The sequence below is a fragment of the Bos indicus genome, chromosome 3 (genome assembly GCF_029378745.1).
Source record: "Bos indicus isolate NIAB-ARS_2022 breed Sahiwal x Tharparkar chromosome 3, NIAB-ARS_B.indTharparkar_mat_pri_1.0, whole genome shotgun sequence".
Lineage (NCBI taxonomy): Eukaryota > Metazoa > Chordata > Mammalia > Artiodactyla > Bovidae > Bos > Bos indicus.
Window position 1 is genome coordinate 106535676 of NC_091762.1, and position 60948 is coordinate 106596623.

Consider the following 60948-nt stretch of genomic DNA (forward strand, 5'->3'; position numbering starts at 1 on the left):
GGTGCCACTTATGCCATTCTGTAGAAGAGGAGTGAGGCTCAGGAAGTCCTGTGGCAGTGAGGGGTGGGGCTGAGATCCTGGGACCCCAGCCTTGGGCTAGGGTGAATGAGGAACAGCTGTCCTGCTGTTATCATAGCAATCTGCTGCTAAGTCAATGGCATCCCACTCCAGTACTCTTGCCTGGAAAATCCCATGGACGGAGGATCCTGGAAGGCTGCAGTCCATGGGGTCGCTGAGGGTCGGACATGACTGAGCGGCTTCACTTTCACTTTTCACTTTCATGCGTTGAAGAAGGAAATGGCAACCCACTCCAGTGTTCTTGCTTGCAGAATCCCAGGGACGGGGGAGCCTGGTGGGCTGCCGTCTATGGGGTCGCACAGAGTCGGACACGACTGAAGCGACTGTGCATACAATTATGATCCCATCTCACACATGAGGAGTAAGAGGGTGACACAGGTTGGGGACATGTGTCACAGCTGGCATGGACCTTTGATAAGAATTCCTGCCTGTCTGACTCCAGACTCTGTGCTCTTGACCATTACCTTACCCTCAACCATTGCCCTCTGCTGCAGAGTTTGTCATTAGGGTGTGTTCATGTGCATAGTTGTTGGATGATAAGATGTCTGAGGTACTCTATACCTGACCCCTGCACTCTGCTTAAACCATCTAGAGTGTGGTTTGAGTAAAAATGTCTAGGCGTTACTCTTGGTAAGTTTTTTCTTATGGTGGTAAAATGTACATAGCATGAAAGATACCATTTTAACTGCTTTTGGGTATACAGTTCAGTGACATTAAATGTATTGACATTGTTTTCCAGCCATCACTGCCAACCATCTTCAGAACTTTTTCAGCATCCCACACAGATTTCTTTACCCATTAAAAACAAAATAACTCCTCTCTCCCCTTATCCCCTAGAAACTACCATTTACTTTCTGTCTCTTCGATTCCGATGACTAGACATCTCATGTAAGTGGAATCATAGCATCTGTCCTTTTATGTCTATCTTTAGTCAAGCATAAGGTCTTCAAGGTTTTTCCATGTTGTTTGGTTCAGTTCAGTCGCACAGTCGTGTCTGATTCTTTGCGAATCCTGCAGCACGCCAGGCTTCCCTGTCTGTTACCAACTCCCAGAGCTTGCTCAAACTCACGTCTATCGAGTCAGTGATGCCATCCAACCATCTCATCTTCTGTCATCCCCTTCTCCTTCTGCCGTCAATCTTTCCCGGGATCAGGGTCTTTTCCAATGAGTTGGCTCTTCACATCAAGTGGCTGAAGTATTGGAGCTTCAGCTTCAGCATCAGTCCTTCCACTGAACACCCAGGACTGATCTCCTTTAGGAATGACTGGTTTGATCTCCCTGCAGTCCAAGGGACTCTCAACAGTCTTCTCTAACACCACAGCTCAAAAGCATCAATTCTTCAGTGCTCAGCCTTCTTTATGGTCCAACTCTCACATCCACACATTACTACTGGAAAAACCATAGCCTTGACTAGACGGACCTTTGTTGGCAAAGGTCTATGCTTTTTAATATGCTGTCTAGGTTTGTCATAGCTTTTCTTCCAAGAAGCAAGAGTCTTCTAATTTCTTGGCTGCAATCACCATCTGCAGTGATTTTGGAGCCCAGGAAAATAAGATCTGTCACTATTTCCTTTGTTTCCCCATCTACTTGCCATGAAGTGATGGGACTGGATGCCATGATCTTAGATTTTTTGAATGTTGAGTTTTAAGCCAGTTTTTTTCACTCTCCTCTTTCACTTTCATCAAGAGGCTCTTCAGTTCCTCTTTGCTTTCCACCATAAGAGTGGTGTATATCAGGTTACTGATATTTCTCCCAGAAATCTTGATTCCAGCTTGGGCTTCATCCAGCCTGGCATTTTGCATGATGTATTTTGCATATAAGTTAAATAAGCAGGGTACATTTTCCTAAAGACTAATAAATCTAAACATCTCATATGCTATTGGCCATACATACATCTTCTTTGGAGAAATGTCTATTTAAGTCCCTGGCCCATTTCTAAATTGGTTGTTTGCTTTATTGCTATTTAGTTTTATGAGTTTTTTATTTATTCTGGATATTAATTTATCATATACATGATTTGCAAGTATTTTCTTCCATTTTCTGGGTTGCCTTTTACTCTATTGACAATGTCCTTTGATAAACAGTTTCAAATTTTGATATCTAAAAGTCCATTTGATCTGTTTTTTTCTTTTGTTGTCTGTACTTTTATTGTCAGCTTGATAACTTTTTTTGTTATCAAGCCATCCCACATGGCTTGTGGGATCTCAGTTCCCCTGAGTAGGGATCGAACCTGGGCCATGGAAGTGAATGTACTGACAAGTCCTAACCATTGGACTACCAAGGAATTCCCATCATCTTGACAACTTTTAACTATATTTCTAACCATTCCAATATGGAGGTCCTTATCTCTATAGATTTCAAGCGATATTCCTCTTCAGTTGGGCCATTCATAAAAGGGATTGTGCGCATGTGCTCAGTTGCTCAGTCATGTCCAACTCTTTGTGACCCTTTGGACTGTAGCCCGCCAGGCTCCTCTGTGCATGGGATTTTCCCGGCATGAATACTGGAGCAGGCTGGCATTTCCTACTCCAGGGGATCTTCCAGACCTGGAGATTGAACTCCTGTGTCCTGATTGACAGGTGGATTCTTTACCACTGTGTCACCAGGGAAGCCCCATAAAAGAGATATCCCCTTGCCAAGCGGTGAGATATGTGTGCTTGTCTCAGGGAGCACAAGTTGGGGGAGGCCCTGCTGATTTCAGGCCAGTTCATGGACACTGTGCAGGTCTTGCTCCACTGGTAGTACAAGACAAAGCCAAAGCTGGCTGAGGACCAGCCGGTGCATGGGGATCTCAATCGCATCACGAACCTCGTGGATGCCCAAGGTCAGGGATGAGATCTGGGCTGCGTGGAGGGCGAAACCATTGGGTCCTCCACCCATGTGGGCCTGCTGCTTGTGCTGCCCTTCTAGTGGAGAAAGAAAGTTTCAAAGAGTCTCTGCTCTTTGGAGAGGGGTCTCCTTGCTCTGTGTGTTTAAGCAAAACTCCTGCCAGGATTCTGCATCAGTCACAAAGAATTGACCAAAGTTGGTTTGATTCAGATTCAGCAACATGTGAACTTCATTTTGAGAGGTTCCTCCCACCTCCACCCCCATCCCTGGTGCAACCATCCACTGGTATCATGAGTCACAAAATGGATTTAATTTCAAATGGACAGATGCCCTTTTCCATTGACTCCCAAGATAAATGTGAGGACCTTTTAACCACTTTGGAACCATAAGCATCAATATTTAGAATAGCATGAGTCTGTCATTTTCAGCTGCACAAAGCCCTTCTGTTTCAGTAGGATGGATTCACATGAAATGACACGTTTATCATTATCTCTGATTAACATTTTGCATATTGAAGTCTAATGTCTACCTGATATTAATACAGCCCCTCTAGCCTTCTTACTCTTTTATTTGCATGATATATTTTTTCCATCCATTTACTTCCAACTTGTGTTTTGTATTTACAGTGAATCTTTTAAATGATATGATTTTGAAAAGATTACGAAAGTGAAAGTTGCTCAGTGGTATCCGACTCTTTGAGACCCAGTGGACTATACAGTCCCTGGAATTCTCCAGTCCAGAATACTGGAGTGGGTAGCCTTTCCCTTCTCCAGGGATCTTCCCAACCCAGGGATTGAACCCAGATCCCCCGCATTGTAGACACATTCTTTACCAGCTGAGCCACTAGGGAAGACCAAAAATACTGGAGTGGGTGGCCTATTCGTTCTCCAGGGGATCTTCCCGACCCAGGAATCGAACCGGGGTCTAGCTTATCATTTGTTCTTGCTTTCCCCCCACCCCTAAATCCTCTGACAATCTCTGATTTTTAATTGGCGTATTAACAGGAGGTAACCTGACCCACTGGCTGGACATTCCCCATGAAGACAGGACTGTCTCATCGTGCTAGTTTTTTCTTGCCATGTAATCACACCTTGAGACCACGATGGACTGAATTTTCCCAGAATCCTGGATGCGTCCAGGAAGGTAAGTGAGGCACTTAGAGGCCCCTGAGTGGTCATTTAACGAGGCATTATGGTGCACCTCCCCCAAGGCAGCATCGAGACCTGACATGGTCATGACACAGGACCTCAGGACAGGATCTTGTGACAGTGTTCATATCTGTGATGGGTCCTCAGATCATAAAATGCAACGATTACATGTATGGGTGATAACACTGAAGAATCTCCACTTCTGTGGTACCTCTTATAGGAAACTGTTTTCTCTTTTATTTATTTAGGCCATGTGGCACACCTTATGGGTTCTTAGTTCCTCAACCAGGGGTTGAAACCAAGCCACAGCAGTGAAAGCCAGGAATCCTAATCACCAGGCCACCAGGGAACTCCTTCGTCTCTTTAAAATTGCTGTCTCTTTTTCATATTCTGTACGGAGTAGGTCTTGGCAATCATAAACTTAACTTTGTGGTTTCGGTCATGGAAATTCATGGATTTGCATTTGTGTTTGTTGTGCAAGAGAGCCAGGCACACAGCTGGAGAGGGAAGCTTGCTGGCCACTGACCCCCACACTCCAATACAGCTTTGGTCTATTGTTTGTTGCTCCCATGCAATAGTGAAGAATTCTTAATGGAAAGAGTCATGAACTGGAGGTTACTCTTTTCTCAGAGACTAGTAAATTCACAGATGTTTATTAAAACCCCAAACATGAGCCTGGCACTGGTATCTGAAGGTAAATTGACATGACAACTTCTGTCTTGAGAAATTCATAGTGGAGGACTTCCCTGGTAGTCGAGTGGTTAGGAGTCCGCTTGCCAATGCAAGTAAGACGGGTTCAATCCCTGGTCTAGGAAGATTCCACGTGCCAAGGGGCAACTAAGGCTGTGCGCCACAACTACTGAGCCCACGTGTGGCATCTACTAAAGCCTGCGTGCTCTAGAGCCTGTGCTCTGCAAGAAGAGAAGCCACAACCACGAGAAGCCCACGTACCACAAGAGAGGAGCCCCCGCTTGCTGCAGCAAGAGAAAGCCTTCGCGCAGCAGTGACGACCCAGCACAGCCAAAACTAAACAAATGCAAAAAAAAGTCCACGGTGGAGGAATGGATTCAGGGGAGGAAATGTGTGCAAATAAATGCCCTTCAGTTTGATAAAATGAATGAGCTGGTGGCGGGAAGATCTATCTACCCACGAAGGTGGAGAGGGCATCAGGTAGATGTGTTGCTTCAGCTGTATCTTAAAGAGAGCTCATGCTTGACCAGACAGGCAAAGGGGATCTACATTCTTGGTAAATGAAAACAAAGTTCAGATGAACAGAAATGTCAAGAGCAGGGCTGGTGAGGGGACCACAGGCAGTCCCCTGTGACTAGAGCAAAATGTACACTATTAATGGCTCGACATGATTGTGGAGAGGGGTCCAGCCATAGGGACCAGGTGATGGAGGCCAGACCGCTGAGTGCCAGGCACTTGATCACATACTGCCCTCCTAGTCCCTTAGATGTGGTCCTCAAAACACCCCAGAATCATCGTCAAATGCATTTGGAAGACGCTGAACTAAAGCTAAGTAAATTTCTTTATTGCAGGACTTCCCAGAGCCTCACACCAATGACATTAGGGCTTGCCCAAGGAGGGAATGTGTAGTGTTTTCTAAACTCCTTTTTGTAGGAACCCCCTCAAAAACCTGTTTGAGAAATTCTGCTATAAGCGATGAAAGACCGTGAAAGATTTGGAGCTGTTTAAAGAGTTCAGGTTTTTATTTAGAAATTCAGTCTGGGGAATGAGGAGTGAGAGAGGGATGTGGTTGAGATGAGAAGCAAGGAGACCATTTGGAAGCCTGTTACAGTGGTTCAGGTAGGGGGAGATGCTCCATAAACCAGGTAAGTGTGGTGTGGGATTCAAGAGGCATTAGAAGGTACAGTCAGTGGTAGACTGAACTGCCATCAGGAGGGAGGGCCTAGGTCAACAACAGGGTTTCTGGCTTCAGTCACCTCTTGTCAGGCATCCAGGAGAAGGTCTGTGCTGGGGATGTATTTGAGAGTCCGGCAGGACCGAATGATGGCACCAGTCTCAGATGGATGAGCTCATCACCAGGTAGAAAGTCTAAGGAGAGCTGCTGCTGCTGCTAAGTCACTTCCGTCGTGTCCGACTCTGTGCGACCCCATAGACCGCAGCCCACCAGGCTCCCCGGTCCCTGGGATTCTCCAGGCAAGAACACTGGAGTGGGTGGGTTGCCATTTCCTTCTCCAATGCATGAAAGTGAAAAGTGAAAGTGAAGTCGCTCAGTCCTGTCCGACTCTTAGTGACCCCCTGGACTGCAGCCTACCAGGCTCTTCCTTCCATGGGATTTTCCAGGCAAGAGTACTGGAGTGGGGGGCCATTGCCTTCTCCGAAGAAGGAGAGCAGGACTGAATAAACGCGGTGAGAAAGCACCTAGGAAAGAGCAGGCTATACAGAAGGGGATAGTCAATCAAGGAGCTTCCGCGACGATCCTTCTCTCAAAAACCGCTGAGGGCCGTGATAATTAAGACGCGCAAAAAATCAGGAAGGGCGCCAGAGCTCCTTGACCGGAGGCATATCTCGCGCACGGCTGGACCGCACCGGGGTCCGAAGGGCACACAGCAAACCTGGCGGTGACAGCGCGGCTGCTGGAGCTGCTGGGACGGCCGGCCAGAGGCGCTGATACAGAGCGCGCCGGAGCCAGGTGGGTGGGCGCGCCGGGAGCAGTGACCCGACAGGTGTCAGATGTCCTGGAAGGAGCCCCCCAAAAGCCCAGAGCCCGGCCAGGAGCTGCGGTGGCGAGGAACTCCTGCCCGGATGCTACTGGCGAAAGGATGAGCTCCACTCTCTAGACTTGGCTGGTACCCGCGAACCCCTCCACCTCTAGATTAGCCTGAGACGTTTCGGGCCCTGGGGCGACACCCCATGCGCCAGGCAGGGCTTTCGGGTCACTCCACGGCGGGACAGAGAGTGTGGATCTCGCCCCGGCAGGGCGATCAAGAACATGCTCCGTGGGAGCGCAGGGTCTGATCTCAGATCGCGCCTGTACCCTGGGTCGCCAGACCCAGTCCCCGCGCCCTCCGGACAGCGCACCCAGAGTGGGCAGCGGAACCCAGGACGACAGCTAGGCCCCTGACGGCGGGGCTGCGAACTCCTCACTCGTTCCGCCAGCCACCTACAGGCGGGTCTCACCTTGGGGGCGTCACGACCCGCCACCCAGCGCCCCTTCCTGGGGCACAGGTTCCGAGCCTTGTCCCCGCCCCTGCGCCCCCATTGGTCGGGTCCTGGGGGAGGGACCCGACGGCTCCCAGCTGGACAGAGAGAGGCGGCCGCGGCCCCTCGGAGCGGTACAGACTAGGTCCGCACCTCGCCGAACCCGACGGCAGCTCTCCCTGTGCCTCTAAGCTGAGCGGCCTCGGCGGCAGCTGGACTGTCGGGCGCAGCGGAACGGACAGACTAGCCGACCGTCCCTGGTTCCCGGAGGAGCTCCTGCCCGAGGCGGTGCGGCAGCAGCCGACGGTCCGGAAGCTCTAGGGACCGCGCCGCGTCCGCGGGCGACCCACGCCCCGTCCCATCGGCCCCAAGCCAGGCCCGCCGCGCGCCGTCGAGGCGGCCCCGATCCGGGCCCCGCTGGGAGCGGATGCGCGCGCGGTGAGGCCGCCGGGTCCCGCCATGGCCGCGCGCCCCGGGCCGCTCTGGCTGCTGGGCCTGGCGCTGTGCGCGCTGAGCGGCGGCGGCGTCCCCGGCCCGCGCCCCCCGCTCGGCTGCCCGCAGCGCCGCCTGGGCCCGCGCGAGCGCCGCGACCTGCAGCGCGAGATCCTGGCGGTGCTCGGGCTGCCCGGGCGGCCCCGGCCCCGCGCGCCCCCCGCCGCCGCCCTGCTGCCGGCTTCCGCGCCGCTCTTCATGCTCGACCTGTACCGCGCCGTGGCCGACGACGACGACGAGGACGGCGGGGCCCCCGAGCGGCGCCTGGGCCGCGCAGACCTGGTCATGAGCTTCGTCAACATGGGTGAGCGCGGGCCTCGGGCGGGCGGCGGCGACCCCGGGGGAAGGCGGCGGGCTGAACGGCCCTACCGGGGCTGAGCGCGAGCGGCAGGGGCGTGTGCGCCACCTCGCGCAGGGGGAGCGCCTGCTGGGGGCGGGGAATCACCTTGTCGTGGACAGGGACCTGCGGCAGGAAAACCTGCCCGGCTCAGGGCAGCGAAGTCTTAGGGATGTGGGGGTCGGTGAGCTGCTGGACCGACAGGGACGCACGAGGAATGTGAGTCCCCGAGGCGTGTGCCTTCACCCGGCCCCGAACACCCCCGACGGTAAGATCCTGTAGTGTTAGGTGGATGCGGGTAGTGCCAGGAAGACAGTCCGGTCCTGGCGAGACAGATGAGTAAAAGGCTGTGATGCTGTCCCTGTGATAAGGGCGGTATGAAGAACAGGACAAAGTTCAGCGTGGAAAACCCTGTCACGTCATCAAAGCACCAGAGTTGAGGTGAGGACCCAGATGTCCTGAGCCCACATTGAGCAGTGGGGGCAGGGGAGGGGAAGGCGTAGACTCTGAGTTCAGTGGGGCAGGGACTGTGGTCTTGTCACCCTGGGCTCGCATCTGGGACTTGGCTTGTCATGGAATGAGTGTCCAGCCCCAGTGAATGACCCGATGGGCAGTTTGGACCCCCTTTGTTCTCCCAGGCAAAGCCCAGCTTTTCTTCTCTGCCGAAATTATACTCCAAATCATGGAGCCATTTACCCTTGAAGTTCTCAAAGATCATCTTTTCCATAACTAAACTCTCTTAATCTACATTCATGAACATAGGTCTCCCATCCACTTTGCTTCCTGCCTGAGGCCAGTGAGGGGCATGGATCTAGGCTGCGGCAGACACCAGGCTAGACCTGGGGACCAAGGACCATAGCTCAGGCCCAGGTGGGGAGAGCTGTGGGACCCAGAGCAGGGAGAGGCCCCTGGCCAGGGCCACCAGCCCCCCTTCACCTTGTAACCCCCCAGCAACCCTGTTGGCAGACATGATATTCATCCCCATCTCCCGGATGAGGACAGTGAGGCTCAGAGAGGCAGTGTCTTGCTCAGGACAACGTGACCTCTGTGTGGCTGAGCCGGGACAGGCCCAGGTTGTTTGGCCTTCCATCCCGGGCTCAAGGAGGTGGCAGTTCTGTGTCAAGGGGGCAGGCTTTCATGGTGGAAAGAGCTGTCAGAGGGGTTTCGGCAGAGGGACTCAGGGGTCAGAGTGACAGCAGGTTTTATGCATCTTCAGCCATTTGCTTCCTATGGTAGGGCAAGAAGAGGGGACTGTCAGGGAAGCCTGTTCCCCTCAAACAGCTGGTGATGGGCTCAGGTGGGAGCGTGAGCAGCAGGAGGCAGCTGTTAACCTCTGCTGAGATCCCAGTGCCAGCTCGGGACTTGGGCTGGTGGGTTCTAGATGCCGCCTCCCTAGTTAGAGGTGGGGTGGGGGACTGGGGACAGAGCCATCCATATGTGGAACTGAGGCTGGAGCTCTGTGCTGGGGACAAGCTGACTCCAGGCACAGGACCAAGAAGAGCTGTGGATACAGCCCCCCTGAGAATGCCCCCATGGGAGCCTTCCATGTGTGAGTCACCACCTAGCCCAGGTCCCTCTCTCCCCAACACCCCCTGGGGCAAGGGGTACACGGCCCTGGTGGGAGCTGCTGCTGTGAGTGAGCAGCACCCTGAGCTCAGGACCTGGTTCCCCTCCTGCCTCTGCTGTGTGGTCCTGGGGAAGTCCCTGCTCTGTCTGAGCCTCAGAGCTCTCCTTGTAAAATGGGGCTCCTCACAGTCTGTCCTCAGAGTTGTTGTGAGATAGGTTGATAGAGCAGAAAGTCAGTTCCTTTTTCGGGGGAACCCAGCCCTGGTCAGTGCTGACCCCAGCCTCTTGCAGCTGCTGCTCAGCCTTGGTATGGATGTGTGGAAATGTTCTCACCTGTCTTATAGACACACGAGACCCAGAAACAGATTTTTGAAGCCATCCAAAGGTGTCTGTCTCTCTGTTTTTGAATAAAAATTAACATTTGAAGTTCCATAGTTCTTTGAATACTCATTTCATCCATGTAGCAACTTGTGAAGCTGTTTTACCAGCCATGGGCTCAGAGAGGTTAAATAAGCAACCCAGGGCTACACAGCACATCCGCGGTATCATCCAGACCATGGACTCCAAATTCCAGTTTCTTCCCACGCCACCTCCGCATGTTTCACGGAGATCTAAGGCCTGTGACGCTGTGGATTAACAAGCTGATCTTTGTTCAGGGGAAGCCTGGTGTGTGGGCAGGTCCAGCCAGCTGTCAGAGAGCTTTCTTTATTCTGATGTACTAATTGCACTAGTAAAACTTCTTCAGTTGGAGCAGTTTAACTGGTAATTATGTGGGCTGATGTGGGGATTAGGCAGCTACCAGCGTTGTTTCCTCCTTTGGAGGCCCCAGCCCCAGGCCCCTGAAGGTCGGCGGGCCCTGAACCACCCTGGAATCTAACAGCAGAGTCGCTGTGGCGTCAGCACCCACGCCGAGGCTCCCACGCCTGTGGCCTCCAGCTCCCTTCTGCTGCTGGCCTCACTGGCTCCTGAGAGGCCAGGCTTGCTGGGCCTTGACCATCAACAGCACCTGTAGGACCCAGAGGCCTGGGCCTCTCAAAGGCTTCCTTCCAGGGGTCGGGCCTCTGTCCGAGGAGATACTTCAGGGGCCTACTGGAGGTGTCACTGCTGAAGCCTGTACTGGGGGCCGGGGCTGCGGTCAGAGCCGGGCCCTGCCTGGCCTGCCTGTCAGTCTCTCCCTGTGGACTCTTGGCTCCCACTGGCCAGAATGTAGTGATGGGGCCGGGACCTCGAGGAGTGGACAGAGCTGGTCCCTGGTGTCTCCTGAGCTCTGGGGAGGAGATCCTGAGCTGGGAGGCAGCACCCAGGGTCTTGGCCCTCCTGGGCCTGCTGTGGATTCCTGCACGTCCCTCCCTTATCTGGTCCCTTCTCAGCACACTGCCCACCCCTCCGCCCAGCTCAGGTGTGACCAGCTGCACCCCGAGTGTCTCAGGCTGGCCCGGCCCCTCTGGAGAGAGGCAGGAGAGACACCTCTGGCATTTCTCCTGAATCCTTCCCCACCTCCTGTCCGCGGAGCAGGGGTGCCCATGCTCCAGACTGAGAAACTGAGGCACAAACAGCACTGCAGGCTGACGTGTCGTCAGAACTGAACGGGACCGTCTTCTCCTTTGTTCTGACCTTCCCTGAGCTGGGCTCACTCATTCCCGCGGTCCCGGGCAGCTGAGGAGAGGGGTGTGAAGGAGCTGAGCTCTTGGGTTCAGGAGAGGCAGGGCTCCATGGGAGTGAGGGGCCTGCCCGGGTCCTGTTCATCGCCTGACCTTAAAGGAGTGACCCCTCACCTCCATGAGCCCCGGGGTCACTTACTTTGCTTCCTTACTACAGAGTTCTTTCATATTTTCCTGAATTCACTCCACAAACGGTCATGGGGCGCTTGCTCTGTGCCGGGCTCCATTCTAGCTCCTGGAACGTAAGAGGGAACGAAACAAAGACCCTCCTTGTGGAGCTGACCTTCTGGTGGGAGACACATACCTGCACCTCAGCTGCAAGGTGACTCTCACCTGGTCCCCACAGTGGCGCCCTCCCTGGGCATCAGGAGGGGGTGGACAGTGTGAGGACGGGCAGGACAGGCTGGGGTTCTGACCCGGCCTCAGAACTTGCTTCTTGACTCCACCTCCTACTCTCAATGTGGTCTGGACTCTCCAGTCCACCTCTCGGAACCTCCGTCTCCTCCTCTATAAATGGAGACACTCATGGTACCCACCCTAGGATGTGATTTTTAAAATATCTTTGTTTTGGGATTTACAGAACTAATGCATGTTCACTAAAAAATTTATGCCATATAGATTCATTATAGAATTTCATTATAGAAAATTCAGACCATGTGTCTAGAAATATATCATATGGAAGCCTCTAGTAATCTTCTGTGTACCTCAGAGAGAACCAGTGTCTTAATCCTTTAGCATAACCCTCCCCACAACCAGCCCTGCTTTTTAAAAATTAATTAATTTGGCTGCATTGGGACTTAATTGCATCATGCAGTATCTTTGTCGCAGTGCACGGATTCTCTAGTTGTGGCATAAGGGCTCAGTATTTATGGCACACAGGCTTAGTTGCTCCACAGCATGTGGGATCTTTCCAGACCAGGGATCAAGCCTGTGTCTCCTGCAAGGTGTATTCTTAGCCACGACCACCAAGGAAGTCCTTAACTCTGACTTTTTTTTTTTAATCAATTTGTGTTAATCTTTTCTAAGATCTTAAGTGGGATCTAAGCGCCTGCTGGTTGGCCATTTTGTCTTTCACTTAATAAATCCTTTATCCATCTTGAAAGTCGAATATTGGAATGACCACATTATTTCTCTTTTTATCTATCTACGTTTCATTTATTTATTTTCATTTCAACTTTGTTGTTGTTCGGTTGCTAGGTCATGTCAGACTCTTGGCAATCCCATGGACTGCGGCATGCCAGGCTTCCTTGTCCTTCACCATGTCCTGGAGTTTGCTCAAAGTCATGTCCTTGGAGTCAGTGATGCCATCCAACCTCCTCATCCTCTGTCGCCCCCTTCTCCTCTTGCCCTCACTCTTTCCCAACATCAGGGCCTTTTCTAATGAGTCGGTCATCACATCTGGTGGCCAAAGTATTGGAGCTTCAGCATCAGTCCTTCCAATGAGTACTCAGGGTTTATTTCCTTTAGGATATTTCAACTTTATTGAAGCATAATTGACATATAAAATTCTAAGTTATTTAAAGTGTACATCAGGATGGTAAAACATCCCCCCATCCAGTTAACACATCTCATCACTTCACATATGTGTCCTTTTTTTGCATATGTGAGAATATTTAATTTCTACTCTTTTAGCAAATTTCAGTTATACAACACAGTATTATCAATTGTAGTCACCAAATTTTACACTAGATCCTCAGACCTTATTCAATTTATGACTAAAAGTTTGTACTGTCTTACCAACCTCTCCCTATTTCTCCCATCCCCAGCTCCTGGCACACACTTTTTCTACTCTTTTGTCTTTTTTTAAAAACCCGCATATAAGTGATACCATGTCATATATGTCTTTCTCTGGCTTATTTCACTTAGCATAATACTGTCAAGTTTCAATCCATGTTGTTGAAAATGACAGGATTTCCTTTTCTCTCATAGCTGAATAACATCATATATATATATGTATATATATACACACATAGATATTATATTTATATATATGCTGTATGTTTTTAAAAATATTCTCTTTTTATTTGGCTGCCTTGGGTCTTAGCTGCAGCCTCTGGGATCTTTTGCTGCATTGTGTGCACTTCTCCTTAGTGGCACACGGACTTAGTTGCCCCACCCACGTGGGAACTTAGTTCCCTGCGTGGGAAAGCGGATTCTTTGCCACTGAACTGACAAGTACGTCCCTGCGGTATCTTCTTTGTGCATCTGTAGATGGACCCTGAGGCTGTTTCCATGTCTTGCTATTGTGAATAGCGCTGCAATGAACATGAGAGTACAGATGGCTCTCTTTTTTCAAAAACTGAGCTGTAAGTGCCATCATCTATCAGTTTCCGGTGTACAACATAATGATTCAATATTTGTGTTGAATACATAGTTATACCTTTTTACTCCTTGATGCTTTCTTTTTATTTCCTTTGGATATATATCCAGAAGTGGGATTGCTGGATCATACGGTAGTTCTATTTTTAATTGTTTTTAGGAACCTCTATACTATTTTCCATAATGGCTTCACCAATTTACATTCCCGCAAAGAGTGCACAAGGGTTCCCTTTTCCCTACATTCACTATCTCTTATCTTTTTGACAATAGCCATTCAGAGAGGTGTGAGGTTTTATCTCATTGTGGTTTTGGTCCTGTTGGCCATTTGTGTATCTTCTTTGGGAAAAGGTCTATTCAGTTCCTCTGCTCATTTGAAAAACTGGATTGTTTGAGGTTTTTTGCAGTTGCATTGTAGGTGTTCTTTATATGTTTTGGATATTAACCCCTTATCAGGTTTGCACATATGTGGTTTGCACATATTTTCTCCCATTTAGTAGGTTGCCTTTTCATTTTGTTGATGGTTTCCAAGAGTTGGAAATGGGTCTCTTTTCTCCAAAGCCCTACCTGCCACCAGGGTGGTGCGCCCTGTGAATCCCTGACGACTGACTACTCCTGTCCAGCCCCCATCTTCTCGGTCTTTTCTCACTCTTCTGGGGTAAATGACTACTACTGCCCCTGGGTGACAGACGAGAAGTAGACTGTCAGAGTCTAAGTGACTGACCCAGGGTCCTGGGCACCCAGATTCAAAGGAGCAGCTATGAGAGCTGGGTCACAGCAGCGAGGAGGGCTGACCTTGGTAATGGAAGAGCAGAGCTCGGAAGACCAGGTTTTAATTCAAGGTCTGCTACTTGAGATCTGTGAAATTTTGAAGAGCTTACTTAAAGTCTTGGCATCTCAGTTTCATCATTTTTCTTTCTTTTTATTGCTGTGGCTGGGCCGGGTCTTTGTTGCAGCACGTGGGATGGTCGGCCTTCCTTGTAGCGTGTGGCATCTTTAGTTGCAGCATGCGAACTCTCAGCCGCGGCACGTGGGACCTAGTTCCCTGACCAGGAATTGAACTCTGGCCCTCTGCATTGGGAGCGAGGAGTCTTAGCCACTGGACCTCCAGGGAAGTCCCTCCTCATTCTAAAAATCAGGATAAATGATATCTGTATCATAGTACAATGGGTAAATAAGTAGGTTAAGACACGGAAAAACTTAGCAAGTGCTTGAAAAGTGAAGTCAGCCATGTCCATTCTTTGTGATCCCGTGGACTGTAGCCTGCCAGGCTTCTCCATCCATGGGATTTTCCAGGCAAGAACACTGGAATGGGTTGCCACCTCCTTCTCCAAGCAAGTGCTTGGCATTGCTCAACAAACGGCAGCCAGAATGGTGAGGAAGAGCCTGCTGTGTTTATCTACCTTTCCACCCCCATCATTCACTTGAGGACCTGGAGCTGAGTGGTAAGAGCACAGTGCCAGGATCAGATCCCCATTCCACTGTGTACTTTTTAGTGGATGCTATGGTGCTGCCCAGATCTTCTCTTTGGGGTTGAGTCACTCATTGCCCCAGCTGCCTAGAGAGTGGGTCTGTCCCTAGGCATCAATCCACTAGCTTCTTGCTCAAGGTTGGGTACCCTCCCTGGGGTCACCCCACATCCAGTGACAGGATTATCAGAATATAAATGCCCAGCCTCATTGCCTCAAGGAGGGACAGTTCTGGAGGGCCATCAGCCCCAGAGCTCCCCATGCAGCTGGAGTCGCTTGGCCCTTTTGTGATTGCATCACCTGTGCCCGCTCCTGCTCCCTGCATTCCCTACAAGAACCCTCTCCACTAAACCTTCCCACTCAGTCTGTGGCCCAGGAAGTCTGGCCTAGGATATATTTATATGATTTTTAATACATACACTTGTTTATGGCTGCACTGGGTCTGCGTTGCTGCGCAGGCTCCCTCTAGGTGTGGTGAGCAGAAGTTAGTCTCTAGTTGCAGTGTGCAGGCTTCTTACTGTGGTGGCTTCTTGTAGAACATGGGCTCTAGGTGCAAGGGCTCAATAGTTGTGGCATGTGGGCTTAGTTGCCCCTTGGCATGTGCGATCTTCCCAGACCAGGGTCCAAAACCGTGTCCCCTGCATGGGCAGGTGTATTCTTAACCACTGGACCACCAGGGAAGTCCCCTATTTATTTGATTTTTGTGTAAGTTATTTACTGCTCTGTGCCTCAGATCCCTCATCTGTAATACAGCCATCCTAGGATGGCTGTGAGCGTTAAATGACTTACTCTACATAAAGGGCTGAAACAGTGCCTGGTAAATGCTCAGTAAATGTTAGCTCAGTTTGTTTGTTTGGTTTTAGCCCCAGTAAATCCAGCTGGTAGTGACAAGACCTAAAGTAAAGCACAGTTATTTTCTTTGACTGCTGGCTCTGTCCCCTGAGCAGCAACCATTCCTTCAGAACAGTCTAGGGCTCCAAGTACAGGAAGAGTTCTAGGGAAGCCAAAGGCTGCAAGACCCAGGTATGGAGAAAGTTGGATCCCTCAGCCTGTGGTCATACCCTCACAAACACTCCTGGGAACCCAGTGTGTGCTCTGGCTCTCCCTGGTTATCTTGGTGCCCACTGCAAAGCAGAGTTGAGCCCAAGGTCCGCTCATTACAGTGGGAAAGATAGGCCCACAGACAACCCAATATAAGTGATCACCAAGTGGGAGAAATGGCCATTTCCCCACTCAAATGTGACCATGAAGGCTCTGTACTGCAGAAGAGAGACCAGATCTCTCTCTCATCAATGGGAGATGAACAAGGCCAGAAGACGGGGAGGAATGGCCTCTTGGCTGAGGGACAGGGAAGTCTTGGGAGGAGGTGGAGTTATGCTGAACCTTGAAAGAAGGGTAGAATTTAGTTAGAAGGGGGTGAGAGGAGAAGGTGAAGAAGCAGAGGGGAGACATGGAGGTGAAGAAGCTCTTGGTCTGTTCTTGGAACTGCGTTCCTCACATGAAAACCCACTCCTGGCTCCTCTTGCTTGAGGTCCTTCTGTGTGTTTCTTCTTGCCAGCTTGGTACTCAACACTCAGCTCTAGTCCAGTGCCACCCCACGGTGTTCCCTTGACACGTCCCCGACCTGCTGAGGCCTTAGATGAGGAGAAGGGAAGTACACTTTGCAGACAGACACACCTAGATGTCATCCCACCTTGGGAGTCCTGGGTGTGGTCTTGTGCAGATCGGCCACCTTCTCTGATCTTCAGTGTTCTAAGCTCTAAAATGCAGTGAATAGTGCTTCTTTCCAGGGTTGCTGTGGTTGCCAGCCTCCAACATGGCTCTCAAAGAACCCTGCCTCCTGGTTTTCACATCCTCATGCCCCCCCACCTCTGCCATGGGACAGAACTGGTCTGTGTGACAATAGGGATGCTGTGTCACTTTCAAGGTTAGGTTATAAAAGACTGCAGCTTCCATCTTGAGCTCTATGTGTGCCCTGCACCCCTCACCCCCAAGTGGGGGGTGATCATGAGGGAAGATCATGTCGTGAGAGGTCCACAGTGGGAGGCTGCTACCCTCAGCCCCAAGCGTGAGCTGAGGATCTGTTCGTCCCAGTCAGGTCTCCAGGGACCTCAGCCTCACCCGACAGCTTGCCTGTCACCTCATGAGAGACCCTGAGCCAGCGCCACCCAGCCAAGCACCTGGATTCCTGACCTTCAGAAATCATGTGAAATAGTAAGTGCTGGTTGTTCTCAGCTGCTACGTGCGGGGCGATTTGTTACACAGCGATAGCTAACTAACACAGTTAAGTAACGATGAGCAAAAACGCCCAGGATGCCCCCACCTCTGCCACCCTGCCAAGAAACCACGAACAATCTGAAAGCAGGGACCAAACTGGCTCTCATGCCTTCCCCCAAGCTGTCCCCCCACCCCTGTGTGGTCAGCTCTCAGGGAAAGTGGAAGCAGTGGGAGGCAGGGAGCACCGAGAGCCAGGGGAAGGAGACAGAGCAGGGCCAGCCTCCCCGTCTGTGCGGATCACACTCCCCTCCCCTGGGACCCGAGTCCCTGCAGGGCCCTGCCTGGAGGACCATGGTCTCAGCAAGTTGCTCTCAGGCAAGAAGAATCTTGTGAACAGGTGACCTCCCTTCCCATCCCAGTATCGCCACCAGAGCAAGTCCAAGTCCAGTCGTTTCACACAGGCTCCAAGTCTGCAATTCCACGTGAAAGACCCCTAACCTGACACATGATGCCCGGCGGTCCTCTGCCCCCCTGGGCCTCAGTTTCCTCATCTATGCAGGGTGGCCCCGAAGGCCTTTCCAACTCCCACCAAAGAACATGCCCCCCGCCCTCCCCGCCCGCTGGTGGCCCCCCACCCCCACACCCCAGGGGTGAGGCAGGCTCGGGGAGGGAGCACTCCCTGCGGGACAGAGGGCGTGTGTCACCATGACCACGTCCTTCTGGAAAGCCCCACAGCTCAGGTCTTTCCCGGGTTGACCTGGAGGAGCCGCATCCTCCTTGCTCACATCTCCTGGGATCTATTTTTGGCCGTGGCGGGCTTGATGTGGTGCGGCAGGCGGGTGCCGCTTTTAATTTGGGCTCTGAAGCCGGCTGAGGTCTGGATGGTAATTATGAGCATGGAGCCATTTATGGAAACAGGTCCTGAAAAAGTCAGTAATGAGAACTGACTAAAAATGCCCCAGGATGAAGCAGCGCTGAGATTCCTGGGTGGGAGGGAGCCCTTCAGGAGGCAGAACTGGGAGGTGATGGAGTCCGCGGCTCTCCCAGGACCTGGGGCCGCAGAGACTGGGTCTTGTCTTAGGTCTGAGGGGCCCCTTGGCCTCGTTACCAGTGGGACCAGCCAGACAGGCCCAGCCCGTTCGCCTCTGGGGCTCCGAGGGAGCCTGTCCTCCTTGTCGGACTGTGAACAGAGGCGAGTCCCACAGCAAATTGAGAACATGGGTCCTTCAGATGGAGGCCTGAGGTGACCTGCAAGCCACTCCCAGACCAGCAGGACACCTCAGTTCAGGGGCTCCACTGCTGGACGCTGAATCGCTGTCCTGGGGACCAGGGGCCCTTGGGAAAAGGGGCCAGACATCCCCTCTCTGGGCGCCGGAGACATGAGGGACTGGATGAGCAGAGCGCTGAAGCCTCCCATTTCCACCCAATTGTTCAGTCTCTGCCTCCAAATTGGTCACCGTCCAGAGGACAGATGAGCCAGGGATGGGGACCCTGGGACAGGGAAAGGGAGAGACTGGCAGGCTGATGTGTGGGGTCAGGGGAGGGCAAGGGGGCTGTTACAGCTGGATTGAGAAGAAAGTAGCCTTCATACTTGGTGGGATGGGGCAACCCCTGGGAGAAGGCTTCAAGGAGGGTCTCCGGGGTAGGGTGTTTACACCAGAGGGTCCAGGAGACCATGAGGATGGGCCAGGCCAGCTCAGGAGGCCTGGAAGCAGAGCCAAGCTTAAGACCCTCCTGTGGGCCCTGAGGGGCTAGGGAAGGGCTTCAGAAAGGACTGTCAGACAGGGCAGAAGATTCCAGGCTCTTAGCAGCCACAGCAAACTGGGGGAAGTTGGTGTGTTTTGAAGTCTTACTTTTTTGGTCAGAAAAAAGGTTCAGATTGTCCGGGTGACTGTAAATTTTGTTGAGGGCACAAAAATAGCCAAAGCCTATGTAGGTTTCTGGGCGGTGGACGTAGGGTGTGGCATCTGGAGCTCTAGCCTGTGAGTGGTGGGTGCAGGGCCTCAGAAGTAGAAAGGCAGAATGAGGATCACGGACATGGTGTCGGTGGCCGCCTCCTGCCCACAGAGGGCCCTTCCCTCAGCAGGAGAACCTGCAGCTGGTTTATCAGAGGCTGGAGGAGAAGGTTGAGGCTCCAATTAGCACTTACTGGTGAGTCATGTCTGCTCATTGTTCGGAGGGCCACATTAAGGTGATCCAGAAGGTAAATTCATTTGCTGCTGCTTCCCCAGACAGAAGGAATTGGCAACCCTCTCCAGTATTCTTGTCTGGAGAATTCCATGGACAGAGGAGCCTGGCGGGCTACAGTCCATGGGGTTCCACAGAGCCGGACATGACTGAGTAACTGAGCACACCCCCTAGACAGAAAAGCTGGATCAGTGATTAAACATTTTGGGCAGCTTTTATAATTTTTGGAAAACAAATATGTGCCTGTGGAGCCAGACGTAGCTTTGTCTTCTCTCTGTGCCCAATGAAGAGCTTTGTGGCTGTCCTTTCATATTTTTGCCAGTGTGTCTTTGGAACTCATGTGTCAAAGAATAAATTCAGGATATTGCAAAAGCATGTTGCCAAAGTCCTCTCCATGGTTCCTATCAGCACCATATATGGGAATATGCACAGCAGCACTTACTTATTTCCTTCTCGCAGGTCATGCTAAGCACCCACGGACAAGCCCCCCAACCCCTTCCAATTCCTTGAGCCCAGGTCACTCTGTAGTTCACTTACAATAGAAATGACAGCCTCTAGTTTACTTGTCTTGTTTGTTTCCATTCTGTCTCCCCCATTAGACTGGAAACACTATGCATGCACCATCTTTAAAAAAAAAAAATTAAATTTATTTATTTGACTTCACTTAGCTTCACTTAGCTTCACTTCACTGGGTCTTAGCTACAGCATGGTGGTGGTTTATTCACTAAGTCATATCTGACCCTTGTGACCCCATGGACTGTAGCCTGCCAGGCTCCCCGTCCATGGCATTTCCCAGGCAAGAATACTGGAGTGTGGGTTGCCATTTCCTTCTCCAGGGGATCTTCCCAACCCAGGGATCGAACCCGTGTCTCCGACATTATAGGCGGGTTCTTTACTGCCGAGCCACAGGGGAAGCCCCAGGATCTTTAGTAATCACATGTGGGATCTAGGTCCCTGACCAGGAATGGCCCCTGGGCCCCCTGCATTGAGAGCATGGAGTCTTAGCCACTGGACCACCAGCAAAGTCCTTTGAGTGGACTGTCTGGTTCTGTCTTGTTCACTGCTGTGTTCCCAGTGCTCAGAACAGTATGCTTTCACGTACAGTAAGAACTTGATACATTTGTTTATAAATTGCACTTGATAAATGAATGGATTAATAAATGAATGATGAGTACATTCGTTTAGATAACAATCACTCAAAATCTCCCCTTCCCCTCCACCCCTTGACCTTGGAACTGCTAACACAGCCTCTCACATCTTCGCTCAAAGTTAGGAGAATGCAAGTCAAACTCATCCCAAACTCCTACTGAACAGCCATTCCTCCCAGTCCATTGCCTGACTGTTTACAAAGTTCTTTCATGACCTCGTGAGGAAAGCTGGGCTGTCTCCTCATTCTCAGTTCACACAAGAGGAGACCAGGTCCAGAAGGGGAATGTCCATTCCTGGTTAGTTCAGGGACAGGCCTGCAAGGAAGCCCTGACCCCTGGCCAGAGCTCTCTGGGCTGCCTTAGGCTGCCTCCCTGGCCGAAGCACGCTTGGTCTGCACAGTTAACAAGGGGGACAGAGGTGCCAAAAAATATTTTCTTAGAACACCAACTTTTGGAAAAATCTCTCTCCTAACTCAAGGCCACAGGCACTGAAAATCCAAAGTGGCCTCTCCCTCCCTCCCCACTAACCCTAACCCTAACCAATTTCTAATGAAAATCATTTTCCTAAAAATGTCCCACCGCCAGCGCTTGCCTGGAACAGCTGGGGCAGGCAGTTTCCTGTTCGGGAACTATGGGGTGGGGGTTGGGTGGGCATCGCTTTCACAAACCCACAGCACGGAAGCTGGGAGCTGAGGTCAGTCCAGGGGAGCACATGTGGGCCCCCAGGTCAGCAAGGGAGGGAGGCCACAGAGCTTGGTGCCCATGGAGCTGGCAGGTCAGTGGTTGTTCCCTCAGTCCTGGATCCAACGTGAGTCAGTGTCAGGCCTGCAGACAGGTTCCCAGGGACCCACCTGTCAGCCCCCTCTGTGCCTTGGGGGCAGATACACCTAAGGATGCTTTGAGAGGGGTCTGGCACAGGGCATGGCTGGGCGACCCCTTTTCATTCTTGGGGTCACTCCCTGGAACAGCCAACAGCCTGGTCCTATTTCACCCTGCAGATCAGGGCTGCTTCCATAGCCACGTAACAAAGGTGGTCTCTGCAGTTACCTAATCCAGGGAAATTGTCCCCAAAGCTGTGTATGTGTGTGTCTGTAGGGAGGAGGGGACTCGTGTGGTGATATTCATGGCGAGCATCACTCGGTGAAGGTCCAGAACCCTGCCCACCACGCCCTGCCTGTGTAGGAGGACCTGGATCTGCCCGTGTCATGCTGCCCACGAAACAGCCTGGCTCTGGGTGGGCATTTGCTGCGGGTCCAGCCCCCGTCAGACGATGGGGGTTCTGTTCCCTTCTCCCTGGTCTGGGGATGAAAAGCCCATCTCCTTGCCAAACATGTGTGTCCACTGGCCCCGCCCAGCACAGCTGTTTGCCCATCCCTGGACCAGGTCCTCACCGCGAGGACAGGAAGTGCTCCCACATCCGCCTCCAGCACCAGCCTGGTGACTTGTGGTCGCTGAGTCCAGTAGCCAGAGAGAGAATTTTTAAAAAGACTCACAAACATGTAATTAAAATCTCAGTGTTGGTTTTAGGGGAAGGCTTGGGGCGGCTCCCACCTCTGCTTTGTGGAAACACAGATTTTTAGTGTTTGAAAGTGACAGGAGGCTAAGTGAGACGCCCTAAATATACTGTCCTGGGCATTTCCGGCAGCTGGGGAAATGTGGGGTTTACTCCACTCCTGCGGTCTCTCGCCCAGACAGTGAGAGCAGCCCCGCCACCAGCCCGCCTCGGGTCCCTGCAGTCTGGGCTTTACCCTCGCCTCCACACACAGCTTCCACTCCACCCTCAGACCACGACCCCCTGCTGCCCAGAACCCTGGCCCTCCACTGGTCAGAGCACAGCCCACACTCTGAGGCCAGGATTCCAGCCCTTGCAGCTGGACCACAGCCAGACTCACACCACGAGCCCCAGCTCCTCACACCTGTGCATAGAGGTCCCCTCTGCCTAGAAAACCTGTCCTCCCAAGACTCCTTCCCGTCCTTCAAGGCCAGTCCAGGTGTCACCTCCTCCAGGAAGCCCCCTCAGATCATGCCATGGGACCCTTCAACTTCCCCCGCACTTGACACAGCATCTTTGGGAGCTGTCATCTTACCTCGCCTCTTTCTGGTCCTTTCCACATCTCCCTCAGGTCCCCCTCCTCCTTCCCTTTGTTCCTCTCCCCCTTTGCTGGGTGTTATGACTGTTTCTCCTTGCTGGTGCCATTGTCCCTCAGCTCTAGACCCTTACTAACACTGGTCCCTGCCTCTGTAGTGTCTTCTCCCTTGACATCATGGCACATCCACGCTCAACCCCAAGGCCCACAAAGTCAGCTACACGCCCAATCTCCCCTCACCTGCCATCCAGACACCAGCAGGCTCTGGGAGCCCTTGTCCCACTTGAGTACACTCAGTTATGTCTCTTTTCTGCCTTGGGTCTGAGTCTGTCTCCCCAGAGAAGGGACCTGTCCTGTACCCCATCTGTGGGTCCAGTAGGATGCTGAGTGGGGCAGGCTGGGTTTGGGGCCCGGGGGCCAGACGTGGACGCTGCCCTGCGGCACTGCCACGTGCCGGGTGCTGAGCCAGGCATCTCACCACACAGCTCTCGGAGCCCTCTGAGCACCCAGGAGACAGAGCTGAGACAAGCCTGTTCTCGAGGAGGGAGTCAGTCCCGCCCAGACTGCCCAGGCCCCTGGCTCCCTCCCTGGAGCCCGAGCCCGAACCTCGAGTGACCGCCAGCCCCACTCTGTCTTGCAGTGGAGCGCGATCCCGCCCTGGGCCACCAGGAGCCCCACTGGAAGGAGTTCCACTTTGACCTGACCCAGATCCCGGCCGGGGAGGCCGTCACAGCCGCGGAGTTCCGGATTTACAAGCTGCCCAGCACCCACCCGCTCAACCAGACGCTCCACATCAGCATGTTCGAGGTGGTCCCGGAGCAGTCCAACAGGTCCCTGTCCCACACCCCCACACACATCTGCTCAAATCTCTGTCGGAGTGTCTGGTCCAGCCAGCCCTGGGGTGCATTTCCCAGAAGACAGAAGGGGAGCTTCCTGGGCAGCCCACCCTCAGAGAAGAAAGTTTGGCCCAAGGCCTCGTCTCACCACCGGGACAGGCCAGCATCAGTCCTGGGTTCAAGTCCCCACCTTGCTGTCTTGGCTGTGGGACCATGGATGGGTCACTGAGCTCCTGAGCCTCAGTTTCCCCATCTGTACACAGGCTCTGTAACATCTTTGTAGAGTAGACAGTGAGATAAGGTCTGGAAGGCACCCAGGCCAGAGCCAGGCGGGTAGATGCCCCACTAACGGTCCCCTGGTGGGCACTGGAAACACAAAGGCAGCTGTGCCGGCCCTCGGTTAATTGTTCTTTCGTGTCCACAGGGAGTCTGACTTGTTCTTTTTGGATCTTCAGACGCTCCGATCTGGGGACGAGGGCTGGCTGGTGTTGGACGTGACAGCAGCCAGTGACCGCTGGCTCTTGAGCCGTAACAAGGACCTGGGACTCCGCCTCTATGTGGAAACAGATGATGGTAAGACAGGGCTCAGCATCGAACCTTCCCCTGGGGGCTCCTCCAAGGAAGCTGCTGGCAGCAGACACAGCTGGAGCCCCCTCATTTGGCCCCGGAGGGCTGGCCTTTCTCAGTGGAGGGGACTCAGCAGGTAGAGGACGAGGGTTCCTCAGTGCGGGACAACAGTAGGGCAGGTTGCTTGCCTTTCCAGGCCTCAGTTTACTCACCTGTAAAATGAGGATTCATGCCTTCATTCATTCATTCAGCAGGTGTTTGGGGGAGAGCCTCTTTTATCCCGGCAGTGGGACTAGAAACCCTGCAGGTGGGCCCACGTTGGTGTGTCTGAGGTGCGGCAAGGGGCCGCCGTGGCTGGAGCACAGAGGGCCAGGGAGCGACTGTGAGGAGGTTGATAGAAGTGGTCAAAATATAAAGTATGAAATCAGTATTATTTTATTTAAGAGCAATGGAGGCTGGCAGGATCTGATTCAGCTTTTTATAAAACAATCCTCCGAGACACTCCCCTGCATGGGGGTGTAGCCTCTCCCCCTCCTTCAGTGTGGGCTACACTTAGTGACCTGCTTCCAAGGTGTGCACAGGCTGAGGCAGTAAATTTAATTTATAGGGGAACCTCAGCAGCACCCCCTCAGCCAGGCGCTCGGGCTCCCATGAACACCTCATGTAGCTCCCAGACGAGATGAGAACCCTTTACCTCCGTGGTCTTTTTCCCTGAAACCCAGAACCCCAGGCTGACCATGAGAAAAACAGACACCTTGAAACTGAAGAACATGCCACAGAATACAAATACAAAGACAAAAACTGTCAAGGTCATCAAAACCCACAGGAAATCTGAGAAATTCACAGCCCATAGGCGCATAAGAAGTTGTGATGACTAAGTGCTATGTAGGACCCCGGGTGGGATCCTGGAAAAAGACACTAGAGAAACTAGTGAACTCGGGTCAGTCATGGTGTTTAGTAAATAATAAGACACCAATGCTGGTTCATTAGTTGTAACAAACATTGTTCAGTCACTAAGTCCTGTCTGACTCTTTGCAACCCCATGGACTGAAGCCCACCAATCTCCTCTGTCCTCCACTATCTCCAGAGTTTGCTCAAATTCTTGTCCATTGAGTGGGTAACAAATGTACTATAGTTGTTTAAATGTTAACACTTCCCAGGGGAAACCTGGTCTGGGTGTATAACTATCTCGGTGTATTTTCTATGAATCTCAACTATGGTTAAATGAAAAGTTCATCTGTCTTACTCATAAAATAAAGACCCCCTGACTTCAGTCAGGAGAGTAGACTCTGGGGGACGGAAGTGAAGTCAGAGAGGCCCCAGAGCCTCACAGGGTCGAGGTGGGAGCTGGGGTGGGGGAGCTTGTCCAGCGGCAGGGAACGGAGGCGGGTGCTTGGAGGAGGCGCTGGTGACAGGGCTGAGCCAGTGGCTCTTTTTAACAGGTTTGGTGTTGTTCTTGCCCGAGGTGGGGACAAACAGAGGAGCAGGTTTGATGCAGGAAAGCAAGAGGTCTTCGGCGGGGCTGTCGTTGAGGCCCGGCTTGACGTCCGTGGAAATGTCGTTTCTGGACGGGGAGTGCTGGGGACACAGGTGTTGGAGCCCGTGCCCCAGAGGTGGAATTTTGGGGGGTGGGCTGCGACGGGAGTAGCGCGCTTGGGAGGAAGGGTGGCGATGGAGAGAGCAGGAGGCCGGCGCCCAGGCTTCCCGGGAGGGACGTCGCCTCGGGGTCTCCGAGTCAGGCCCGGGATCCCTCTGGTCCTCCAGATGATCCAGGCGGTCCCGCCTCCCGCCTTCGCGGCCCGGGAAGCTCTGCCCCTCCGGCCCTCGGAGCGCGGAGACGGAGCGGAGCGGCGGGAACCAGCCGGGCGGGCGCATCACGGCTGGGCGCCCCCTGCTCTGTGACGCGCGGGCGGGGACGCGCGGTTGCCTCCTGTCCCCGCCTGTCCCCGCTGGGCCCGGAGCCCGAGCCGGAGCGGAGCGGACGATGGCGGCCCTGCGGCTCCTGGCGTCGGTGCTCGGGCGCCGGGTCCCCGCCGGCCGCTCGGGGCGCGCGCTGGCGAAGGGTGGCGCGTGCGGCTTCGCCTGCAGCGCCCGCGCGCGCGTCAGGTTCTACACGGACCCGGTGAAGGCCGTGGGAGACATCACTGATGGCTCGAGGATCATGATCGGGGGCTTCGGGCTCTGCGGCATCCCGGAGAACCTGATAGGGGCGCTGCTGAAGACCCGCGTGAAGGACTTGACTGTGATCAGCAGCAACGTGGGGGTGGAGAGCTTCGGTCTCGGCCTTTTACTGGGGACCAAGCAGATCACCCGCATCATCTGCTCCTACCTGGGGGAGAACTCGCTCTGTGAGCACCAGTACCTGGCGGGTGAGCTGGAGCTAGAGATCACGCCCCAGGGCACCCTGGCCGAGCGCATCCGCGCAGGGGGCGCCGGTGTGCCCGCCTTCTACACCCCCACGGCCTACGGGACCTTGGTCCAGGAGGGAGGCGCACCCATCAGGTACTTACCAGACGGCCACATCGCCATCCTCAGCCAGCCCAGGGAGGTGAGGGAGTTCCGTGGGCAGCACTACCTGCTGGAACACGCCATCACCGCTGACTTTGCTTTGGTGAAAGGGTGGAAGGCCGACTGGGCAGGAAATGTCATCTTCAGGGCCAGCGCCAGGAACTTCAACGTGCCCATGTGCAAAGCCGCCAGAACCTCCGTGGTGGAGGTTGAAGAAATTGTGGACGTGGGGTCCTTTGCCCCAGAAGACATCCATGTTCCTAACATTTATGTAGATCGCATAATACAGGGGGAAAAGTATGAGAAAAGAATTGAGCGTTTAACCGTCCGGAAAGAGGATGATGAAATTTGCACGTCTTCAGATAACATAAGGACACGGATCATCAAGCGGGCAGCTCTTGAATTTGAGGACGGCATGTACGCCAATCTGGGCATCGGCATCCCTCTCCTGGCCCCCAACTACATCAGCCCCAACATCACCGTGCACCTTCACAGTGAGAACGGGATCTTGGGCTTGGGTCCCTTTCCATTAAAAGAGGAGGTGGACGCAGACCTCATCAACGCGGGCAAGCAGACAGTCACCCTTCTTCCCGGGGGCTCTTTTTTCTCTAGCGATGAATCATTTGCCATGATTCGAGGGGGACACATCAACCTGACCTTGCTGGGAGCCATGCAGGTTTCCAAATACGGTGACCTGGCTAACTGGATGATACCCGGCAAGAAGGTGACAGGCATGGGGGGTGCGATGGATCTGGTGTCCAGTTCCAAGACACGAGTGGTAGTCACCATGGAGCACTGCAACAAGGCCAACGAACCCAAGATCGTGGAGAAGTGCACCATGCCACTGACTGGGAAGCGGTGCGTGGACCGAATCATCACCGAGAAGGCCGTGTTTGACGTGCACAAGAAGACAGGGCTGACCCTGATGGAGCTCTGGGACGGCCTAACAGTGGAGGACATCAAAAAGAGCACGGGGAGCCCCTTTGCCGTCTCCCCGAGCCTCAGACCCATGCAGCAGGTCAAAATGTAGCCCGAGAGTGAACCTCGGTCCCCAAGCGTGCGCTTCTGCCGTCACCTCCCAGGGCTGCATTCCAAGGAAGCCACAGTCACATTTGTGCATTTCACCAGCATCTGGCCAGCTTTGTCCTGCCATCCCAGGCTGGCTGCCCCTGGATAGCCTAGGTTCTCTCAGGAGAGACGTGTCTTTAATTAAAAACCAGAGGAAAGCAAAGACGTTGACCTTGTATGTCCTGTGAATTCTGAGAAAGCTCTGCTCCCATCGCCCTCCTCACTGTCTGTGATATTTACATTAAATTCTATGTGGTTTGAGATGATCCCACAGAAGGGGTTTCACTGAAGTGCCTGTTGGCATGAATGAATCATGAACCATAGGGAAAGTGATGGGGGAGGAACAAATCCACCCAGAGTCTGCGTCTGGAGTTTCCTAGAACCATGAAAACATACACACGTAAATGTGAATTTGTGATCAGGAGAAATGCTGTCTTAAAGAATGACTTTCTTTTCCTTTGGCCCCTTTGACTTTCCTTTTGGACCTTTCGTTTTGTCCCTAAGATTTGTTTTCATTGTAGCCTCACCTTCTCTTCCCACTATTTTTCTCCTTCTTGTAGCTAAGCATTTGTCTCTCGAAGGGAAGCAAGAACGTCTAGGCAGCCAGTAAACTGGTCATAGGGGCAACTGAAGGGGGAGAGACTGTGAGTGCCGATATTCTGCAGGGAGGGCTCCTCTGAATAAACAGTCCAGCCGTGTGCTTCCAAAGGCTTTGGCTTAGGATGGGAGGGATCTAGAAACCTGACAGATGGACTTCAGTGGGTTTTCTCATCTCAGATCGTCCAAATCAGACACTGGACCCTTCCGCTCTGTCACAGAGCCTAAACTGGCCTTTTGTTCATACTCCCTTGAAACTCAAGAGAGGCAGAGAGGTACTTCATCCCGAATCCACAGTCTCACAAGCTAAACAGAAAAAAATGTGTGTGTGTGTGTGTGTGTGTGTGTGTGTGTAGGGTTCAAACTCAGGCCTGCCATGGAACTCAGGCTTTCTCAGTGTGGCCCTAGGGCTGCACAGGAGCTCGTGGGTAAGAACACGAAGCTCCAGCTGGTCAAGGAAGGCCTTTCGGAGAGGCTTCCCTGGATCCTCACCCTGGTGGGAGGCCCAGATCCTGCAGTGGAGACGTTGCACTTGAAGGGACAGCCACGGGGTGTCAGGGGACAGTCAGCAGGTGGGCAGGGGATGGGCGTCACTGGGTGGACGGTGCATCTCCTTCCGGGGCTTCTGGAGACGAGGACCTGACTGCCCTGGCTGTCGGGAGAAGTCTTCCAGCAGCAGCCAGGACAGGCAGAGGTTTCCAGAAGCAGAGCAGTGAGAGGGCTGTTCAGCAGTAGGAAGAAGGAAAAGCGCTGAGTTCCTAGTTCTGGTGAAGGAACAACCCGTTGGGACAAAGGCGCCAGGTCACAGCTGGCTTCCCTCCCAGGGCCCCCAGGTGCCCGGACTGCCCTTCAACATGGCACAAGGGTGCCATCCATGGCAGCAGGCTGAGGAGGGCAGGGGCTTCAGGGAGGCTCAGGTGGCACCCAGGGCAGAAAGAGGCCTTGGGGAGGGATGGGAGCGACCTTGGCCTGGCCCAGGGGCAGGGGGATGAGTGCCCGGGGATGGGACGGGCAGGGGAGCTACCATGACACCCAGGCCCTGATGGGGGGGACTCAAACATGGGGGAGGCTGGACATGTCAGGGTTCTGCCTGGCCCAGAAGAGCAGCATCTTCATCCAGGTCTGCAGTGGGGGAGGGAAGGCCACAGTGTGGCCCCCATCTCTAGGCATAGCCACACACCCTCGTCCCCTGCATAGGGACGGCGTGCCTGCCGGCACTCTCACAGCTCAGGTCTAGAGCGGGGACTCTGGGCCCCAGAGGCTCCTGGAGTTCCTGCTCTGCTTTCTCGAAAGGGTCCTGCCAGAGCCAGGCAGCCTGGGCGCCACCACCTGGACAGTCCAGGCCTGCCCTGTGACCCCCCCTCTCTGTGCCCAGGAGACCCCAATACCAGACAGTTGCACAGAGAGAAGCCTACAGTGGGCCCAGCCTTGGGTCATCCAAGGTCTCCCTGGCCCATCTATGGACAGGGCTCTCCAGGAACTCACAGGACAGGGGGCTGCACACACAGGCCCGGAGGGTGACTGGGCCGAGGTTGCCTCAGGTGTCCACTGGGGTGCTCCACTCCAGTGCCACGTAGCCGAGAGCTGTCCACCTGCCCACATCGCTCCATAGGCACCTCCTGGTGCCCTGAGGGCCTTTCCCTCTGGGGAGGGGCTGCTGTGTGTCTTGTGACTTCGCTTCTTCACAGGCCGGCTCTTCCTGTCACTCTCTCTTGTCGTGACCCAAACTCCCCGAATGGCTTCTCCCTGGGCCCCTTCAGTGTCAGCTCCTTTCTCAGCAGAGTCATCTCTGCTGAGCCCTCTGATGGGCCCACTGCGTGTTGTGGCAGGTGATGTCATAGGTCAAAGGTTAGTCTCTGGTCAGTTGGTTGTTGTCAACTCTGGCCCCTGGACTTGGGCGTGAAGCACAGCCGTGTAAGGGCTGACCTTTGAGGCGAACTGTGTGTGGGGCAGGCAATGTCCTTGCCACGTCGTGTGCAGTGGAGATCATGAGACCGACCCGCTAATGTGTACATTTGCTTCATATCAACATGCCTGTGTGTGTTTGTGTGTACACACACATTTATGTGCACGTGTGTACATGCCTGTGCATCAGTGTTGCAACACTGGGGTGAAATGTACGTGGAAATGGGATGCTCCACCTTGTGTTTTAAGAAATGTGACAGTGAGCTTGTAGTCACATCCCTGTGGTTTAGTCTGAGAAAATCCCATCAGGAAAGGAAATGACATTTTCCCTTTATGGAAAAGGAAAAGACAGTCTCATCTTTATGACGAGAGCCAGGAAATAAGCTAAATGTCTTAAGATGAACTAACATCTAAATATTCAGATCTACTCAAAGGAATTTTATCTATTTGAAATGTTCGTAGTTGAGACTTAAGAACCGGGAAAATGTTTAGGTGGAAAAATTTGGGGAAAAATATGGACTTCTTTGTTATGCGGAAAATTTTTTTTTTAATTATTTTATTTTGGTCGTGTGGATCTCTGTGGCTGTGCGTGGGCTTCCTCCGGTTGCGGCTAGCGCAGCTGCTCTTTGTTGTGGTGCCTGAGTGTCTCGCTGCGGTGGCTTCTCTTGTCTCAGAGCACAGGCTCTAGGCACACGGGCTTCAGCAGTTGCAGCTCTATGCTCACAATTTAACATGAAAAACGAAAGCCGAGAAAGAATGAAAATGGTGTATTGTAGTGCGGAAGGGGTTTTATATTTTTCCTAAGTTTCTTTACAGTTGTTTTTATATCACTTTGACAATTAAAAAACAAGAGGTCACTGGGAATACAAACAGGTACAGGAAGATAGTTTTATTGGTGGAGCTGACTTTTCCAGGGATAATCAGTGTGTTTTTCCTGCATCCTCAGGCTTTAAGCGGATGTGGGTAAAACTCCACTTTTACAAGCATCACTGCTTTGAGGCTAAAGCCCCAGTTGTGTCTCTGCCCTCAGGCTTTTCTCTTTCTTCCTTTTTAAACCACAAACCTGGTGGCTAAGAACATAAGTGGACAAGAACTTGGGCTCTGGGATTAGATGCTTGTGTTTGAACCCGACTCTGGGACTTGGGGTAAATGTCTCTGCCTGCTGAGCCTGGGGTCTCCTTTGGGGGCTTCAGGGGACATGAACACCCTGTTCTTGGGTGGTGTCAGCAGAGCAAGCACTGAGTCCGGGTCACGTCCCAGCCAGGAGCTGTAAATCCTACACTGACCCCCAGAAAGGATGGGGTGGGAGCTCGAGCCCCATGATGGAGGTGTGACCCTGCCTCTGACATCCCTGGCAGTGGGGCTCTGGGCCGTCACTGAGCAGCTCTGTTTCTGGGTGAAACAGAACTTCACGGTCCAGGGTCACCGTGAAGACCGGCTGAGATCGTCACGTGAACGGACTGAAAGTTGTCCACCTGCGTGCCCTCAAACATCACTAATCCTCACCCTGTGCTGGCAAGGCTCCTCCCTCACCCCATAGAACTGCCTGCCCAGGCAGGAGGCAGGCTGAGGTGGGGAGGTTGAGGGGCTGGGGCTGGACTGGGGACTCGGGTCTTCAGAGGAGGAAACCCAGGCCCAGTGGGTCCCCCAAGGCCTCAACCTCCAGCTCCTGGCCCGCCCAGAGAGGTCCCCGCTGTGTCCCCGCGCAGTGCCCACCCTCGAGTGACCCCTCTCTGCTCTCTCCATCTCAGGGCGCAGTGTGGATCCTGGCCTGGCCGGTCTGCTGGGGCGACAGGCTCCGCGCTCCAAACAGCCTTTCGTGGTCACCTTTTTCAGGGCGAGCCCCGGCCCGGGCCCCGCCCGAGCCCCTCGGGCAGTGAGGCCCCTGAAGAGGAGGCCGCCGAAAAGGACCAACGAGCTGCCGCCCCCGAACAAACTGCCGGGGATCTTCGGTGAGCCTGGGGATGGAGGCAGGGACGGAGCCCCTCTGGCCTCAGCGCTGTCAGGCCGACGGTCACCCCGCCGCCTTTCCTGACACCCTCTGCCCTGCCCCCTGCGGAGCGACCCCCCCCACAGTCTCCGGGGCTCTGAGCATCCACCCTTGCTGCCCCTGCCACCCCAAAGTCCCTTCTCTGCCCTTGGGAATCAGCAGGCCTCGCCCTGGTCTCTGTCAGAACCAGGGGCCCCTGTAGGGTCCAGGTGTTTGTGTGAAGGTCACCCCACCAGGCTGAGCCCTGCAGGATCAAGGCCACCAGGGGCCTTTTCCTTCACGGGAGCCAGCCTTTGCTTGACCTTAATGGGAGCACATGTCCTGCGGAATGGGCATGGCAGGAGAGGTGGGGGAGGTCGGGGTGACTCCGGGGGGGGAGGAGGTGGGACCGCTGGATGGCCCAGGGCCCCCGGGGCTTTTACTGGATTATCAGGACCCCACAGGCTGAAAGTCAGGGGAGGCTGGGCTGAGTGTGAGGTGACTGCCACCAGAGGGAGCCATCGAAAGTTCTTGAACTGGGTCATGGCACCAGCAGAGCTGCAGACATGGGCTTTATGAGACCAAGTGGGTTAGTTTCCCAGCATTTATTATTCAACAAACGTGCGCCTCATGGCGTCCCCCACCCTGGGAACAGCAGCCCAGCAAAGCCCTTGCGTGTCCCCGCAGACGACATCCACGGCTCCCACGGCCGGCAGGTGTGCCGTCGGCACGAGCTGTACGTGAGCTTCCAGGACCTGGGCTGGCTGGTGAGTTCCGACTCTCCTTTCCAAAATGACTGTCCCCACCTGTGTCCCAGGGGAGGTAGACCCACAGAGAACTTTGTCTTTATTTTCCTCTGTTTTCCAAGTTCTCTAAAGGGAGAAGGGAAAAGGGCTGTTTTGTAAAACCATGACTATGGAGACTGAGTCCTCAGCCATAAAATGTCCGAGCTGCAGCAGGGAAGCTGAGGCCAGGGTGGGCAGTGCCTCTGGCGGGGCTGTGACTGGGAGCAGCGGGGGAGGACGCAGCTGCGCGCTGACGGCGTGTGGAGGGGACGGAGCTCGTGTCCAGCTCTGTTCACCGAGGGACTTCAGTGGATGTCTGACCTGGAGGGGGTGGCACTCTGCCCCGGGAGGTGTCCTGAGGCTGAGGGAGGGAGGGGGCAGCCCTGAGTCATGCTGCGACAGGTGCTGGATGAAGGGCTGGGAGGGCACGTGGATGGGACTCACCTTCTCCCACTACCCCCCAGGACTGGGTCATCGCCCCCCAAGGCTACTCAGCCTATTACTGTGAAGGGGAGTGCTCCTTCCCACTGGACTCCTGCATGAACGCCACCAACCACGCCATCCTGCAGTCCCTGGTCAGTACCGCGCCCTCCTGCCCGGACACCTGGGGGAGGGGTTCGCCCTGGGGAGGGGGCATGCAGCCAGGAGGTGACGGTGGACTGCTGTGTCAGGGAGCCTTCTTCACGTGGAAACCCAGCCTGCACGTGCCGTGAAATCCCACGGCCGTACAGAGACGGGTCCCTGTATGGCCACTCTGTATGGAGACCCTGCGTCCCACGAACCTGAACAGCGTGCAGCAGGCTCTTGCTGACTGGTGTGCACACATACACACGTGTGCACTCCACATGCACATGGGGGACATTCACATCCATGGGGTGGGCCTGCCTGCTGGTGGTCAGAGGCACTGCACGTTCATGACCGGTGGGCATCCCACACGACTACCCGTGCCCCAGGTACACACATGTGCACCGCATTCACTGTCGAGTTTGGCCTCCTGGGGACACACACCCTGGGGGTCGGGCTGAGTTACACACGTGGAGGTTCTGTCCTCTCCCTGCACGAGAGTCGCGGGCTGCCCTGTGCCCTTCTGGCTTCGGCTTCCCCTCCCGGTCCTCTCCTGTTGTTTTTCTTCCGGGTCCCTCTTGCTCTTTGTCTTTCTACAGATCTTCTGATGCCCTGGTGTCTGGGGTAACTTTAAATGCTGGAAGTTTCTAGTAGGAACATGGTTGAGGCTGCTTATTGCTAAGTGTTTGCAGTGGCTTGTGTGTGTGTGTGTGCTGAGGCTTATTTCTAGAACGTTGACCTGGGCACTCTAGTTAGAGGCTGTTCAAGGTGTTGCCAGAGTGAGAGTGAGTGAATTAAGAAAGCAGCCTGGATGCCTGGTAATGCCTCCTTTCCCAGTGGTTACGTGGGGTTTGCTGGACACCCTCTCCTCCAGGAGCCACCTTCCTTGCAGAATCTCAGGGGTGATGAGCGGTGTGTGGGCTTCTCTCTGCCCTGTGAGGGGGGCACAGGGTGATGACGGCGCTGCCCCTCCCAGGACTGGTCCCCTGGCTCTGCAGCGGCCCTGCCCCTCAGCCTCTGAGCTGTCAGTCAGCAGGAGGGAGCGCCAGCTCTGTGCTCGGTGCTGTCAAGGCAGCGGCTGCCCTCTGGGGAGGCTGTCAGTGAACACAAGAAGAAAGGACAGCCAACACCATGGGTCCCCTGAGGAGGGGAAGACTGGGGTGAGCTGGGTGGGCTCAAGGACCCTGGCTTGGAGGGGAGGAGGATGAAGGGAGATGATGTTGGGGGGAGGCAGGGCCTCTCCCATAGGCTCGGCAGGTGGTAGATTTAATCCCAAGTAAACTGAGGGGCTGGAGTAGATTTCAGAGAAGCAGGGCCTGATCTGGGCACTCTCTGGAAGCATCTCTGGCAGCTGCAGGAGGACAGACCATGGGGTCGAGGGTGGAGGAGGCAGGGAGGAGTGAGGAGCTGCTGTGGTCCCGACAGGAGAACCAGGCACCTGGTGGGGTGAGATGTGGACAGTGGAGGCAGGAGGGCAGGAGCCCAGGCCTCCAGGTGAGGCCCTCCTCCAGGACGAGGAGGGGGCAGCAAAGGTGTTGGGTGGAAGAACGGATTGGAGGGAATCAGCGGTTCTGCTTCCATCCCCATGTGTGTGAGGCCCTGCAGGACCCTACGTGAGAAGTTGAGGGTTGGGGGTGCAAGTCTGGAGTCTCCGAGTCGTGAGTGCAGAAGAGATTTTCTGGGGAGACAGTGGAGGTGGGAGAGACCTGGGGAGGAAGAGGAGCCTGGGTGGGAGGGAGGGGGTGAGATGGTGGTTGGGGTGTCCTGGGGCCGAAGAGGAGGAAGTGGGTCCCTCCAGCCTCACCCCCCACATTCCCCACACAGCAGCTAGAGGGTCGCACTAAAGCACAAATGTGACCACCTCCTTCTGGGCCAGGAACCACCCCCGTGGCATCTCTTATCCCTGGGGAGAAGTCTGAGCCTTTGGCCTGTGACCTGGGGCCCCTCACTGGCCTACCCACCTCCCAAGCATCCCCCAGCCCACGTCCCAGTGCCCTCGCCCCCCTCCTTTGACCAGGACCTCCTCATCTGCCCCGGGCCAGGCCAGCTCCTGCTCACCCTGCTGCCTTGTCTCTGGGTCCTTCCCAGCCAGCATTGGTCTCCAGCGCTCATGCTCCCAGAGCGAGGACACTGCTGTATGTTGTGCTGCTCTTGGGTGTCCTGGGTGTTTGCTGGAATGTTCCCCCATCTCCCCTCCTCCCCTGCTGAGGATGAGAGCGGGGACCATGTCTGGGACCCTTTTGTATTCTTAACCTGGGTAGGGTTGGCACAAGGCATGTGAAATTACATTTGTGTCGGGAGAGGAAAATACCATTGTACCCATTTGGCAGAGGAGAAAACAGAGGCCATCAGATGCAGGACTATTTCCCAACGACGCACAGCCAATAAGTTACAGAGCCTCTGATTTGGTCTCCCACAGGGCTCTAAAGTGAATTGAATGCAAAGGCAAATTAGGCTTCAGGTCAGTCTGTTTGGTGCAGATAGGGCAAAGACCATCCTCTGTCGATTACCTGGTGAAGCCTGGTCCATGATGGACTTTCAGAACAGCTGCGCCCCTGTGGTGCTGACTCCTCTCTTGAGGGTCCCAACCCAGGAAAGGCCCTCCCAGGTTTCCAGCCACTTAGAGCCCCATAGGCAGCTGGCACAGGTGGGCAGTGTCGCCTGGTTTCTTTCATGTGGGCCTATGAAAGTGGAGCCCAGCCACCCCAGGTGGAGGCTGTGAAGTTGGGGAGCAGAGCTCCCACAGCCCAGTCTGGCCGGACATCCCCACAGAGGCCTCAGCTCCCCCTGGGGCCTCAGAGAGGCTCTGGGCCCCAAAGCAGCCTGGTGCCCGGCTGATGGTCCTGGCAGCAGGCTGGCTCCAAGCTGGGGCTCCCAGGACAAGGGCTGGGCTCTGGGGACCCCAGGCCAAGCTGCTGGACAGACCCCCCCCCCCCAACCCACCCCCTTCATCAGACGGCTTCATCCTGGTCCTGCTCATCGGCCTTGGTGAGGGGCTGGGAGGTCCCCTGGATGGAAGCAGGTTCCCTTTTCTCTCAGGCCCCAACTGACTGAGGGTGCCTTCAAGGCCCATCCCTGTGGCGCCCTAATGAAGAGTCCAGTACGAACTGCAGCTCATCCTGCCCGAGTCTCTGCATAAATATTTGCGTGGAGGCTGCAGTAGCTTCCTCAGATGGACTGTTTTTAGGGGTAGAGCTGTTTGCAGGAGGGTAGCAGGGACTCCCGGCCCCCTCCCCGAGTCGGGTCCCAGCCTTGTGCAGGTGACTCGGCCCCTGTGCCCCCAGCGGTCATCCACCCAGAACAATCCCTGCCTGGAAGTTGTTACAAGGGTGGAGGTGCTTTGAGAAACAATGGTGTTGGACACCCCAAGGGTGAGCCTGAAGTCTGGGCATTGCGAGGTGTAACAGGGACCTTCACCGGCTCCCAGCCCTGAGGGGCGGATGGACCAGAAACAGCTCATGCGGCCAAGCCCCGAGGCGGGATGTTACAGAAGCGATCAGGGAAGGAGGAGGGGCAGAGGGGGTGGGGGAGGGGAGGCAGTGTCGCAGCGGCGCCAGGCCGGCGCTGGCACAGGTGCGGGGGATCCGCAGGGTCAGGGTTCTCCCGTCTAAGGGGAGGGGCTGTGGCAGGAGCCCCCGGTGCTCAGTCTGGGCCTGAGGGCAGTGGGCAGGGCGGGCGTCAAGGGGGCGGGGCCGGGGCAGAGTTCAGGCCAGCACCTGCCCGGCGGGCTGCGGGGGGAGGGTGCGGGGGGCGGGGAGGAGATGGAGCTGGGAAGGGGCCAGCGGCGGAGCCCCAGGCGGCAGGAGCTGGGCGCTGGGACGGGGGTCCCGGGAGGAGCCCGAGGTTCTCACGCCTCTGCCCGCTGCCCCTCCCGCCCCCGCCAGGTGCACCTGCTGAAGCCGCACGCGGTCCCCAAGGCGTGCTGCGCGCCCACCAAGCTGAGCGCCACCTCCGTGCTCTACTACGACAGCAGCAACAACGTCATCCTGCGCAAGCACCGCAACATGGTGGTCCGCGCCTGTGGCTGCCACTGAGGCCCCAACTCCACCGGCAGGCCCTCCGCGGGGGCGGGGGCCCGGAGACCCCCAGCGCCGTCCCAGTTCAGGCAGAGACCCCCCCAGCGCCGTCCCAGCTCAGGCAGGGCAGCAGCGAGGCACCCTTCCCCTGCCCACATCCTGCCAGGGGCTGGTCCTCCCCAGGCCCTCTGCGCCATCGCGTGCCTGATGGTCGTGGTGGAACTCTGCATGGTGGTCATCCAGCAGGGTTCTATCCCAGCTCCCTCCCCAGAGGCTCAGGCTGACTGTTCTTTGGGGTTGACAGAGTCCTGTCTGAGGACCTACTCTTGTCCATTGCTGGCGCAGCTGCGGGGGCTGTGGGGTGAACTGAGGCACCTTGAGCCCAGGATGGCCACCTCAGGCCCTTCACCATCCAGGACTGGGTTTGGGGATGTGCAGACAGGTCCTGGTCCATCCCCAGTTGCCTGACCCACCGCCACCCCCCCCCCCCCCCCACCCCGGGTGCAAAACTGGGCATTTCTGGGCACTCAAGAGTGTGGAGTCATCCTGTTTTCTATATTTGTGGGTCTGAATGACCAATCTGTTGGCCACAAGGAGGCATGTGGGTCCCCTCCAGAAAGAGCTGAATGAATAGCATGATTTAGGGCCAAGGCCAGTGTCAATTACCTTCCCTGTCTTCCTGCCTTGATTTGTCTCTGCTGTGGGGGGAAGATGTGCCTTGCATGGACACTTTGGTGAAAAAAATTCTTGGGGGCTTTACAATCTATTAGTCACTGTGTTGAACCATCAGGAGTTCAACTCTGTGAAAAAATTACCTTTTCACTGAGCCCAGTATGGTGGCTACATCGGGTGGCCCAGGATGATAATGCCCAGCAAGGGTGACAAAGCTTCTCTTAACTTTCTGCACGGGAGTCATCAATAATCAACCTTGATATTTTTTCGTTCAACTCTGGAGAGAATTTCAGTGATCAGCACCAAACTCAAGTGGCCACCAACAGATTAGAGTTGGCATGTAGAGTGAAAACTGTCTGCCTTCTCCTGCTAAGGAGCAATTCACTGCACCCAGGGACAATGGGTGGCCTGTGGCCAGGCGTGGGGCGAGGGCAGGGCTGGTCAGCACCTGCCTGTGTCAAGTTGTCAAAAACAGACTGGTCACGCAAGTCTGCGTCACCCTGTGTACCCTGGAGTCCCGTCCTGTTCTTGGGGCCTGTGAGCCAAAGTAAAGGCCCCCGTCCCAGGGGACTGACAGGTGGCAATTAGGCTGAGCTGGGTGGGGAGGTTCCCGGAAACCACTGTTCTCCTTGGAGAGGCCACCAGCAGCTGGAGTGTTTATTTGATTTCTGACTTGGTAAGCCTGTAATTTACCTGCTGAAGCAGACAGGACCCAGCTGTCCAAACCCCAAAATATCATTAAAAACAGATCCTGGGCCCGCCCCAACCCATGGGCACAGCCCAGGATGACACCCCTGGAGTTCACTCTGTGCCCTGAGGGGCTCCAGGAGCACAGCAGGGGTGGAGGAGGGGGTTGGGCTGTGGGACAGCAGCCCCTCCACCTGGACCTGGGAAGGGCTCTGGGAGCCAGCGCACAGGAAGAGCCACTCTCCATGGACACAGGAAGGCGGTGAGCTCCCCAACAGTGTAGGGATCTAGGCTCTGGCTTACATGTTAGGGATGTGACTTTGTGACTTCCTCCTCTGGGCCTCATTTCCCATCTGTAATATGAAGCTTTTTGATCTGCAAAGGGCTTTCAGCCTAGGAAACCGTGTCTGCCAAGCTTTCTCACACTGAACCCAGAGGCAGCCCGGTAACCCTGAACGTGGAGCTCAGGTGGCCATCATGAATCAGAACTGGCACATAATGTGGAACCTATTTTTTATTCTAGTACTTACCTAAGAGTTTTCTCTTCCCAACAGCAAAGATTGTCTCTTGTGCATGTGCTTAGTCGTTCAGTCATGTTCAGCTCTTGTGACCCCACGGACTGTAGCCCGTCAGGTCCTCTGTCCATGGGATTCTCCCAGGCAAGGATACTTGAGTGGGCTGCCATTCCCTTCTCCAGGGAACCTTCCGACCCAGGGATAGAACCTAGGTCTCCTGCATTGCAGGTGGATTTTTTACCATCTGAGCCACCAGGGAAAAATAAGTATAAACCTTAAATTAGCCAATTATTTTGATAATTTTATTTGAAAATTGATATATTGCACATTAGTAAAGTCAAAACATGTTAGCTCACCAGCTACAAATTACCAAAGAAACTCTTATCAATGACTACCTTTAAAATGGAAGAATTGACAACTGATTTTCAATTTGGTATTTTTAGGCCCAGCCAGTGATTGGCTTAGTTAGGGGTACACGAGGAATGTCTGTCTGGTCACCCAAAGGTTAGCAGATACTGAGTACACCTCACCTCCCAACCAAGCAGTGCTTAGCAGAACAGAGCTGCAGTCTTGCTTTTTCATCCAGAACAACTGAAAAACAGTGTTATTGTTTATGTACCTGGTCGTCAGACTTCCAGCGACTTCTGCCATCCGGTCACTAAGTGAAATCAACAGGAAAAAGCCTGAGTGGTGGAACAGTAGTGAATGAACACAAGGCCCGTGTATTTTATCCCGAGAGTTATCTTTGCTCAGCCAAGCGGTGCAGTGGCAGGAGAGATGCCACCATTTCCCTTTCTCTTGCTCAGGGCCTGGCTTGTTTACCTGGCCAGACTAGAAGGATAAATAAAGGTGGTCAGTTCAGACCCACTGACAGCAATGAGAAGTCACTGACAACTGATAGTTGAGGAGGATGTGGGGAAAAAAAGCTAAAGGAGAAGTGCACAAGTTTTGCTCTCTGCAGTGCAATCCTGGCCTCAAGACCACACCATCACACCAGGCTGTTTCAAACCAAGGCAGGCTAGTAACATGTTCCGGAAAATTTCCTAAGAAACAGGAAAAGAGGCAGCAGGCAGAACAAGAGCACAGATTTTTGAAGCCAAATGGACTTGAATCCTGGGTATTCTTCCTCTGTAGAGCAGGATAGTGGCTTTTTCCTTCCAAGCTATTAAAAAGATCATCTGTGTACACAAACATTTAGTACCATTCTGGCATATAAATACTTTAACAACTGGTTAAAGTCAATTGTATTCAACTCTCTGCAACCCCATGGACGGTAGCCCGCCAGGCTCCTCTGTCCATGGAATTCTCCAGGCCAGAATACTGGAGTGGGTAACCTATCCCTTCTCCAGGGAATCTTCCTGACCCAGGAATTGAACCCAGGTCTCCTGCACTGCAGGGGGATTCTTTACCAGCTAAGCCATCAGAGAAGCCCCTAAGAATACTGGGGTGAGTTGCATTCTCCTTTCCAGGGCATCTTCCTGACCTCGGGACTGAACCTGGGTCTCCTGCATTCCAGGCAGACTCTACTTAACAACTGGTATCTGTCGGTATTATTACAAAAGAATTTGCTAGTTTTGAGCCCCTTCTATGCTTGGTCACTAAAACTTTCTTCTTCTGAGAATGTATTTTGTGGGTGATGGTGTTTGTTCAGAGCTGTGCTTTTTCCTAAAACATTTACACACCACAATCCTTTGAAGACAGGACTTGTGTTCTCACCTGCTTTAAAGGCCTGGGCAAGTGGCCGGTTATGCGGCAGTGGCCAGGGTGGTGACACCGTGCTCTGTGCTCCCAGGAGCCTGCTGAGGGCACCCAGCACTGCCGAGGTGCCCTTTAGGCAATTTAAACAGGGCTTGTCCATCCTGAGTGTTACTCCTCATGGAGAGGCCTTTTATAAGCACTTGACCCACTCTTTTTTTAATGTGCTTTTATTACAGCAATAATACAATTTTGGAGGAAAGTTTGGAAAAAACAAAAAAATAAAATACAATTCCAATCACCATAATCTTACAAGTTAGATAAAAATATGCTTGTTAATATTTTGTTGAATTTATTTCTAGGCTTTTTTCTTAGGAGATATATATATATATATAAAATATAGATGTTTACATATTACAGATAGGTATTTGTACAAAATAGGAATCATACTGTACTATATAAACTGCTTTCGATGTGCTTTCTCCACGTTATATGGTATAATTTCCCGTAATAAATACGTTTTGAAAATATAGCTCTCTGATTTTCCATCACCTGGAACTCTTTTTCACCACTAAAAAGTAGGTCCAACAGTCTTTTTTTGTGCCAGCAGCATCTGGAGCAGACACACTGTGAGAAACTCCCAAGCCACAGAGTCCTGGGGCCACAACCCTGGGTCTCTTCCTCTGTGCAGCCACCACACCCAGCAAAGATGGGGCCTGGCCCTGGAGGAGCTAGTGAGGGATGGTCTTGGTTAATTTTCTGTCTATAGCTAGGCTGTGGTATCCACATTTTAGCCAAACACCAGTCCAGATGGTGCCGTGAAGGTATTTTTCAGATGTGACTGACATTTAAATCAGTATGTCTGAAGTAAAGCAGATGACTCTCCCCCAGTGTGGGTGGGCCTCATGCAATCGGTTGAAGGCCTCAAGACAGACAGACTAGGGCCCTGTGAGGCAAAGAATTCTGCCGTCAGAACAGTCTTTGGACTCAAGCTTCAACATGACTCTCCCTGGGGCTCCAGGCTGCTGGCCTGTCCTGCAGCTATCAGACTTGTCAGCCCCCACAACTGTAGAGCCAGTTCTGTATAATGGATCTTTCTCTGTGTACACATATGCACATCCTATTGGTTCTGTTTCTCTGAAGAACTCTAATACAGGGACCATATGGTATCTGTCACCAATTACTCCACTCTGTCACTGCAGTAAGAATATGTAAACCAATGGCTCTGACTTTCCAATAAAACTTTACTCATAAAACCAGGTAGTGGGCTGGATTAGAACCAAGGGGTTTGCTAACCCCTTGTCTCCTGACAAATAGGTATAGTACCTAGCATGGAAAAGGCACTGTGAGTAATAAAGTATCATTTTTAAAAATCTGTAAAATGAAAGTGAGCAAATAAGCAAATGCGTCACGGAGACTGAGCAATACACTCACTGGCTCTGAGGCCGGCAGTGTGATGCGGGAGTGGAGGCACTGAAGACAGGAATTTTTCCACTGTCTTTGATGCCCACGGTCTTGACAGTGGTCTGACAAGGGTATCTGACCTGAAGATGTATCACCCGGCATCTCAGGGAATCATCCAAGGGAAGAAAAGAAAAACCGTGGGGAAGAGATTATGCCCTATTCATTCACCAATCAGTCTCAGGGGACAGTTTAGCTTTATAGGTGACATCTGACAACTCCCAGGAACTAGCTGGAGGCAGTAGTATCAAAACTAGGATTTATTTTACCAAAAGAAAATGTCCAGGAGTCACACAGGTGGGCCCACGAGATAGGTATTTGTACAAAATAGGAATCGTAATACTGTATTATATAAACTGCTTTCGATGTGCTTTGCCTGGTGGCAAAAGCCTGGATAGGCCATGCACAGCTGTCCACAGTGGGGAGGGCAGCCCTGGGCCCAAGGCCACACCTGAGGAAGAGCCAGAGGAGGCAGTGTGATGTCCCACGCTGACCCCAAGGTCAGGGCCACGACACGAAGCCCTGCTCGCTGCCAATGGGACCCCTCAGGTGCCGGTGCCCCAGGTTGACAGCTCCCCTCTCACACGTACTCCCCACAGTCGGAGATGATCACCTTCTGCTTGGGCTTCCCGTCCTTGCTGCCCTGGGCCTTTGCGGGCCGAACAGAAGAGGAGGAATCAGGGGAGGGAGGGTGGAGAGTAAGGGTGGCTCAGGGATACCCACCCCTCTGCCCGTCCCACCCCCCACCCCCCAACAGCAGCTTGTTGTCTCTCTCCAGGCCCCGATTCAGCTCTCCCACATTCATGGCTGTGCCCCAGGGGCCCTGGCAGCTACCCACCTCAATCTGCCGCAAGACGTCCAGGCCATCCGTGATCTCCCCAAACACTACATGCTTGCCGTCCAGCCAATCCGTCTTGTCACACGTCAGGAAGAACTGGGAGCCGTTGGTGTTTGGGCCGGAGTTGGCCATGGACAGCAGGCCTGGGGGAGAGAGGCGCCCGTCAGCTCCCCTGACCCTGCTGGTGGTCCTGGGCATGGAGCGGGGAGTGCAGATGCTGCCTCTGCACCTGCAGATGGGAGGGCGAACGGGACGAGGAGCAGGAGCCGACTATGGGCCGGGTGGAGAAGAGTGCCTTCAGTGGGCCAGTGGCGCCTGAAGTCTGTCTAGAGGGGGACCGAGAGAACCAAAGGCAGGGAGCCTGGATAACTTTGTCAAGAAGTTTCAGTTAAAAAGGGGACCAGAGGCATGGGTGATAGCTGAGGGGGGGACGTGAGTCAAAGAAAAGATGGACACTGTGTGCTTTTGTGCTGATCGAGCAGAGCAGGGGACGGGCATTACAGGGGGCAGCGGCGGGGCATGAGTGCAGAACCAGGTTCCGAAGGGTGAGGGGTGGGGAGGGTCCGGGTCACGAGCAGAGGGGAGGTGGCTCAGCCCCTGTACTTGGGGGGCAGTCAGTGCAGGCAGGTGTGGACAGATGTGGGAGGCCAAGCATCAGCTGGGGCAGAGGGTGACGTGGAGGTTTCGGGAGTGAAGGGGCAACTGTCGTCTCTGACCAGGACTGAGCGTGAACTAGGGAGTTCTGTCTACTGTGGCTGCCGAGGGCCCCCTAGAGAACTGCGGTCTTAAATATCAGTATAGTTCTGTATTTTTTTCTAGTTGCTGGGGAACCAACCACTCCAATTTTTTACTAGAGAGTCTGACAGAGAGGCAGGCAGAGGGGTTGAGGGAAGAAGAGCGGGCTTACAGTGGCTGACCACAAAATTTAAGCTATGCCCACAGTTGTGGACACTGTGATGGAAACAGGCTCACTCCGTTCCAGCCAGACTGAACGCCTCTCCTATTCCCTGGGTGGGGGTCTGGAGGAGACCAGAACCACAGCCTGTCACCCCCCTGCGCAGCCATCCTGCCCCAGCCCAGTCCAGTGACCATCACCCACCAGCCGGATCCCACCTGGTCCCGTGTGTTTGAGGATAAAGTTTTCATCGTCAAACTTCTTCCCGTAAATGGACTTGCCCCCGGTGCCGTTGTGGTTGGTGAAATCACCGCCCTGGCACATGAACTGGGGGATGATGCGGTGGAAACTGCTGCCCTTGAAGCCAAAGCCCTTCTCGTGGGTGCACAGGCAGCGGAAATTCTCTGGGGCCGAGAAAGGAAAAGGCACCTGATTAAAACACAAACCAATGGGGGGACTTCCTTGGTGAGCCAGTGGTTAAGAGTCCATGCTTCCAAGGAAGGAGCACAGGTTCAATCCCTGGTTGGGGAACTAAGATCCCACATGCCTCGGGGGCATGGTCAAAAAAAACCAAACAACGAGATCTCTAACTAGACTCTGAAAAACTATGTTATATTTGTTTAATATTCGTATTTTCATTTCAAAATATGACATGTTCATTATAAACCTTTGAGATATGATTATCTCGAAGGATTAGATGGAATTCTACTTAAAGAAGGCGTGAAAACATGCATTCTAGAGCTGCTCCACCCTAAACTGGTGGTAAAGCAATTTTTAAAAACAAAGACCAAACAGGATCTTAGAGAAAAAGACAGGTCAAGTCTTTGTGACTTTGCACTTGTCAATGTCTTAACTGCAACACTGAAAGTATAAGTAACAAAAAATTGGCAAATGAGACATCAAAATGAAAAACTTCTGGACATCAAAGGACACTCTCAACAAAATGAAAAGGCAACTTAGGGAATGGAAGAAAACATTTGCAAATCGCCTCTCTTAAGTGTTCATATACAATGAACTCCTACAAATCAACAACAAAAAACTAACCTAGTAAGTAAATACACAAAAGACTTTCACAGACATTTCCTCAAAGAAGATACACAAATGGCCCCTACCCCTAAGCATGTGAAAAGATGCTTCACATCATTAGTGATTAGGGGAATACAAATCAAAACCACAATGAGATCCCACTTCCGAACTACTAGGATGACTATGATAAACAGAAAACAAGTGAGGATGTAAAGAAACTAGAATGCTTATACACTGCTTATGAGAATGGAAAGTGGTGCAGCCACTGTAGAGAGTAATTTGGTCGTTCCTCAGAAAGTCAAACTAGAATTACCACATGACCCAGTATTTCCAGTCTTAGGGAGGCACCCAAAGTAATTGAAAACAGGGATTTAAATCCTTATTTGTACACAAATGTTCACAGTATCATTATTCATAATAACTGGAAAGTGGAACCAGTGTTCAAGTGTCCATCAACAAATGAGTAGAGAAACAAACTGTGGACTATCCAGACAAGGGAATATCAGCCAGCCGTACTGATACCTAAATGAGCCCTGAAAACACAATGCTGAGTGAAGTAAATCAGACATCAAAGGACAACTACTGTTATGACTCCATGTATATGAAATGTCTAGAACGGTAAATTCAGAGAGACAGAAAGTAGATTAACCATCACCAGAGGCTGGGAGTAGAGGAGAAAGGGGAGTGACTGTTAACGAGTCCTGAATTTCTATTTGGCTTCCCTGGTAGCTCAGCTGGTAAAGAATCCGCCTGTAAGACTCCAGTTCGATTTCTGGGTCATGAAGATCCACAGGATTCTTGAATTTCCCTGGTGGCTTAGACAGTAAAGAATCCGCCTGCAATGTGGGAGACCTAGGTTCGATCCCTGGGTTGGGAAGATCCCCTGAAGAAGAGAAAGGCTACCCACTCCAGTATTATGGTCTGGAGAATTCCATGGACTGTATAGTTGCTATTAGGGGTGGTGCAAAAGTTTTGAGAGTAGATAGTGGCGATGGTTGTACAACATTGTGAATGCAATTAATGCCAGTAAATCATACACTTAAAATATGGATAAAATTACTATCCCCTAAAAATGAGCAAGAGAAGAGACAACAGCAACAAAAATCTTTGGAACCTAGAAACAAACAGAGGAGCCATAACTGACAGAGCAGACCTAACAAAGCTGAAGCTTAAACTGATAAAGCCAAGAAGCAATTTGATTTCTGCTGCAGAAATTCCAAAACCTCAATGACAAGGATGAAGATGGTTCTAAAAGCAGTAAGTCTGGTTGAAAGCTCACTTAAAAAAGTAGCTAGCCCCCAGATCCTCTCTCTTCCCTAGCCCTGGCTGCTGGTGGGAGGTTTACCCTCCAGCAGGTTAAAGCAGAGGGTCTCTGGTCTGGGATGCTTTATACATACCTGAGCGTTGAGGTACCATGATGACAAATGGAGATTTACTGAAGTTCATATACTGCTCCCACAACCTCCCACCCTCCATGACAAACAACTGGACATAGAACCATTAGCAAGAGACTAGAGTCTTCTCTGTGGCCTCTGCTCTGTCCAAGAGACTATGACTCAGGGATACTGATATCCGGGGTCCAACAGAAAGACAGAATCACCTCATAGAGGAAGCCTCAGTCAGCAAGCCTTACCAACGTCCAGGGAGTTTCCAAGCAGATTTTAAGGACCCTAGTCTTATATATGAGAAAGGCATCCAATGTGAAAAGCAAAGACTGAAACAAGCAAACAGATCAATAACAAACAAAGAAAAACAAAGAGAAAAAAAAACTGAAAAAAATAATTTCAAACATAAGCTGTATAGGAAAAAGAAATTTTAGTATACTAATCTCCCAAGATGAAATGATAGTACATGCATGAAATAAGCAGGGGATACTATGAAAAAGAACATTTAAAAATGTTCCAAAATATGAGTAGAGAAAAATCAGAAGGGATAAAAGTAAAGAAATAATTCAAGGAAAACTTTTCAAAAGATAGTACTGTCCTAACTGATGGGTGTGGTATGCAGGATAATGGCTCCCGAAAGATGTCCATGTCCCAATTCCTGGAACCTGAGAATATGCTGCTCACAGCAGAAAGTACTGTGCAGATGTGATTAAGGTTCCAGACACTGAGATGGGGAGAGTGGCCTAGATTACCCCGGTGGGCCTAGTATAACCACAGGTTATAACCAGAGAACCTTTCCCAGCTAAAGGCAGAAAGAGAGAGTTAGAAGTGGATGGACTGTTGTACAGCAAAAACTAACAAAACACTGTAAAGCAATTATATTCCATCTCCCCGACAACCCACCCCCCAAAAAAGAAGTGGATGGGAAAGGAGGCAGGCGATTCAAAACGTGAGAGGGACTGGATCAATCACTGCTGGCTGTGATGATAAAGGAGGGGGGCCACAAGCCTCTGGAAGCTGGGACTAGCCCTCAGCTGGCAGCCAGCAAGGAAATGGGTACCTTCATCTACAGATGCAGGAAACTGAATTCTGTCAACAAAGTGACTGTCTCTGGAAACAGATCTACCCATAGAGCTTCCAGTAAGGAATGTGGTAACCCAGCCACCATCTTCCTTTAGCCTGGTGAGTCCTGTGTTGGACTTCTGGCCCTCAGAACAGCTAAGACAACAAATTTATGTTCTTGTAAGCTGCTAAGTCTGTGGTAGTTTGTTACAGCAGCAAGGGCCCACTGAATATCTAGCAGGATGGATGGAAGGAGATCTACTCCAAGGGGACAGTTTTTCAGAACACAGGACACAGAGACCCTTCAAGCATCTAGACCAGTGTTATCTAACAGCTGTTAAGCATCTGAATAATTGAAGAAGTGAAACTTAATTTTATATAACTTGAATTAATTTAAGTTTAAAGAGTCACACGTGGACAGTGACTACCATATTGGGACAGCTCAGCTCTAGACAGAAAAAAAAAAAAAAGGTTTTGTATAAAGGACCAAGAATCAGAATGACATTAGACTTCTCTAGAATTCTACATCCGAACTATCAGGTGGGAAAGTAGAAATTTCCACACATCAGTCTCAAAAACCTGACCCTCCAAGTTCTTTTCTCCAGAAGCTACAGAATTATATCCTCTACCAAAGTGAGGGAATAGATCAAAAATGACAACAGAGGTCCCAACACAGGAAGCGAAAGCAGGAGATACCAAGACAAAGGCTATGAGATGGGCCTGGAAGGCAACTGGTCCAAGCTGGAGGAGGTCAGAGGGCTCCAGGGAGGAATAAGTGAAACTGACAAAATATCTGATGTGTTTGAACATGATCGAGATTTACACAGGAAAATTTGGGAAAGCTCAGGAATATGTGTACAGAATACTAAGCAAATGTGAAAACAAGAGAATTATGAATTCCAGGGAAAACAAAGTGCTGTGTATGAAAAGAAGCTATCACAGTATGATGCTTAAATAGAATGACCTGTGACCTAACTAAAATTATGGTAACAGCATAAAAGGATGAAGGAACTGGGAAGCTGATTTCAAAAGCTAATTCTTTATCTTCTCAAGTGGGAAGTCAATAGATGTCTAAAATGAAAAGACATTAAAACAAAACACAAAAAAAATCAGAAAGTAGCAACATACATCTATTATCTACAAATATGGAGGTTAAAAATCAAAAGAATCAGCTAAGAGTTGAAATTGGCTGCCTCTGAGAAGCAGCAAATGGTGCTGGGGGATGGCAGTAGGGCAGGGGGGCACTGCTGTGTTTTTCAAAACAAACTGTGAAATTAACACTCCTAACTATATGTCTACATAATAAAATTTAGATTAAAAGAAGGATAAATAGAATTCAGTATTTAACAAATGAAAAAATATTCAAGAAGTTGTTAGTTATCGGTAGTTACTTCTGAAGAGTATGATTAGATATGGAGAAGGAACAAAGACTCAGGTTTTCAATTTATTGCCTTCAATACTGTTGAGGGGGGCGGGGGGTGGGGAGAGAGAGAGAGAGAGAGTGTGTGTGTGTGTGTGTGTGTGTACTTTAGAAGAAACAAACAAACCAACCATGAATACACATTCACTTGTATTAAAGAAAAAACTGCTCACCTGAGGTCATGGGCACGACGTCTGAACGCAGGAGCATTTGGATGCGGCCAGCTGGCTTGTTCCCAATCTTGATGTCCATGTACACCTGAGGGTTTGACCGGGCCTTTTTTACAGTGGGCTCTCCCTAGATGCAGGAGAAATGGCCAGGTTAGAGAGAATGCCCTGACTCCCCAACTAGGAGAGCGAGTGTGAATGAACACACCTGAGAACCCAACTAGTGAGCAAGCTGAACAAGGTAACGCCAGGGAAGGCCCTGGGCTGCTGAAGGTGAAGGCCACGGCCACAGCCCCCAGTTTGGCATCCAGTGGCAGGAGACTTCAGGCTCGTCTACCTGGAGCCCCACCCGGCAGGCATGTCATCTCATCACACTCCCTCAAACACATCAGGTTGCCTCGCCTTCACCCTCCTGTGTGTTCACAAACAACACTTTTCTGGCCCCAAACAGACAACTCTCAACATCTTCACACCCCAGCTCAAGGTCACCCACCTTGATCCAGTTAAAAGGACCCATTTCTGTAACACCATCCCCTCCCTGTGCATAGCCCTGCGTGTGCACAGGCTGGCTGCAACGGAAGCAAGGAGTACCGAAGTGCTCACAATGGAGGTGGCGGGGACCTTGCTTTATACTCCACTTGTAGGCACTCTGCTTAGCCTATTTCCTGCTTGAGTCAATGTGGATGGAAAGTGGCAAGTTAGTGAGTTGGAGAACACAGGATGAACAAGATTAGAGGAGGGAGGGCAAGACTTGCATTAGAAATGTCTGAAGCTCAGGACTAGAAACAGAGGCCAGGAGAGTCCAAGAGCCTAGGAGAGGCTGCGAAAGATCAGAGTGACTGCTGCTGTTTTGGCAGAGAGGGGAGAGAGATTACGAGTCAAGAAAGAAACCCAGAATATCAGTTATAATGGGGAGGGGCAGCCGGAGAGGCAATGGTTGAGAGAGGTGCACTGAGAATCAGAAGGAAGTGCCAAGGCAGATTCCCTGGAAGGGAGGACCTCACACCTGTGCCCAGACTGCAGGGAAGGTACCCTCACCCCGCTCTGCCTCCCTTGCGTCAGGAACAGAAAGACGGTGAGCTGGGAGCACAACACTTGCGTGAAGGAGGAGGACTGACCAGGAGGGTGCAGAGGCCCACTCACTGCCCTTCCTCACCTCATACTTCCTCCTAGTCAAAAACAATCACAGAACAGAACCCAGCAGAGCTGAGAAGCTCCTTACGCAGAGCACAAGGTCGAGAGGCTTAGAGCTTCTCTTCAGTTCACTCATTACCAACCTCCACCAAAACACTGTGAGTTCACTTTTCATCCTCTCTACTTTTGTATATACATTTACAGATTTCCATAAAAACCTAAAAAAAAAAACAGTCTTCTGGGGGGAAGTGCCAGCCTGCAATCTCACCTCCTGCGTTTCCACTTTGGGAGGCTCTGACCCCTCCTCCTCTTTGTTCTCCTCAAGCGTCTTCCCAGAAAACTTCTTCAACCAGTCATCATCAGACCAAACTGAAAGGAAAGAAGCGAGCAGATGAGAACCAACTCAAGCCATCAGCCAGCTGCTAAGTAGGTGCTCTGGTCAGTGAAGCAGAACATGTTTTGTGGCCCTCTCGGCCAGAGGTCTCCACTTTGGGAAGTCACATGTGTCAGGCAAGTTCCCATCTTTTATAGACTGCCAGCCCTCAAGTCCAGCTCTTGTGTGTGTTAGTCGCTTAGTCGTGTCTGACTCTTTGAGACCCCATGGACTATAGCCTCCCAGGCTCCTCTGTCCATGGGATTCTCTAGGCAAGAATACTGGGGTAGGTCGCTATTTCCTTCTCCAAGCTCTTAGCAGGGCTACATTAAAAAGCTACATTAAAAGCCCCAGGGAAAGGTGCAGCCCTTGCCAGTCCCAGCCCCTGATGGAACCTGCCAGGAATGTTGAGAACACTGGGACAGATGAGAGATCAGGCATGGCTTCTCTCATAAAGGAAACAATTAGCCTGGCGTGGCTGAGAAGCTACACTCTTTATTTCCCCACAAAGGTGGCACATGTCCTTTGCCAATGTAAACCATCCTCTACTACTGTCCGCCAGAGAAGCATTCAGTGCCTACTTTCAAAAAAACTGGGACAGGAAGGCAGGCAAGGCTAAACTGGAGGGTGTGATGGGCATCTGTATTGCTCCCACTCACCTGGTCTAGAAGAGCCTTCCTTAATCCTCATGGGTTTTGCCAAATTGACACGAATTGTCCGTCCAAAGAGCTCAGATTCATTCTGAAAAGTGTGAAAATCCATTTGCTTAAACTGTTAGGTTAAAAGAAAGTCAGACGCTTTCCATTTACTTCTGATACATCTGAGACAAGCTCATGATTTGTTCTCCCTTAATCCCTGATCCCCTAACAGCAAGTTATACACCTGCCACAAGGCAGCCCGTGGGCTGCAGAGAATTTCCTCCTGGGAGCCATCATACAGTTCCTTTCTCCTTTCTTCCTTTCAACTTTATTAGTTCCTTATTTAGCTGTACTGAGTCTTAGGTGCAGCACATGAGGTCTTTGCTGTGGCCCATGGACTCTCTAGCTGCAGTACAGGCTTAGTTGCTCCATGGAATGTGGGATCTTAATTCCTTGACCAGGGACTGAACCCGCGTCCTCTGCATTACAAGGCGGATTCTTAGCCCCTGGGCCACCAGGGAAGTCCCTTTCTTTTTTAAAATTGAAGCATAGTTGATTTACAATGTTTTGGGTGTGTGTGTATATATATATCTTTGTCAGATTCTTCTCCACTGTAGGTTATTAGACGATATTAAATAACAGGTTCCCTGTGCTATACAGTAGGACCTTGTTGTATATCTAGTTTATATGCAGTAGTATCTGACCTCCTTTCTTTCTAGTAATGACCTGTGCTAGCAAAAGTGACGCTGTTTTCAGAGTACTCTGAAATTACAAGGATAAATGCAATTTCCAAGTACCTGAGTTCATTTTCAAAAGTCAAGGTCAGCCTTAAGCAATGAGAAGTGATCTCACTCTGAGAGCTGAGGACAACAGTTGATGAATGGGAAACAGAGAACAGGAATGAAGGAAAGCCTTATTACCCTAGGATAACTGGTACCAGGAAAGGTCACTCAATGTGAAATCACTTAAAGACAGTAACACATGGTAAAATGTGAAGGGGGAAAAAATTGGGAATGTACTGTGATGAAACTGAAATTAATGAAAATAAATTTCTTACAGTTAAAATTCAGCTTTTAAACTATGGCCTAATTTGAAGAACAGAGATATAATGGATGTTTATACATCTGCAGTATTTTTTCCAATAAAATCCTATCAACAGTATGATTATCTTTGCATTTCCTATCTAATGTGAAAATCCTAAGTATCCTGAAGAGGGAACACACACTCAAGAGCTACATCATTGCCCCAAGGAGCTCTCCAGGCTGTCCCAATCACTTGGATCAGCAGCACATCCTATCATTATCCTTATCAAATTTCTCTTCTCAATTGTTAACTGGTCTAACACTTCATGAAACCCTGCCTCTTTTGTAAAATATGCAGTTTCACTGTGCAATTACTTTACATTGTTTACAATTTCCTATCCTAGACACAGGCAGCCAGTGCGAGACTGGTCAACAAGGATGATTAGCCTTTACATTATTATCAAATGGAGAAAGATATCTGAGAAAGGACAATTTCATAAGTGATCAATTCACAGTGAATATTTTCACACGATGACAATTTATATGTACTTCCTGATGCAATCTTGTAACTTTGGAGGTTTAGCAAACCCAATGTAGAACTAAGTGCCCTCTGTACCACCAAAAAGCAACTTCTGTAAGAAACACGATTCCCAGCCTTACCATGTTGTCAATAGCTGCTGCAGCATCCTGCCAAAAAAAGACAAGGTACGAATTTAGGTTTGCAGTCAAATGCTTCTTGTAGTGTCTAAACACATACTTGGTAAAATGACAACAAAAAAACAATCCAACAGAAAAAGGTCTCTTTTTTTTCCTCACCCAGGTTGCACGTGTCTAACGAAGTGCACTTCCTGGCTGACTTCAGCTATTTGCCATTTGAAAGTGAAAGTGAAGTCGCTCAGTCGTGTCCAACTCTTTGCGACCCCGTGGACTCTAGCCCACCAGGCTCCTCCGTCCATGGGATTCTCCAGGCAAGAATACTGGAGTGGGTTGCCATTTCCTTCTCCAGGGGATCTTCCTGACCCAGGGATCGAACCCAGGTCTCCCGCGCTGCAGGCAGACGCTTTAACCTCTGAGCCACATTTAGTGGAAGACAAAGAAAGTATCACCAGTGCTACCAGGCAAAGATGCTCAATGAGCAGGGCTGCAGGAGTTCTGCAGAGCGAGAGGGGCAGGACCGACCAGGTCTGTGATGTTTATCACAGCCCATGGTTTCATTAAGTGAAGGCAGCTTTCCTTCAAACTGTTTCTCATCTCTCTGGAAGCATCAGCATGAGGCCCAAAACCCCAATCCCAAATGAAGAACAGCTCCTTTTGTAATCAGTAACAATAATAACAAGCCAAATACTTAACACAGATAACAATTTTCTCACCTCTGCCAACTCAAATTCAACAAAAGCAAATCCTCGGTGCTTTTCTGAAAAAAGGCAGACAATATCAAGCAATTATCATGTTGGCAACAGGAAGAAGCCAGGTGGTCACAAAGAAAGTGAAGTCAGTCACATGCCTTATCCATTTACTAGAAATTCTACACCATCACTATTTAGGAAAAAGGTATCTTACTCTGATTCTTTCTAGTTTAAATAACATTTTAAGCAACTAAATTAAACTGTTTTGTAGTGAGTGAAAGTCACTCAGTCGTGTCCCCCTCTTTGTGAACCCATGGACTGTAGCCTGTCAGGCTCCTCTGTCCATTGAATTCTCCAGGCCCAAATACTGGAGTGCGTAGCCTTTACTTTCTCCAGGGGATCTTCCCAACCCAAGGATCAAACCCAGGAAATTATCCCACATTGTAGGCAGATTCTTTACCATCTGAGCCACCACGGAAGCCCGTTTTGTAGTGAACATAGCTAAATAATGAACTATACTTTTAATCTTTAAAGGCAGCATTCTTTACCAAAGCCAAATCAAACCTTAACCTTTGCACGAAAGGCAGCTAGAAAAATGAAGTCATTTAACCTATCAATCAATCATTCCAAACATACATTCTGAACATCAACTGTGCATAAGTCGTGAATCCTAAAACCTGGGTAAGGATGCTCAGTCTTAATCCTCAGCAAAATGCTAATCTAACCAACACCAACTAGAAAGGCCAAGTGCACAAAAGCATTTGTTTAAGTAACCAATTAACCTTACAGAGTCAACATAACCTTATTGTTTTTATACATATAAAGGTCCCAGGAAGGTTAAATCCATATACAATGTTGATGATAAGAGCTGAAGCCATACAACTCGTCTCAGGACTCAGCAGAGCACAGGTTGCTGAAACCACAAAACAATCTCAGGACTTAATGTAGCTGAGGTTCTTTCGTCTCCTTGAGAAAAGAATTCGCTGAGAGGCAAAGCGGCATGGAAAAAGTCATTTATTAGTATATGACGCTTGTGAGAAATACAAGGAGGCAGGCAAGAGGGTGCTGTGACAAGAACTTAGTGGGGTACAGTTTTTTTTTTTTTTACTTTTAAAATTCATTTATTTGTTTTTGGCTGTGCTGGGTCTTTGCTGCTGCATGGAGGCTTCCTCTAGTTGTGGCGAGTCGGGGCTACTCTCCGGTTGCGTGGGCTCCTCTCTAGTGTGTGGGCTTCTCATTGCAGTGGCTTCTCTTGTTGTGGAGCACCGCTCAGTAGTTATGGAGCACTATCTCAGTTGCCACAAGGCATGTGGAATTTTCCCTGCATTGGCAGGCAGATTCCCAACCCCTGGATCACCAGTGAAGTCCTGGGCTATACTTTTATAATTAAAGGAAAAGTGAGGAGGAGAAGACGACTATCCTCTTCCTCATTCTTTGAGTCTCCCATCACTGATTCTTCCTACATGCTGGGTAGGGGAGTTTTTGATCCTGTGTGGCCCCGCTAGGACTATCATGGCACTATGGAAATGAGCAAGAAGGCAGTAACAGATATTAAAATATGGTAAATCATTTCGGGTTTCAGTATAATGTCACCTTTCCCCTATATTTTTGTTTTTAGTGTGTGCACAGGAGCATGGCCAGGAGAAGGCACTGGCGACCCACTCCAGTATTCTTGCCTAGAAAATCCCACGGGCAGAGGAGCCTGGTGGGCCGCAGTCCATGGGGTTCCTAAGAGTCAGACACGACTGAGCGACTTCACTTTCACTTTTCACTTTCATGCATTGGAGAAGGAAATGGCAACCCACTCCAGTGTTCTTGCCTGGAGAATCCCAGGGACAGAAGCCTCATGGGCTGCCGTCTAGGGGGTCACACAGAGTCGGACAAGACTGAAGCGACTTAGCACCAGCAGCAGCAGCAGGAGCACGGCCAAGGGATCATTAACTTACTGACCTCAACCAGCAGAATGCAGGTGTCACTGCTATATGGTGCTGTTGTTAAGCGGGGCTGCTTGGTTTTGTTGCTGAGTAAGCCTGCTTTCTTGAATGATCAATTAACTCACATAGGTCTCCCAAAATTCCCTCTCTATGATCCCCTAGTGGGATTTCTAAACTAGTTGTGTACTCTAGAGCTGGGCCTAAAACTCCAACCTTAAAAATGACAACAAAGATTAAGACAGAAAACTGAACTGCAGCTGTGATACTAATTGAAGGAAAGTTCAGGTGCAAAGAAGCTGAGGCCCCATTGTTGAAGCTGGGCTTTCCTGCTACCCTATTTAGCAGCACAGCTGCCAAGAAGAGAGCAGGTGTAGGAGAGTGCCTGGCAGGCAGTTTGAAACAACAGCTCTCCATGTAGCTCGAAACCAATCTTCCTACTGGCTAAATGAAAACCTTGTCTTACTTCAAATGCAATATATGGGATCTGAAAAGCATACTTCAGCTCACAACCCCAAGTCTCCGTGAAGTCCTTCTGCATAAAGATCACTGTCACGCTGCCCAAAGCATATTTAGAACGTATTGTAATATGACTTACAAAAATTTTAAGTTCTTTCCTAGCAGGAGGATTCTGGGCATGAGAAACACTAAGACAACTCACCTGTTTCATAATCCAGAGGAATCTGGATATCCGTGATGTCTCCAAAAGGGATAAAAGCAGCATGGAGAACTTTGTCATCCACCTCCTCTGCGAGTCCACCTGCAAAGACATTAAGTGCCTTCTGAACTACCGTCCTCCATTCTCTTGAGAAGTCCCTGCTGTAAAATCAACATGCCGTTGTCAGGGCAGGGATCTTTCCATTCAGTCCTTTGGGTTCATAAATATCCCTCTTATTTGCTCCTTCACACTTACTTACGAAGCACACTCTTCACTCTCCTTTCAGACCCTCATCTAGCCCGGAGATTCCCTCCAGAATCTCCACAGCTTCATAACTGCCTCCCTTCTCCTCCACAAAGCCAACCAGTACCATCCTGGGAACGTACAGACTTTAACTCATCACTTCCCTGCTTAAAGTACTTAATCCTCGGGATAAAGAACAAACTTAGCACTGTACACAAGGCCCTGCCCACTTCTTCAGCCTCTTACCCTTTGCTTCCCCGCAAAACGACACATTTCCCTGCAAGTGTTAGACTATTTCACACCTTTGGGCCTTTGCTCGTGCTGCTCCCTTTCAGTAAACACACTTGCTCCTATTTCGCTACCTGGCTAATTCCAGCTCATCTCCGGCGTCACCGCAACCTGTAAACTTGCTCTCACCTCTCCAGATGGAGGGGTCATTTCTCCCCACACCGAGCCCTAAGTCACCAGAGTCCGTCCCCACCAGAGCTCTCATCAAACTGTGCTATTGGGGTTATTCTCATTTTTAGGCGGCTAGCCTGGGAACTCTTTCCCTGAAGAGTGGGGGCTGAGCCTTTGCTGCGGTGAATGTAAAATGAATGGACGCGAGGATTCAGAGATCCCTAATATTCCTCCAACCATCGCCCCGGCCCCAGGTGATGAAGAGGTTGTTGTTAGAGGATGGAGGGCTTCGAAAAGAGGTGCAATTATGTCTCAGGCTCACTCTCTGAGACCCAAGCAATACCGCCACAGATGCCACCTAGACAGCTGCTCGCCGCCTCCCGCGTCCGGAAACCTGTCCAGCTCCACTCCACGACCCACTCCCGGTCCGGTTCGCCCACCCTCCGCCTAGCCCCCAAGCCTGCTCACCCACATACAACACTCGCTTGGTAGTGGCCATCTTGCTCTTGCGCTCTTCCGCCGGAAGCCTGCATTCGGCCCGCCCCTTCCTCAAGGCTCCGCCCCCGCGCACGGCTATCTCAGACCCCGCCCACTATGGCAAAAGCTGTGGTGGCCTCTGGGTGCCGTCGAGCTGCGAGTGAAGCGTAGGTGCATCTTAGGGCCTGAACCGACACGGCTTTGGCTCTACCGGTGGTCCCTGCTGTGGAACACACTCCCTTGCGGATTCAGAAGGAGTCAGCAAGTAATAAACAACCAATAAAATACGGTCAGCGGGTCACCTCGCCCATCTATTTTTGGACAACTAAGAGCTAGGAATGGTTTTTACACTTTTAAAGAGCTGGGGGGCGGGGAAAGAAGAAACAAGAATAATATTTCGTGACATGTGAAAATTATATTAGATTCAATTTTCATTAAAAAAATTTTATCAGAACGCAGTCTTGCTCATTCTTTTTAGTATTCATATGTGAGTGCTTTCAGGCTGCAGGGGCAAACCCAGAGCCTACAAAGCTTGAAATACCTACCATCTGGATCTTTGGGAAAAACGTTGACCGACTCCTGGAATACATCAACTAGTAGCAAAACATAAATTAGCCTAAGTGGTACAAAATAATGGGGCCACTTCTTTTAGGCAGAGCAGTTGGTTAAGACCTCTCTGAGGCCATATTTAAGCTGAAACCATACAGAAGAGGAGCCAGAGAGAGGAGGGAGCAGGGGAAAAGGTTTCCGGGAGAGGAGACAGCTTCTGTACCTTCTTGTGGGGCTTGGGGAGGAGAGGGACGTGGAACATCAGACAGAACAGATGGGTAGGGGTGGCAGGATGCATGACCCTGCAAACCATGTGGAGTACTTGGGGGCTTTGAGAAGCTACTGAAGGTTGTGATGGGTAGTTACATGGTCACATTTATACTTCAAGATAGTCTCTGACCCTTGTGCCCAGAATGGTTTGGGTGGAAGCCTAGAGACCAGGAGGTTAATGCAGTCAAGACTAAGGAAGAGTTGATGATGGTTCTGTCCCCCAAGTCTACCCTCTGCCTTGTTCCGAGGGTGATCTTATGGAAAAAAAAAAAAAAAAAACTTCAAGTCTCTAGAGCTCCCTTTTTTTAAATTTTATTTACTTATTTATTTTTGGTTGTGCTGGGTCTTTGCTGCACAGACTTTTTCTCTAGTTTCAGGTAGCAGGAGCTATTCTCTAGTTGCTGTGTGAGGTCTTCTCATTGCTGTGACTTCGCTCATTTCAGAGCACAGGCTCTAGGCATGCATGCTTGAGTAGTTGTAGCATGAGAGCTCAGTGGTTGTAGCATGAGAGCTCGGTAGTTGTAGCTCCTGGGCTCTAGAGCGCAATCTCAGTATTTATGGTGCAATGGCACACCAGCTTAGTTGCCTTGCAGTGTGTGGGATCTTCCCAGACCAGGGACTGAACCCCTGTCTCCTGCATTGGCAGGCAGATTCCCCACCACAGAGACCCCAGGGAAGCCCCTAAAGCTCCCTTCTTCAATTAGTGCTGCTGATGACAAGGCTCCTACAGCCCTTGATACGGGGACATGACATGGCCATGCCAAGTCAACCCCTGCCAACACTCCAACTCTGGCTCTGACCATATATTCAGTTCTCTTGCCTCTGCTCATTTAGGTCTCTCCTTTCTCCATCTGGAGGCGCCCACCAGTCCTTGCTGAAGGTCCTACTTACCCCACAGATGGGGGTCATGGCCTCCACATCCAACAATTGACTGGAACACATCCTGTGACTGTAGCCAAGTGTGTGTTTATCTTTTTCTTTGACAACAAGGCCTGTGCCTACTTTGGTCCGAGAGCTAAGCAGTGGATACAAACACAAACCTCATTGTCCTCAGGACAAACCAGAGGGATACTACTCATAGAAATGAGGCTGTGAGATCTGATTACAAGATTCCCCTGTGAACCTATCACTATTCCCTACTAACGAGGACATTCTCAAGGGAATCTGACAAGGTATCCTTTATGAAGATGTGGTATTATATATATTTATATATTTGGTCTTTGTCCCCACTACCTGGCACAGAGCCCTTAAAACCCTTAAACTTTTCTGAAAGAGGTTCTTTTTAAATTCATAATGAACCCTTTTGACCATACCTGAGTTTACTCTAAGGTGACTCATGGTGGAGTTGTGTATTAGTTAGAGTTCTACAGAGAAAAAGAACCAATAGGAGAAATATATATGTATATATATTATATATAGTAGGAAAAAATATATATGTATATATAGATATATATACACACATTATATGGATACATATGGAGAGATTTATTATGAGAACCAGTAAAACCAATTGTATAAATCCTGGTTCAAGAGTAGGAAAACATTGCGATGTCCCAGCTCAGTCATTCAGGCAGATGAAGGTGCGAATTCTCCTCTCCTCTACCTTTTGTTCCATTCAGGCCCTCAGTGGACTGGGCGAGGCCCACCACCTTACAAAGGGCAATAGCATTACTGAGTCCATTTATTCAACCGCTAATCTCATCTAGAAACACCTTCTAAGACTTTAGAAATAATGTTTAGCCAACTATCTGGGAACCCTATGACCTAGTCCAGTAGATACATAAAATTATTCAACACGGGTCCCTAGATAGCTTCCAGATGGGGGCTGGTCACCAGAGGAACTAACTACATGATTTATAGGGTTGGAACTTTCAGCTCCACCCCTGACCTCCGGGCAGGGAAGAAGGGATGGAAATTGAGTTCAATCGCCAATGGCCAGTGACTTAATCAATCATGTCTGGATAGTAAAACCACATGTAAAAACACTAAATGTGGTTTTAAACTGGAGCAGGCATCAGAATCATCCGGAAGGCTTATTAGAACACAGGTTGCTGGGCTCCACTCTCAGAGTTGTTAATTTTGTAGGTCCAGGGTGCCAAGATTGTTCATTAATAACTAGTGCCCAGGTGACCTTTAAGCTGCTGGCCTGGGAAGCATGGTTTGAGAAACATCTCTTCCAAGAAAAGAAGTGACATATCAAGAGCAAGGCATAGAACCAATCCCTTCTGACTGAAAACAAAAAGGAGTATATGGTGTATGAGAATTTTCAAACAGTAATAAAACAACTAGAAAGTCAGTCGTTTTTTCTTTTGGGGGAGGGATGTGACAAGGGAAAATACTGTACTTGCTGGGCCTTTGGATCCTGAACAGAGAATAAGGACAAAAAAATTATCCATAAAGGAGAGATTGTATAAGTCTTTTCTTTTTTTTTTTTTGGCTGTGCCGCAAGACAGGATTGAACCTGGCCAGTGAGAGTGTAGAATCCTAACCATTGGACTGCCAGTGAATTACCAAAAGTCAGTCATTTTTTGTTATCATGTGCAGGCAACTCTGATCAAATTTTTTTA

The 60948-nt window shown here is 51.4% G+C and overlaps 3 protein-coding genes across 5 annotated transcripts; 2 read left to right on the top strand and 1 right to left on the bottom strand.

The window, feature by feature from the left end:
* Window positions 1–7682: 7682 nt before the first annotated feature.
* BMP8B (bone morphogenetic protein 8b) lies at window positions 7683–39483 on the top strand. The gene is made up of 7 exons (XM_070786777.1): window positions 7683–8019; window positions 23344–23533; window positions 23964–24112; window positions 31936–32136; window positions 32841–32920; window positions 33403–33513; window positions 37387–39483. The coding sequence occupies exons 1-7, from the start codon at window positions 7683–7685 to the stop codon at window positions 37534–37536; spliced, it is 1218 nt and encodes a 405-aa protein (XP_070642878.1). The 3' UTR covers window positions 37537–39483.
* Window positions 26088–28098, top strand: OXCT2 (3-oxoacid CoA-transferase 2). Its single transcript, XM_070786776.1, has one exon. The coding sequence runs from the start codon at window positions 26091–26093 to the stop codon at window positions 27642–27644; it is 1554 nt and encodes a 517-aa protein (XP_070642877.1). The 5' UTR covers window positions 26088–26090; the 3' UTR covers window positions 27645–28098.
* A 3307-nt stretch (window positions 39484–42790) lies between the features above and the next one.
* Window positions 42791–57682, bottom strand: PPIE (peptidylprolyl isomerase E). 3 transcript variants are annotated; one of them, XM_070786778.1, is made up of 10 exons: window positions 57554–57676; window positions 56447–56545; window positions 53879–53922; window positions 53169–53195; window positions 51508–51589; window positions 50744–50844; window positions 49348–49471; window positions 44500–44685; window positions 43387–43529; window positions 42791–43197 (listed from the first exon to the last, which is right to left on the bottom strand). In XM_070786778.1, the coding sequence occupies exons 1-10, from the start codon at window positions 57582–57584 to the stop codon at window positions 43129–43131; spliced, it is 906 nt and encodes a 301-aa protein (XP_070642879.1). In that variant the 5' UTR covers window positions 57585–57676; the 3' UTR covers window positions 42791–43128. The 3 variants fall into 3 exon arrangements, with proteins under 3 accessions (XP_070642879.1, XP_070642881.1, XP_070642880.1); XM_070786780.1 differs by lacking the exon at window positions 53879–53922 and having other exon boundaries at window positions 57554–57682; XM_070786779.1 differs by lacking the exon at window positions 53879–53922 and having other exon boundaries at window positions 57562–57633.
* Between the last annotated feature and the right edge of the window lie 3266 nt (window positions 57683–60948).

Coding starts and splice junctions, on each gene's coding strand:
- BMP8B (XM_070786777.1), top strand. CDS start 7,683: ATGGCCGCGCGCCCCGGGCCGCTCTGGCTGCTGGGCCTGGCGCTGTGC. Junction 23,534..23,963: donor GTCCCGGAGCAGTCCAACAG/GTCCCTGTCCCA, acceptor TCGTGTCCACAG/GGAGTCTGACTTGTTCTTTT. Junction 33,514..37,386: donor ACGCCATCCTGCAGTCCCTG/GTCAGTACCGCG, acceptor CGCCCCCGCCAG/GTGCACCTGCTGAAGCCGCA.
- OXCT2 (XM_070786776.1), top strand. CDS start 26,091: ATGGCGGCCCTGCGGCTCCTGGCGTCGGTGCTCGGGCGCCGGGTCCCC.
- PPIE (XM_070786778.1), bottom strand. CDS start 57,584: ATGGCCACTACCAAGCGAGTGTTGTATGTGG. Junction 51,590..53,168: donor CAGCAGCTATTGACAACATG/GTAAGGCTGGGA, acceptor CACACTTTTCAG/AATGAATCTGAGCTCTTTGG. Junction 49,472..50,743: donor CCAAAGTGGAAACGCAGGAG/GTGAGATTGCAG, acceptor TCCTGCATCTAG/GGAGAGCCCACTGTAAAAAA.